The sequence below is a fragment of the Cupressus sempervirens genome, chromosome 1, assembly GCF_028749045.1.
Source record: "Cupressus sempervirens isolate cs-2001-9-10 chromosome 1, ASM2874904v1, whole genome shotgun sequence".
In the NCBI taxonomy this organism is placed as follows: domain Eukaryota; kingdom Viridiplantae; phylum Streptophyta; class Pinopsida; order Cupressales; family Cupressaceae; genus Cupressus; species Cupressus sempervirens.
Genome location: NC_143118.1, coordinates 442,551,874 through 442,613,608, shown reverse-complemented (window position 1 = coordinate 442,613,608; position 61,735 = coordinate 442,551,874). Strand labels below are relative to the sequence as shown.

Below are 61,735 nucleotides of genomic sequence, written 5' to 3'. Positions count from 1 at the left end.
TGATGAATTCATATAACAAGACCTCTATGGGTAGCTGGTCACTGTAAGAGGATTCTTTAAGCCTACGATGTGCATTGATTGTTGCACAAAGTGCAACATAGACATTTAGCTCTTTCAACATTTTTCTATTATGGAGTGATACGTGTTCACTTGTAGCAAACAAATGTCAATCTTTAGAAATTGTTTGGGATCTATAAATCTCATTTCATTTATTAAAATGTATTGAATATTTTTCATGTCTTCTTGGAATTTTGTGAATGCTTGTCACTATAGTGGTTTCATTTCTCTAATTGGAATTTTGAGAGTCACGTGTATGATTGATCCATGGATATTGAAATGCATGATGTATGTTGGAGCAAGAACAAGGAGTGGAATGATTCTATTGTGCATTGAATATTTTAGTGTGTTGGGTATGCCACTAATAAGATAAGATTTTCAAGTTAAGCATTTCCTTGTATGACCATATATCAATTTAGAAACATTGTTTAAATATTGGGAATTATTTGAGAATTCCTTGTCTGAAAATTTGATAATTATTTGTGTTCAAATGCAGATGAAAAAGAAAGGAAAAAAAACTTATCTTTCTGAAAAGTTCTAACTTTTAGAAATCATGAGCGATAGGACGAAGATAGGTAGGTTGAAAGATGCTACCAAAAATTGGCAACATCTTTAACAAGTGGATAAAATCCAAAACTTCAATGTAGGCACCAAATAAATGGCGTTCATTTATTCCTTCTGCATTTTGATTACTGACTATATTAGTGACTATATGACACTTTGATTTATAAGGAATTCTCACTGTGTTCTATAGAGAACAAGTTATTCTATGATGGCATTCTATACAATCACTACATTCATGCATTGAAATCACCAACTAGATGAAGACCAATGTTGCTCTTCAATGAGATGATAGATATCATGCAAATTTAGTATTGATTGGAGAATTCATTATCATGCATTTCATGATTTTAGGAACTCTCAGATCCTTGTTTTTTCGTTATCGTTAATCAAGTAGATTTTAGATTAAGATATAATAAATTTGTTGCATCCGCTTGAGATTCATTTAGCCATTAATCATGGATGCTAATGCAATGTTTCTACGCTAAGTTAATAAGAGATTTCCATTTTTAGGAAGTTAAACTCTTAGTTATTTTATAGTTAATCTTACAAGAATTTATGAGAATACACATGTTGTTCAAAAATCAGAAATTATGTAATTTGTATTAAGTCATGATAGAGTTGTTGCAATAAAGTTATTTCTTTTACTCTGCTCTAGAATAGAGCATTCTTTGTCCTCTATACAAAACTGTATTATTAAATTTGTTTATTTTTATTTTCTCTGTTGCTATAAATTTTCTTGTTACTACTATTGCAATTCTACACCAGAGCTCTGAAGACATTAAGGTGTGCTTCCTCATAAATGTTAAAACTCAGCATATTATTTATGATGAATCCAACAAAGAATTTGTCTATTTTATGTTTAGTCTTCTTTCTATGTCTGTGGGATCTGTCCTAAGGGCTATGGGCTAGGGCATGTATATATGTTTTTTTGGTATATATACATTGTGTATGTATATTTTTATATGACTTGTGGCTCAAGGTCGAAATATATAGTAAATGAATATATGAATGTCATGGAATGGACGTGTTGTACAAATGGGCCAAGGGTTGCATTTGAGTTGCAAAATAGTACTGATTGGAAGTCATTCCGAACAAAATGATGCCACAAATTATGTTGTTGAAATGCAACAAGGGTTACACTGTTCTTACGAGGTAATATGGTGTTTTTACACAAATATTATGTTCTTGTTGGGTGAGTTTTTTCAACTCTTGTAGAAGGAATAAGGCTTCTTAATCATGTTGAGTAGCGTGAAATACACATTTTTATTCATTCATTCCCAAACTATTTTAGAGTTTTGGGAAAGAAATATCATTTTATTTTTAATTTAATATATAGATTTTGCAAAAGCATTACTATGAAAGAAAATCATGTTATTTCACACATGTGATTAGTTAATGTTTTTGATAATCTTCTATTACTGTTTTATTCATTTGATTATTTTGAAACTATTTTGGCATTTTAGGAAATAAATCATGTACATTTGTCATGTTATTTGTAATTTAATATACATATTGTGTGTGAAAGAAAATCATGCTATTTCATTCATCTAATTATTTAATGTTTTTGGTAATCTACTATTAGCGGTAATCTTCTATTACTGTTTGATGAAGCACATACATGCCACAACGGAAATGGTTGAGAGTCTTTTGAAATTTGGGAGCTTGAGATTTTACCTTCTTTGTATTAGTGATACTAATGATCATATCTGCAAAGACACCAATAGTGAATGAATGCATTCTCTTTTGTGACGGAGACGGATTAAAAATTAACATCTTTTGCAATGAAAAATATTTGTTAGGCATCCTGATCTTCTAAAACTATTGCAGGACATATTGCCAATAGGGAAAAATTATCAGATGTCCATTCTCGCCAACATTGAGAATTATCAGGTAGGTATTTACAGGCGCGAGTCTTCCATGGTGAAGCATATTTCTCCTAGGATTACTCTCCAATTTGATCTGATTAATGCTCAAAAATGAGAAAGTAGAGAGAAGATAGAAGAATTGAAAATATGGACACAGGAGAAGCTGAAAAATGAGTTCTATTAATCTATTTCAAATACATCCAATTTATAAACGTAGCAAAGTATGCTCAATACAGAGTGAGGGTGGATGACATGCAAGCTTAGTAGGGTGGTAGAGTGCGTTGGTGGAATACAGGTTGAGTACATTGAATACAGGTAAGTGTCAGGACTTCGATCTGTTGCCTTTCTGAACGGGAAGAAGAGGATGCCCTGGGATTTCCTTGGGCCTCTCCACTGTCGAGTTGGCACTTGCGCAGATCCTCCATTACTTTGATTGGACAGTGGGATGTGGCGTGGATTTGGAGGAAGAGTACTATTCTATGGCTCACGCCTAGCGGCAGAAAAAAGCTAAGCATGGTGTTCTTCCCGGCCTAGATATTCTAAACGCACTCTCTCGTAGCCCTACCTTTATAATGGCCATAGTGCCAGGATCCGCAGTTTTTGATTCGCTGGTGCTAAGCTGAGGTGGATGGTATCTTTCCATCCGGCTTCCAATTCGTCGCTGTGGAAAAATAGGGTACATGTTGGTGGTCATGAACTGTCCTTTAGCGGGCGGAAGGAGGCTTCAATGTATTGTCACAAAGTGAAAAGGCGTGAAACTTTGAAGACAAAAACCATCACCGGCAAAATTATTTTCTGACAAAGAATTTCGGGTCAGAGACAATTTCACCTCAATGGGAAAGCCTATCGGCTAATTCTAATATAGATATGTAGGTAGTGGGCTAGGTTGCTAAAAGTATCTTGTTTTTGTGATTTTTCGTGAAAGCTTTACGTTTCTGGGTGATGTATGGTTTTTTTATAGTATCAACGATAATATAATACAGTGGATAAAGGTGTATGAATTCAATGATGACTCCAATAGATTTTTTTTATAAAGTTTCTGCACTTTGGTCAATCATCATCTTTCGGTAGAAATTTGGTTGTTAAGTGCTTGCCATTCCTATTACATGTATTTTATAGGCTACCCTTAAACATCACACATTAGAGGAAGAATTAAGCTTGGGAAAAAAAAATCAATTTTGACTATTTAACACTTTTGGTCTAGGAATTAAGCTTAGTGTGTGATGTTTAAGCCGTTCCTATTTTATATACTTTTCATGGTAGAATATCCACTCTTAAAACTTCATGTAAGATCAAATATATCCTCAAAAGAGGTCCACTATTTTTTTCCACTTACTAGCCAACCCAAGCAACATCATTGATTGCATGTGGTATGGTACCATAATAAACATGGTCACTAAATTTAGTTGCATCCTCATCTAATGCATTTCACATCTCACCATGTCTTTGCGTAGCAAGTTTGTAGTTTATTTACATTCACGTTTACAAATAAATGTTTGTGCATTAATTGTAACATTTTGGAAGTGATAATATTAATAGCCTTAGAAAAGAATTCACAATTCTTGATGCTCATTGAACACAAATAACATATGTTTCCTAATGATTATCCATGATCATGACCAATTGTATTCCTTCACATATATTTGAATAATTACTTATCCAACAAGGGACAAAAGCATCATAGTTCATGTCTTTAGTGTGGTGGGTTTTGGAGTAAGATTTCACCCAAGTTCTAGTTTAAATGTTTTCTTGAATTAAGTTCATTCTTGAATTATTACAACTACAACTTTGCCTAATTAAATACATACACCATTATCCAAAGTAATATACCATTTAGTGGATGCATCCTCCAAAAATATGCAATATCCTATCTAGGAACATATATTTTGGTAAATCATTTTTACCATTCTAATACTAGTTTGGAATCATCTTCATCTTTCTATATCTTGTTGTATTTTGGGGGAAATAAACAGAATGGGAAATGGTCTTTATCATTGTAAGATGTTTATGTGGGATGTTCGTGTAATCTTCCCATAGAAAAAAAGTTCCTTATGTTTGTTGAAATGGTTTCTAGTATATTATTTGTCCCTTGCATATTATTAGGTCATACATACTTTTTAAGCACTAGAATTTATGCTAAGAGAAGCTTTCTCAAATATTATGATAAGGTTCTGATGAGGAGAGGGCATTGAGTAATCTTCAAATCTGTTTGTCTCATTATCTTTTTATATAAAACCATTTCCATTACCATTCCTTCGGATTGTCATGACATAAAACAAATCATTTACATTTCTTGCAAATAACAATAGAGAGAAACCGATTCATGTTCACTGTTATAACCTTCATGACAGAGATCAAAAGCCAACAGAAGGAAACATAAAAACTTAATAAAAATACATTTCATTTAATGTCAAAGTCAACAAAACATCAATGGCTCTTTGGTTAAAACCAAAGAGCCCAATTTCCTCTCACAACCTATTCATTATTCCACTCTATTGATCTCTCTCCGCTATTACAATAATGTATTTCTTTTAAAGACAACCTGAAACAATTACAACTGTTTATCTTCCTCTGTCCCTTCCTATTCATATTCGAAATTTCATTACAAATTTCATATGATCCTGATTACGATAACATAATAAATAGACCATTTCACAATATGGTTCCAATGACTAAATAAATAAATCATTTCGGAAATGAATTTAAACAATATAAAATTAATAGAAAGAGGTGCCCCTACAACTGGTTCTATTATGTCTAGTATAAATAAGAAAAATTATTTTATTCAACAAATTCTGAAGTTCAACGATGAATACAAAGTCACATTAGGCCAGTACATTGAATATCATATTTGATTTTATCAAAATAAAGGTTGCTCTATACATTTTTAAACGTCATTATAAAGCACAATATCCATCCATTGCATGTTTGTATATATCATACATGTATGTTTCACATTCATCTATCACCTATCTATTCATACATTTACATCACCTAGGTATCACCTCTTCCTTGACACTAATTAATATCCCAACCCAGGATTCCCATTCGTTTGATTTCCTCCACTCTCTCTGGCATCGACGCTCTCTTGCAAATGAAAACTCATGTTTGATGATTAGAGAAGCTATTCACGTTGATCTGAGTATGCAGAGGAGATCGGTGAAAGAAAACTTCAGAGGGGATGTGTACAAACGCTTCATTTTGTTTCAGGCTTCTAAAGTCTCTTCCGCTAGTAAAAAGATTGATCTCTCAATCTTTCAATCTTATATCACAGTTGAGGATTGCAAGTGTAAAGGATTTGTAATAATAAAATATGAGAACTTAAATGTTAGTACAAGAAATCTTGTAGCATTATTGTCGCCTATACAGAAATAGAATGAAGTTGGACGAAGATCTCTCGGGTATATAAATAAAAATTTTCTAGACGTTGTTTGTTATTACAAAAAATTTTTAGTTGTTCATATTGATATTTTTCTAGACGTGCACAAACATTGTCACATTAAAAAAAGTTTGTAATAACAAAGTAACATGTCATGGGAGACACGGATATATGAAAGAGAGAATATTTATATATATAGAGATAGATACTTAGATAAAAATACACATACAAGTCTAGGGAGATAAGAAGTGGTTTAGAGAGAAAAATAAAGAAGGAAATTGTGTGTGTGTGTGTGTGTGTGAGAGAGAGAGAGAGAGAGAGGTGTATGTAAATGTAACGATAGGGAAGTACACAAACAAAGTTTATGACAAAGAGACATAATAATATCATAATATCAACATTTGATGTATATTTATGATCTATTAGAAATAAATAACTACAAATTAATTCAGATTAAGAACTTCAAATAGATTTAAAATGAACCATCTCAATTACTTCAAATTTTATATTAAAAAGAATAGAAACTAAGAAAAGTTAAATTACCTAAACAAATTTTATATGTTTCTAGAGTGGATCTTAGATGGTCTATTACAAAACAAACAACTAAATGGAAGCATTAGATTTGAAACAGTATGTGAGAAATGCTATCGCTTAGTGGCAAATGTTAAATCTTAAAAGCTAGCTTTTTGTGTATACTTGTACATTTTATTTAAATCAAAATGATTTAGGTAATATAATGTAATAAAAATGTGTAGTAATTAATATTTTGTAGAAGGAAACATTTAACAATCTCTATAACGTTGTCTTTGTTTTGGATTTTAAATTGATAGAAAACTAAAACAAGGATAGGGAGATCTACGGGGAGACATGATAGTAAATAAGATGGATTTGTGTGTGTAAAACTCAAGTTTTTGATGATATTCTATAAATTTTAATTATAAATTGTAAAATTATGATATGTGTGTGTGTGTGTGTGTGTGTGTGTGTGTGTGCGCGCGTGCGCTCTTAAGAAATAAAGTTAATTTTAAAATATATATATATATTTAAATTTAAACATACTCATTTTTTTAACCAATAGTAAATTTGTAGGAATTCATTATTTTGTATAACTAGAATGCATTTTATAAATAAAGAATACTCTAAATTAATTTATATTTTGCATGACTAAATTTTGAAAGTGTTTTTGTTTTGAAATATTTGTTTTCCTGTTATGAACTTAAATAAAGATAGTTATAGGGAGGTAGACAAGTAGGGTTTATGAGTTGTTATATATATATATATATATATATATATATATATATAGTTGTACATTTGTATACAATTGAAGAGTACAAATTCATAGGCTAGAACCTTGATATGAGACCCCCCTTCCTCCCCCCCCCCCCCCAAAAAAAAAAAACACAATCCAAAACTAAAAATAAAGCCTATTTAGCAGTTTTAAAAATGTGAATATATATTCATATCCTTTCTTTATCTTCAACATTTCATTTGCATCTTCAAAGTTGAACTACTTCTCAAATTCTAAAACAGTAAAAAATGGATCCAGATGTAAGGCCTTCGACTTTGAGAAGCTTGTGACAGTACCCAAATTCATAAATTCTTCCTCCGTCCTTTCTTTGCCTCCTAGACTATACATTGCCATTACATAAATGTCAAATTCAAGGAAAGTTCTTGTTCTCTGGCTGTTATCAGTATTTCTGGGTAAAAGTGGCTCACAAGCAATAACATTGCCTCCTCTTTCTGACAGAGATTTATGGCAGTTTTTAAGAATTTAAATGCATTTTCCATCACTCCAAGTTATCAAAACCCACTACAAAACATTGCATTCCAATTGACAATCAGGGAGTGAATTTCCATGTATTGGAAAGAAGACATTTAATTATATGGAAACCCAACCAACCTTCATGAAAATGGCACCCCCTAAGGGATTGGACTCAAACATATCTTCACCCACATTTTTCACACTTCCAAACCAAAAAAGAAAAAGAAAAAAACAATTTAGTATTGTAGAAGATTACCTTGACATGGTTCATCAACTGCCCACTCAACAATACTTTTCAAGTGTTTAAATTGGATTTGTAACCCTAATGATATCTCTTCATATAATTTAAATAGAAATATTTTAAAATTTTGAATGATTACCCCAATAGGAAGGACCTCCATGAATAACATGTAGGAGACCAAAATTGATTCCTTTCATATGTACATGCTTCTCTATGATCATATGCAAGCAAAATCCAGAGCTACCTCCCACATCAACTAGAGTAACAACGCCATCAAAGCCATGATAAGAATTGAGAAGGGTCTTCATAAAAGGAACATAAACACTTGACATGGTAGTCCTTAAATAAAATAAATTATTTATTTAGATTACTTAAATAAAAATATCTATTGAATAGGCAAAAGCCTACAACACAATTGCAAATTGTGAGCCTCTTATCAAAGAGGTATTGGGTTCAAATCTACTTGTGTTTAATAAATAATAATAATTGGCTTTGGCCTCTTAATGATCTATATATCTATACGTGCACACACACACACACACACATGTATATGTATGTGTGTGTGTGTGTGTGTGTGTGTGTGTGTGTGTGTGTGTGTATTGAAAGAATTTGTTAGAAGAAAGTTCTCTCAATTATAGAGTAGATGTGAGAAACATGTTTATTCGCATTATTGCCTACTTGGACCACTGATGATAAACATCAACACCTATAATGTTTCAAACTTTTCTATCACTTGTTACCATAGGATCTATACAATCTCAATGGCTATGGACTTAATATTTAAGCTTACTATTATTGGAGTGTATGTTGTTAGTTAGTGGTAAGGAAAGAAAAAATGTACTAGATGTAAGGAAGGGGAAGTTGGTGATCTTCTTCACCCTTGGCTATTGCACTGGAAATCTGCACTAAAGTGACCATATACTTAATTTATTTTATATTAAAAACCACATAATTTTTTTTATGTGATTTTAATATAATTAATAAATTTAGAAAATAATTATATTTAGTTCATATTTTCAAATGCATAGATACATCTTCTACACTTAAAATCTAGCTTAAATCACTATTATCTTGAATTGAGTTCATGGATAAAAGGAATAGATTGTTTCTTATAGTGGGACATATCCTATCATCCCAACACTAGTCATGTTCTAATGGTTGATATGTCTTCTAGTGTTGTAGAAGGTGTCATATCTAATATTGCAACCTAAGTTTTCTTGCAAGCATCAACATGGGTGACAATGGACTAACACATGTACCATTCCTTCCTTCTTTGGAAAACTATCTTATCTCAAAGAAACAAACTCAGCTTTGAATAAACTAAGTGGCAACATTCCATTTTCTTTCACAAACCTTTACTCTCTCACTAATGTTTATTTGGAGAGAAACGATTTGGAAGGAAAGACTATCCTTAGTACCATTTGCACGAGTGCCAACATTAATATGATTGATCTTGATGTCAATGAACTAAATGGAGGCTTAACATTATGTCTAGGAAATCTTTCCTCTCTTGTCCATCTCCCACTTAAAATAAATCAAATCACTAGAACCATTCCATCCTCTCTCTCTCTCTCTCTCCTCTTTGCATACCATGTATCTTGGTAACAATCACTTGAGTGGAAATATCCTACACTCTCTATGTTAATTGAGGTAGTGTGGAAAATTATTCATCCATTTTTTGGGTTTTAGTAAATAATTGATTTTCTAACTAATTTGTTGGGAATGGGGATAATTATTTATTAATTAATTGATCTTTTTGCAAACTATTAGAAACTAATTGGTTAAGGCTTGTTAATTTATTATTGATATCACCCATTGATTGAGACTAAAGCTTAGTCGTTGGTTTCCAATTAGAGTAGTATGAAAGGCAGTCAATGGGCATATGGAGAACACAAATTTGAGAAGCATTTGCAATGATAGAAAATTATTTTTTTGTGTTAGAAAATACTCTTGCAATGTTAACAAGGGCATAGTATTGGTGTGGGAATAGTAGTGGTGGAATCTCAATAGAAGAAATTGGGAAAATATTGGAGCTCTTCCAATATGAGGAAAGTAATTTATTTATCTTTTAATTTGTCGAAGTTTAATATAATTCCTCATTTGTAATAGTAGTTTTCCCTTTATGGATTTTGCAAGGATAATTCATCCAAAAATATTGTGCTCCTTATTTTGTGTAATCTTTTTAATTTTTAAATTTGTGAGGTTGCAATTGTGTTATTATTCAATATTTTATTTTGAGTAGTCAAATATTCTATTGTAGATGGCATATTACTAATTAGTAAATGCAATAGAATTTTCACGTGGTTTCAAAGCAAGGTTGAGGGAAGAAAGCATTTCACATAGGAAAATGAAACAAGATCAAGGGTTTATAAAACTTATTTCAACATCTTTAGAATTAATATTTCCTTAAATTATCCTTTGAGATGACCTCAATAGGTTTAAAATATTAGGATAGATTGTATAGAGCCTCTAACTTTATTACTTTATTGATGATTTCTCTAAGAAGACTTGGATATATTTCTTGAAGACGAATGATCAAGTTCTCAATCACTTCCAAGAGTTCAAAGCTCTTGTGTATAAGTTAACAAGAAGGAAGATAAAGGTTTCTCTACACAACATCTAGAAATAATGTTTCTATTTTTTTCATTTTTTGAAACATATCTTTAGTGTTCATATCACATGATCACCCTCTCATTATTGCACTCGTTACACTTTCTTTGTTGTACATTGGATGATTATCCACCATTGGTGGACATGTGATTAAACCTAGTGTGATTGATAAATTATATCTTGCATCACTCATAGTTATCATGCATTGATGCATTGTCTATATATTTCAGAATGTCTACTTTATATTCATCTAAATATTGAAAGCTCATTGTATTCATTATATATTTTTTATCATTATTGAATCAATCAATTGATCAATATTTTGTCTTCCTCTCTTGTGTTGTCCATTGAGCTTCTAGATCTTGGAATTTACATTATTTTCCTTAAGCAAATTATTAAATCTAAAAGTGGTGTCTGGAGTGCACATGTATCTACCATACACTGTCCACGAGATTTTTTGTAGGGTTGATAAGAACTAATGGGGGACATGCATTCTCTCACCATTGATTATGTGTCCATTTTGTGTTAGTCTATTTGGACAAGAGGCTTTAATTAATCTAGCTTCATCTATTTATTTTCTTTCGAATTGTGCAAAATGATTTATGCATAAGGATGAAAGTTGTTGTAAACCTTGAAAACTCCAGGAAGAAAGCCAAATGTTAATGCCTTTCAAATTTGACCCAAGACAAAATTGTGTATAATTGTCAAAATTTGAAGACTGTTGTTATGGAAAACATTTCAAATATGCCCTTCCCAAACTTTTCTTAGTGCTTGTTACATTTTCAGATTTGAAATGAAGATTTTTTACTTTATATACCTTATCGAAATATTGAGTAGAAAATACTTATAAATTTTAAAACATTTTTCATTCATACGTCAAAAGAAAAACAAATTAGAATATTGAGTAAAAATTATGTTTGAATAGTGCATTTTTAAATTTTAGATAATTAGGAAATTTATTAGAAATTCATGTAGTTTAATAGTTTTGGACCAACACCCACTTGTTGATTTCTTAATATTGAGAGGTTGTTCATTATCTAGGGAGAAGGTGACTTGTTTAGTCATTATATGTTTCAATGTTTATCTTGATATTAATTTTTTTTTCCTTTAATTTAGAATTCAATAGTGCCATCACATAAGCATTTGATTTTTGGGTTCATTGAGTGCTAACAACATGGTCATATCCATCAAGCCTTCTTAACACAGGTACAAGATAATATTGACTTCACTACATTGATTGTCATTATAGAGTTTTAAGACTTCACGTGATAGTGCATTTTTACATTTGACCACTAATTCAAAGTGTCATGTACAATGCATTCTTGAATTAGATTCTAGAGCTATATCTTTTTACAACAAAAATATTAATTTTTTCCTCACTATGCTAGTCAACATTGCTCAATTAGAATTCTAGAGAAATAAAAGTAACAACAAATGGGTAAAATTTAGATTTTTTAAACTAATTAAAAATAATAATTTTCACTTGGCTACTGAAAGTTATTTTTTTATAGACTATCCATAAACAAATAGTAACAATAGGATTGTATCACAAAGGGTAGCCTCCTTCTCTCTATGAAAGCCATGGAAGGACATGATGAGCTGGTGTCCATGCAATTGGTTAACACTTGGAAAGATGGTGTGTCACCATTAGTGGAATTACTTTTGAGATAAGAGAGGAAATCATCACTCAAGCTAATGAGTTATTCATGGCAAGCAAGAAATAGAGACGGGTCACTAAGAAATTGGAGGAGACCAACATGAACTAATTCTTCAAAGAGGGTGAGGGGTCAGTTTTTTTATATGGTGGTTTTAGTAGAAAACCTTTGTTGGGGCCTTGGGGTGATGTTTGATACCTTATAATGAAATACCTCATTCTAGAAGGCAGGCACAAAGTAAGTTACTAAATTATGACTTCTCACTACTAAATCATTTATATTAACATGATCTGAAATTTGTTTTGTTTTCTTCCTATTAATGGATTTAGAATCTTTGATTATGGATCTGCTGAAATGTATGGTTGAGGGAAAATAATTAACATCCTCCACCAGATCTTGATTTTTAGGTCGTATAACTTCCATAAAACCATGTGTCCTCCTAGGAACATTATGCTAATACAACCCCCTACACCTAACACTACCTCAACGGTTGTCTTTACCTTTATACCCAATTTTCCTTTTGTGTCTCAAGCTTCCCCTCTTTCTAGCAATAGGAAAGCTAAGGGCCTTACTATGGTGTCTTTCTCCAAACCTAACTCTAATTTGAAAATTGACCTAGGAGATATAAGTATTGAGTTGACGAGGAGTCAAATGAGATCCCACCTCTTCACCTCTAACCCTAACAAGAAGAAAAAGGTGGGAGAAAAATTAAGCCCTAAGGAGGTTAACTTGGATTTTAAGTCAAAGATAGAGAGGAAAAAGATAAACATTACCACCATAAACAAAAGGTTGGGCAAATTCACTACATTGAGGAGGATGTTGATGATCTCACTATGTCTCTTGCTAATATTGAAGAAGCCTCTCAAGAACCCTCACATGTCTCTACTACTTTCATCATGGGTGTCGTGGACTTGATTACCAAGAAGGATATTATGGACTCCCCTTTGACTATTACCTCCCTTTGAGGAAATAGAACCATGTGCCCTTGGCAGTCACGACCTCCCACCTACCTCCACCTTCCCCCACTAGTTTTTCCCCCATCCCACCCCCTTTCCAAGATTCCCACTCACCAATCTAGCTAGAATTTCTTTCTTCTAGGTGGAAGTGAACTTGAAAATTTTGTGGACCAAGTTGGAGAAGCAAAATGATAGACTAGTCAAGCTTGAGAAGACGAAGAGTAAGACTGGTTGAGATGGAGTCTTGTTTCATGACTTTGGTTGATTTTGGGGTCAAGGTCATGCATGTTGTAGCAATAACCCTCAAGATTTTGCAAAAAGTGAAGGACAAGGGGTAACACAAAGAGGAGGAGGATGCAGTGAAGTTGTTGTGGTTGTTTTCTTACTATTGGATGGATGTGTTGTTGTCTAAGCCCAAATAGGATGACAAAAGAGAATGGGAAGTTTTCCTCATTCAATGCTTTTAATTAATTAATTAATTTTGTTGTTGTTGTGCTTTAAACTTTCAAGTTCTACATGCTTAGATTTGGAGCATTTACAATATGGTTTTAATGGTTGTTATGATGAACATCCTTGATACTATTATTAGTCTAGATGATTGTATAGTGTGGATGGTTTTCTTTTCTTTTTTCTATCAACATGACCTAGTAAGTGTGGATGGTTTTCTTTCCTTTTTTTTCTATCAACATGACCTAGTTTGATAGTAGGTTTTTGGTCCACCACTAGTTTTTTAATATTAGTTATGGGTGTATAAACTGTTGATTGTGGGTCTGTGAACTATGTTTCTATTGCTAGTGACTTTGTCACCAAGTCTTTGTACTTTGGACTAGTCACCCATATTTTGATTTCTTTTTAATAATAATAATAAAAAGAATGTATTCATTATGCCTTAACTCCAAGAGAAAACACACCCTACAAATCATAGTTTAATGAAAAGATCATATAATGTCATTTTGAAAGAAAAATGAGACTACAATTCTTTTATCTCTCCCATTTCCCAATGACCTATGACATTCTTATAGTACCATTGCTATGAGTTATTCATCCTTGATGGTTTGTTTCCTTATGTTTGTTTTGTTGCATGCTTTCTATAATAATTTTTTCTTGTAACTTTTTACTTCATATTCTTTAGTATTCAAATAAATTTTTTTATCCAACTGACTATATATTTCTCAACCTATGCATCTCAAGCTTACAAAAGCATAAGTTGGTGTTTGACAATTATCTTAGAGCTTTCTTTAGAACATCCATACCCATGGGATATAAATGTTTAAATTTTTTAATTTAATTTTTGTATTGCCGATGCAAAAGCAGGAAGATGATTTTTTTGAAGAGATGGTGAATAATTAGGTCATACCTCTGTTTGGAGAAATGACTAAGTTTTTATTTTTTTCCCAACACTAAATGTCAATAATTTAGGGTCATAAATCTTCTTGAAGAAATAACTAAATTAAAAAACAAACCTTTTTTTTTTTTTCCCCTCTTGCCTAGCTACTCCACATGCCCACATATTTTATAATCAAGCTTACAAAAGGATAAGTGTGTGTTGCACAATTATCTTAGAGCTTTCTTTAGAACATCCATACCTATGGGATATAAATGTTTTAATTTTTTAATTTAAAAAGCAAGAAGTTGATTTTTTGGGAGAGATCGTGAATAATCTGGGTCATACCTCTGTTTAGAGAAATGACTAAGTTTTTTGTTTTTCCAACACTAAATGTCAAGAATCTTTTTGAAGAAATAACTAAATTTAAAAACAAGCAAACCTCTATTTTTTTTAAAAAAAAATCCCTCTTGCCTAGCTACTCCACATACCCACATATTTTATATTCAAGTACCCAATAAATTTGTCCTTAATAGTTATTATTTATGCTGAGAAAATTAAAGGTAAGATCATGAAAAATGACCACATAATATACATAGAGAGAATATAAGAACTACACAATTAATAAATTTTGCATTAATAAAAGAAATGCATTGCATACTTGTTATGCAACAAGTGTTCTCCCTTGAGGCTAAAGCTACAGTAAGGCTAGAGTACAACAATAATAATGAAAACTAGATTTAATGAAAACTACATATATTAGTCTTAAAGATGAAATGTGCTCACTATAATCATGTAATAAAGTGTCTTAACAATATTTTAATTTAATACATATTTAGTGATCATGGGATGTCTATATTGTAATAAAAAGGTAATTTTAAATTAAATTTAAATTTAAAATACAATTTGAATTTGAATGTAATTTTTAACAAGAAAATGTTGATGTCGGCATCCTTAGGGTAGACATTGGCCTAGTCACTCAATTGCAAGTAAAAATGATCTTTTTTATAGCTTGAAATTACAGATCCATGAAAATTAAAACTTCAAGAACAAATCAACTCCCTTGAAATATCTCTCCCCACTTCATACTTAGTACTAGAAAAAACACCATCCCTGTAAAACACAGTCCATACGACAATCCCACTCCAATCTGATACCATAGTGTTTCATCTCTCTTATCTTCTTCATCTACAGACTTTAAAATGTGAGCAAGCATAGGAAGAAATTGTGACCAAGAACAATTCTTTGGGAAGTGGACAATTCCATAGATTTAGATTTCTTAAATATGATGATTCGGCAATGTCAGCGAGTTTTTTCCTTGGAGTATACTGTCTAAAAGGTGGTGGTTTGACAAATTTAAGAATTGTGATATTGCTATCAAGATTTAAATGTGTAGTATTTGAATCAAACTCATCCACTCATTTAACTCAAAAACTACATAGTTAAATTCTCTTAATTTTAACGAATTATGATATTACTTATGAAATATGAATCAATGAATTTGATTCAAAAAGTATATAGTAAACTTCTAGCAATATTTCTTAATTATTGTAAATTACTGATAATGAGTCAATGAATTTGACTGAAAAATTACCTAGTTTAATCCTAATAGCAATCTCCTAATTATCTAAGTTCAAGAATCCCAAATAATCCAAAGATTGAAGCCCAGAGGAATTTGGCCAATAAGTTATTTGAAAATTCCAATAAGATTAGTTCTTCAAAACTATTTGAAATGGGACCACTAAGATTGTTCATGGAAAGATTGAGGAACTTAAAGTTCAAAATTCCAAATCAGAAGGAGTTTCCCCTTTCAGTTGATTGCCTGTCACATCTATGGATGTCGTGGGAGAAAAGATACATGGGTAGTGCTTATCCAGCCCTTTGGAATTCATATCTAGTCCATCATAATATATGCCTCCCACTGCTTTATTTGTGACAAGATCATGATCTAGAATAGCCGGGGCCATATTTGACCCATGACGATTCCATCAAATGTTAAACTACCGTCATGGCTCAACCATATTTCCCAGTGCACAGTCATCTCTACATAACAGACGATAAGATATCACTGTGATACAAGGTCCAAAAGGCAAAAAAATGTATTTTCTCCGTCTGATTTGCATTGCTGGAACCGACTTTGTAATTCCTCGCCTATTATGAAAATTGTTTGCTTCAACAGTGGTGCTGCCCAGGCTCGAACTGGGGACCTTCAGTGTGTAAGACACACGTGATAACCAACTACACCACAGCACCAATTTGAATTTCTAACATCATTCTTCAATGAGAATCTCGCACACGAATAGTGGATTGTATATAATATTAAACTACCTACCCATATATTTGATTTCGTCTTGTTCAAATATTTATCATTTCTTTTCTCCAACATATGGAGGATGAAAATGAAACATGTGAAGGAGTCTGATTTAAAAATAGAGATCATATAAAACATAAATTAATGGTATTGTCAATGGGTTCTCCACCATAATAGTATTGCATTGCAGGTGCTCCGCCATAATATCCTCAGCATCCTTTTTGCATATTTCTATATTTTAAAACTGAGTAATTCATAATGTCAAGAATGGGATTTGAACCCATGCCCTTTCGGACCAGTACCTGAAACTGGCGCCTTAGACCAACTCGGCCATCTTGACCGTTGTATTTCTTTATAAGTTTTTGATTAATTTGTAAAATGCGTCATCTGTACAGAAGAAGACAGACTAGGATTTTATGTAGCAGCAAATATCCAATTTTGTGGTTCCCATATGAAATATACGTGCAAAACACCATTGCCGAAATTAATCCTTTGCTCATCCCTCACCATTTTTCACTTAATTCTTGTTTTCTTTCATTAGATGATCACAAGGAATTCTGTACAGATGACTGGGCAAGCCATAAAATGGACAGAGAAAACCAAAATTCTTAAGAATACAGTGACTATGTCGACTCTATGGCCCAATGGATAAGGCGCTGGTCTACGAAACCAGAGATTCTGGGTTCGATCCCCAGTAGAGTCGATACCCCACTTTGTGGAGTTACGTTCGATGTTCCACTTTCTTCTTTTCTCTCTTGGTAAGATCTGCTTCCACATTAAAATCGGTAGTCACTTTTCACTTTGCGGAGAATGTTCAGACCGAGGGCCACTATGCTTCACCTAATGCAAACCAACAAAAACGCTTATGATTCATCTGCTGGTGTGGTTAGATTTTGTGTTTTTTTAAATTATGATATTTAGTTTTTATCTTTAGATTGTTAGTAGGGCCAATATTCACGAACATTATACTTGGATAAAAAAAAAGGAACTCTTTTAGAGATGGAGGTACTCTAGCTTGGTTGTAGGTTTGCATGTGGGGGTTTTGTGGAAGCGTTTTAGCAGCAGAATAGTTTGTTGGTTTATTGTAGTGAGTTTTGTTCTTGTTTGGCGTCTACAGGAACTTTTTCAATTTGCTAGCAGTTGTTCTAGTTTTTGTTTGTTTTTTTCTGGCTTCCATCTTTGCATGGCAGATATTTCTATGGCATCAGTTGTGGATCCTTCTCATATGGACAAGGCTTTTAACAGGTCCTCTTCAAGCATGCATGCACAACAAGCAGGTACATTTTATTCGAGTATTGGCCCTAATATGAAGAAGGTTAATGGTTGTCTTCCTAGAACCTAGGATCGCCTAGTTTTGGTCATTTTTCCTGATTCGATGGAAAATGTCTCATATTGGAGTAGACATGCTCTAATCTGAAAGTTTCTTGGTATTCGCATTCCTTTGTCCACTCTCGAGGCTTGGATCTAGCATTCCTGGCAGATTCAAAGAGATATGGGCATTATGCTTGAAACAAATAGCTATTTTATAGTTATTTTCTCAAATATGGAAGATTGCAATAGAGTTTTTGAAGGTGGCCCATATTTTTATAATTAGGTTGGATTATTTATTAAACCATGGCATGTAGGTTTTAATCCAGCTGAAGAGATGCCTTGTGGAGTTCTTGTTTGGGTTCGTCGACCTCGCCTACCCCTGAAGTTTTGGTGAGAAGACATTTTACATAAAATTGCTAATGTCTTGGGAAAGCCTGCGGCAGTTGCTACACAAACCCTTGATAAAAAGGTGATTTATTTTGCCCATATTTGTGTTGAGATAGATCTAAATAATCCCCTGTCAGATTCAATGGAAATTTGTTTGGAATCTTCATCATGGACTCAACAATTAGATTATGAATCTCTACCTTTTCGATGTCAGTTTTGTCATGAGTATGGTCATCTCCTACGACATTGCCCTAAAGTTCATAAGGAAGCCCATTCCTCCTCTTTGGCCCCTCCTCCTCTGGATAAAGAGGACAAAGGGAAAGCTCCCATGATGGTTGCACCTCAGGGAAAGGACAAGGAAGGATTTGTACCTGTTAAAACTAGGGCTAAAGGACAAAGTCAGAAGAGGCCATTCAGGGATAGATATACAGATGGAGGCTTTAACAGGTTTGAGGTGCTAGAGAATTTAGCTTTGGAAGAAGGGGTCCCACATGGGGTCACTTCTAATAGTGTTGGAGTCAGTATGGAGGTTGTACTAGTTCTTGAGCTAGAACCTGTTCAAGCTATTTAGGGACAACAAGTGGCTCAAGTGACTTTACATAATTTCATAGAGGATGACATTGTTTTGGCATATTTATCTAGAGAAGTTTTAGTTTCATCTTAAAATAAGGGTTCATCTCATAGATTGGGAGTGCAACAACGACCCCTTAAGAAAGGTCCTGCTGATAGCTCCTCAAAAGGGTAGAAGACAAACCTTGAAAAGATAAAAATGACTAGAAATTTGTTGATGAAATCTAGGTTTGTTAAACCTATTGATGCTCACTTTTCTTAAACCCCTCAACGATCATTCTCTCTTGGAATATGAGGGGTTTGAATAGCACCTATCATCAAAAAGCTATTCATGATTTGATTGCAATTCATTCTTTAGATGTCTTTTGTGTTCAAGAGACTAAGGTTTCTATTAAGGTTATGCATCAGCATGCTCTACGCATTTGGTATACTAGTCATTGTCAAAATATTGGTTCACAAGGGAATTTTAGAGGTTTGGCCTTGTTTTGGGAACCTCAAAAGATTTCTCCACTTTGGTGGATTTCTAGTCATTACTCAATCTCTGTGGTGGTTACTGCCATGGACTCTGGTGAGACTATTCTTGTGACAAATGTTTATGCCCCTGTTGGCATTCGTCAGAAGATTCATCTCTAGGATCACATTAGGTATGTGCGTTCTTATGCTCCTTATTTTCCTTAGATTTTAGGAGGAAATTTTATTCTATGTTAAGTCTTGAGGAGAAAAGAGGAGGTTGGCCTCAGCTTGGCCCTGCTTCTGATCTTTTTCAAGCCCAGGTGGATGTTCTTTCTGTTATTGATGTTAAGTCTTCAAATGGGGTTTTCACTTGGAACAATAGATGGAGTCGTCAGGAAGCTATCTCAGAACATTTGAATAGGTTTCTTGTTTCATGTTATTGGGTTGGCAGTGGCTTAATTATAAGTTTTGAAATTACTGATTGGAGAGGTTTTGATCATTGGTTGATTAAGTTTTCTTCTTCTCCTATTGCACCTCCTAAGAACCCTTCTTTTAGATTCCAGCTTATGTGGCTCTGAGACTCGTCCCTTTATGATTTGGTGGCTAAGTGGTGGAGAGAAGGTGGCCCAGCTTATGGTGTGGCTATGTTTGTCTTTGAGAAGAAACTTAAATATGTCAAATATCATCTTAAGAGATGGAATACTTCTTGCTTTGGGAACCTTTAGTCTAGAAAGAGGAATGCTCTAGATCATCTTGCAGTGATTATTTGCCAAATCAAGGACTCTGGGCTTACAAAGGCTCTTGGCAAAGTAGAATCTCAGGCTATGTGAGATGTGGAAGAATGGGAACCTCAGGAAGAGATTTACTGGAAACAAAAGGCTCGCATTGATTGGTTGCATGAAGGGGATAGAAATACTAGTTTTTTTCATCATTTTGTCCAAGCTTATCATAATAAAGGGTATATTTTTACTCTTGTTAATACTAAAGGACTTCAGATTTCTTCTCAGTCTGTTATGACCAAGGAAGCCTTTCAATTTTATTCTAACCTTTTTACTAAGGATTCTCAGCCTACAGCTGAGGAGGAGAACTTAATTATTTCATGCATTCCTTCTCTTATCACCATTGCTATGAATGATTCTCTTCTTCATCCAATTTTGATATCTGAACTTGAAGAGGTTGTGTTTGGGATGAATAAAGGTAAAGCTCCAAGTCCAGATGGCTTCCTTGTGGAATTTTTTCAAAAAATTTGGAAAATTATTAATATGGATCTCTTGGAGGTGGTTAAGGAATCCCTTCAAAATAAGAAAATGCTTCGTGCATTGACCTGTACTTTATTGACTCTTATCCCTAAGAGAGAAGGTGTTGACAATCTTGACTCCTTTCGTCCCATTTCTCTTTGTAATGTTGTGTACAAGACTATGACCAAATTGATTGCTGACAAACTTAAGATATACCTTCCAGTTGTGATTTCAGAGAAAAAAGGCAATTTTGTGGCTTGTAAGAAAATTCTTGATGGAATTGTTATTGCTTCTAAAGTTACTCATTCTATGCATACATCAAAAGAGCGCGCAATGTTCATTAAGTTGGATATGGCTAAGGCTTATGATAGAGTCAAATGGAGTTTTCTCCAAAAGATCCTCTTGGCATTTTTTCTACCAACAATGGGTGAACTAGATTATGAGTTGTGTTACTTCAGCTTCTTTTTCTGTTCTAGTGAATGGTGTTCCTTTAGAGCCCTTTGGTACCTCTACAGGACTTGGCCAAGGGGATCATATTTCACCTTATCTCTTTATCATTCTAGCTAAGGGTTTGGGCTGCTTTCTTAAGCTTTGTGTTCACGAGGGTTTGATTCATGGGTGGAAATGGAGTGTTGGCTTGCCTCTTATTTCACATCTTTAGTTTGTGCATGATACTTCATTTATGGGATAGGCCCATCTTCAAGAAGCTACTTCTTTTAGGCATGCTTTGGATGTGTATCTTGCAGCTTTGGGGCAAAAAGTTAATGAGAACATATCCTCCATTTTTTTCTTCAATATTCCCCAAGCTATTCAGAGGCGTATTGTTGCTATTTTGAGGTTTCAGATTAGGTCTCTTCCCTTTGTTTATTTGGGTATTCCTCTTATTATTGGTAGACATCCTAGATCTTCGTGGCAAGTTTTGCTTGATAAACTATGACAGAAGGTTAATCATTGGACTCATTGATGGCTATCAACTGCTACTCACCTGACTCTATTAAAATTGGTTATTCAAGCCCTTCCTATTTACCGGTGTTTTGTTTAGGCTGCTCCTATGTATTTTCTTCAGGAATTTGATGCTATATCCCATCAATTCCTTTGTAGTGGGAACCTTCCAACTTCTAAATGGAGTCTAGTTAAATGGAAAATGGTGTGTAGACCTCAAAAGGAGGGTGGCTGTGGATTACAATCAGCTATTTTAAATGGACATGTTCTTGCTGCAAAACTTTATTAGTGTTGATGTACTAACCAAAATCATCTTTGGGCTCATATTCTCACCCATGAGTATTTTCTAGATATTGATATGGTTGAAGTTCACCGCTTTCCTCTGGAAGGGAGAGGATACATGATTTAAAATATGCTAAAGTTTGGAGCTCAGTTGGTTAAAGATGGTCTCTTTTGGATTTGTCATTCGAGATCATAAGCTTTATTTTGGCTTGACTCTTGGGATGGGCAACCTCCTATTCTTACCACTCATCCTCAGTTAGATGCCCTCTATCAAAATTTTAGTGTTGTTGATTGGGACACAGTATATTTTTATAAGATAGGGCGTGTTAGAGGTTTGGCTCCTTCCTTACATTGGAAACACCCCTTTGAATGGCCTCCAGGAGGATCTGACGAGGATAGAGAGGAGTTGTTTCAAATTTTGCAGTCTCGTGAGTGTACTACTTTGGTTGGTAACGATGTTCTTGCTTGGGACAGTGAAGATTTTTCTAGAAAAGTTTCAATATCTGTAGGATATGTTGAGCTTCATTAGCGGACGTTGGGGGACATTCAGGCCTTGGTGGAAGCAAGTCTAATACAAGTTTTCTTGGCCCAAATGTGATTTTTTTGTGTGGTTGGTGGTTCACAGATGACGTCGTACATGGGATAATTTATGCAAATGTGGCTTCTAAGGACCTTCAATGTGTGTTCAATGCCAAACTAGTGAAGAAAATATCTCTCATCTCTTTTTCCAATGATCTTTCACTAGACATATTTGGTACTCTTGGTGGAATGTGTGGAACCAATCTTGTTGGCATGTTTCCTCACTAGTAGAATGCTTTGCTCGCTAGGGTAAGGCTCCTATCAAGACTTCATTTCTTCAAGTTGCTTGGACTCTTGGACTCTCCTTTATTATTTGGTATATCTGGTTGGAAAGGAACCATCATATCTTTAAGGATGAGGTTTTAGAGGTTCCTCACTTATGGTTGAAAATTCTCCATTCTTTGTGGGAAATAATTTGTGCAAAATGTGACACTTCTGAGGCCATGGAACCAAGGGAGGATATTTTCAATAATTTTTTGAATATTCCCCCCCACATGGAAAATTGTTAAGAAAGATGTGTAGACATCCCTTGTGAAAGATAAATAGGGTGGGGAAGTAGAGTGCCCCTCCGCAAGGTATTCTTGAAATCAACACGGATGGGTCTTTTAAGGGAAATCTAGGCCCTGCTAGCATTGGTGGTGTTGGTGGATGTCCATTTTGTGTTTTCTATTTATAAAGCTCATCACACTAACTACTTGATGGAGGCCATAGCTATTTTGTATATTGTGAAGAATGCTTGTGACCTTGGTTGGAGAAGGCTTATCTATGAATCTAACTCACAAATGGTGATACATCTATTGAATCAGCAACATTCCAAAGTTGTTAGTTGGAGGTTAGCTTTGATTGTGGACAAGATTCATAATTTGTGTACTTATTTGGAGTTTGTTACTTTCACTCACATTCCCAGGGAATGGAATAGTGTTGTTGATTGTTTGGTGAAGTGGGCTTACCATATGTGTAATTGGAACATTGTTGATAAGACTTAACTTACAATGGGCTTGTCCCATCAACTTGATCACTTGGTTGATCTTAACAAGGTTGTCTGATGCACTTTCTCTGTTTGTTCTTGTTTCTCTTTCAACTTGAATAAATTTTCACCCCTCCTTTATTTCAATATTCATGTGATGACCATAATTATGTATTTTGTTAAAAAAATGATGTTTATGGTACTATTTATTATGGGTAGTTTTTTGAAATGTTGAAAGGGGGTAGTGTGATCTTGTGATAGTTACTTCTAATTGATCTTGGAATAGTTGTTCTTTTCTCTTTTGGGTCAACCCCCATTTTGGTAGCTTCTGAATTTAACCAAAAAAATTTATTTAAGAAAAAATCAATCTATCTTATTATCTATATTTATTTGATGGTTACAATTACATGAGGTTCAAAATTAAGATTAGTATTTATTTAAGTTTATAGATTAAGGAGAGATATAGTTTCATTTGGTTCTATTCCATAACCTCCTCTCTCTATGCACACACATTGTATCCATCTCTATATATACATCTCTTTGATTCCCTCATTTATTGGTAGCTAACCACTTATTGAGATGGAAGCTTTGTTGGTCATAGGAAAGGCGAGCCTAGTTGAGGTGACTTCGACATAAGTTTAGGCAGGGACCCATGGGAAGGGCTTGGGCTCTATTTTTGTGGAGTGGGTGGCTCCATGGTAATTTTTTAGAGGGGGCTAGAGCTTTAATTGGAATTTTTTCTACAAAATAAGAGCCCCAGATTTTTAGCCCTCTCAATTTGAGCGGGTGAAAATAGGGTGGGGCTAAATTTAGCCCCACCAACTTAGGGAAGATTTATGCATTTGTCAACAACCTACTCTTCATTTTCCCACAAAAATGAAATAATCCAATCTTTTATTTACAAAATTCATGAAAATAAATCCATAGGACCACTTCCCTTTTTCAATATGCCTAAAAAATCTCTGTGGCACCCCTCTACTTTTAAGGAAGCGAGTGCCCATGGGACCCCTGCCTTAGTACCATCCATGTTGTGCACCAGTGCTATCAAGAAAAGATCAATACTACAAATTGGGCCAATAAGAAAAGCGAATCTCATACCACCCTATGTCACATTTACCCAAATCTATCACCTCTTTATTAAATCCAAATTAAATCTTCCTACAACAATTCCATTTGCAAAGAAGGAATCATTTATAAAAAATCTCATTCCCTTATACTGTCAGTAATTTCGTTCATCAATCCTCAATCATTAATTCAACAATGTCAAAGAAAATCTATTCACATTGAAATCGGAAACCTTCACATGTCTAACCAATTATAAATCTTTTTTTTTTTTCTCATAAAATAGGACCATCATTTTATCTTCTCATTGGACTCCCAAATAAAAAATTTGTTTCATTGGAATTGGTCACCAAAATCAGAATTAAAATCTGCATTTACTTCTACGAATATTCTCATCCATATCATAGAACTCAAAACCAGAAATTTGTATTCATGGAGAATAAGGTATTGATTCCTTGAAAATAATAAAAAGTTCATAAAATTTCTGATTTTTAGAAAACCAAATCTGCACTAAGAAAACAAAAACCCATGATGCTTGACGCTACTTTTAATTCAAACTTTACTAATTTGGAATTAGCCTCCAATTCAAGCACAATAGAGCACGTTACCATGAACAATAAATTGGTTTGGAAATCGATTTCTTGTGTGATCATTTGTAACATTATTTTTAATATTTAATTCAGACCCAAATGAAATTTCGGTACCACATAATGATTTGGCATTATATTTCATGAAAAATCAAACCTTCAACCCGCACCAGTCGACGCAATACAAGAAAAGAATCAGAACTTGAAATATGAACATAAACAACCGATTCATCAAGCATGGCATTGACAAAGGGAACTCAAAGATTATTAGGAATAAATAATTTCTTGTGCCCCATAAAAAATTCAAACCATACCAATCTGATAAGAGGAAAAATGGAACTTTTAACAACTAAAAATGTTTCTATTATTCCTCCATTTCAAAATATCTCCATGTGATGGATGGCAATGGCTATCAACAGCCAGAGGGCATATTAATATTTCACATTTCCTCTCCTCCTCTGGACTATCTTTCGATACAACACGATTCTATTTTTAAATACATTATTGGCAGTTACAAAAAGTTCAATTGTAGAAACGAAACACCTACAGACAACAGAAATATAACAGCAACACCCAACCAATATAAAAAGAAGAAGAAAAGGAAAAATATTGTTTTCGAACAAAGGAAGCTCTGTTATTTGAGCAGCAAACAAACTGTTTTTTTATTAACAAATGATAAGGCAGGGGTCCCATGAGGGAGGGCTACAGGTTTATTTTTCAGGTACAGAAAGTCTCATAATAAATTTTTGGAGGAGTTATGGGTTAATTAGAATCTTTTCCTTCGTAATAGGAGTCCCACTTTTTTAGGAAGCAGATGAAAATGGGGTGGGGCTGGAAATAGTCCTACCAGCTTCCGGAAAAATCTAGCCATTTGTCAAAAAACACTTTAAAACTAAAAAAGTCTTTATCATAAAATAAATTTTAAAAGTTTTTTCCTTAAATTTGGGAGTTGAAATTTAGAGTGAATCAAATTAAAAAATCCATAGGACAACTCAGCGTACACATTTCTTAAAAAATCTCAACGGGTGCAACTCTATTTTTAAGAAAGCTGGCATCCATGGAACCCCAGCCTAATAATTCCAATACATATTGTATTCCTTTAACTCTTCAACTATCGTTCACATCCAAAGTGCCCCTATATTTACTGTAGATTGAATTCCTATCTAAACTGAAAAGAAACTGGTCCTTAATCTAAGAAAGAGGCTACGGTGGAGCATGTCATGGTAAACTGCTTGTAACAACAATTGTGTGTTGTTTGGAATGGAGTTTAACTGGCTTATATATATATATATATATATATATATATATATATATATATATATATATAAAAGCCGAGAGATATCCTTCTCGAGTTGTCTATTGCACTGTGTGAGATTATGAAAATAGGCACCTCGAGAAGGATATATGTCAGCTTATTTTATATATATAATATATATAAGCTAGTAGCACTCGCGATGCAAAATGAAAGACATTATTTTTTTAATTATAATTTGTTATAGTTGATATATTATGAAAAATTTTAATTAATAAATATTTAAAATTATTATGATTTAGTATACGTTTTATATATTAATTTGAAAAAATTGCATAGATAAAAAAATAATAATAGTAATTTAAAAAGATATTTTAAAATCATATAGATAATTATTTAATGTTATAAAAATTGAAGAAATGTTATGCATTCTATTGCGAAACAATTTGAGCACATTGAAGCAATATAGAAATTTTTATACAAACATGTGTAATAAAGAAATGCTTAATAATCATTGAAAGAAATGATGACATAATCCATCGTAACACTTAATAGTGTAAAACATGTTGCAGCAATTTTTTTATAATGGCATTGTAGTTCATGATATGTTTGTTTTCGCGTGAACTCATTTAAGCCTATGCTATAGTTTACTCAGTAGCGAGAAATTTGAACATACTCTTCAACCTATATGAGATTTTAATAATTTAATATAGTAGTTTATGTTATAGATCAAGCTGAAATATCTGTGTAAGTTGACTACAATTATCCATGGATGTGAATGACAAAGATTTGGATTAGGTAATACTAATTTTTAGTTATTTTTCACTCATTCAGTCCTTTTTTTGAGTGGGCTTTTTTATCCAAACCTTACCAAATGAGGAATAAATATTTAGGGTTCAAGCTTATGGGCGTTCAATAGTTCAAGTTCATTATGAAGAAACTAAATCTATCATATTTAGCTGTGAGGGAATTTCAATGCTCTACTGAACTTTATCACACAGAATACATTTCTTGTTTGCTAGCTCAAATAAAATCCTAGTTGAAATAAATGTTTTGGGATAGGAAGATGCTTAATAAATGTTTTAGTTTCTATGTTTCATTGTTTTGTAAGGGAACATTAGTTTTCAGTTTTGATATAGTTAATCTGTTTCAATTGTCTTTTTATTAGTGAAATCTCAAATGAATGATCTAACCAATTTAAAATTTAGATTCATACCATTTCTATGACATAGATATTAGTATTTTCTAAAATACTTCTTTGTTTGGTATGATTTCACTGACTTATAGCAACTATCAATATCGCATGTACAGATCTGGTGTATGCTCAATAGCAATATTCCAGCTACACAATGTAAAGACTGAAATCCATAACAATTGCCAAATATGTAGACAACCCCAAGATGTGGAAAAACATGAAGATTTGAAAAGTCAAAAGTGGATTTATTCACATAACTATACAATATCCATTTCCTTAGATGGAAAAATCGACACATATTGACATATAGTCGAGAATAACTTGAAACACAATCATTATTACATATCATCATTGTTTTTTAATTACACTTGATCATACAAAAAGTCAACCACATATTGATACCATATACAAAGCAAAGTATAAATGATGAAAATGACTCATATGAACATAACATCTTTTGCCAAAACTATGTCGACCTGCATGTCCAACATGAATGTATCTTTAGAACACCATATGATATAAAGCATATATAACATAAATCATATAAAATTAACATGCCATCGAACCTTAGTGTCCATCTACATGTAATCTCATCTCCAAGCCATCGGAACAAAGTCCATCTGCTATCATGAGACGAAGAAGTGGTCCAGGCACATTTACCGCCCAACCATGGAGTGGTTAGCTCCCCAAGGTTCTCAAGTTAAGGAGAACTACCCGACCCTAGCACGAGAAGGTTAGCAACTCGGCACAATTGGATCAGAAGGATCTAGTGCAGCCTTTGTGCCTAATCTACTTACACATATGTCTAGTAGAAACACACACAAGGATGTGGAAGAGGGAAAACAACATATTATAAACAATGCATCTCAATCATGATGCATAACTATTTTTAAGCTTGGCCAAGAAAATAACCAGTGTAATGTAAAAGTACTGGTAGGTAATTTATAAGAAAAATTCAATTCAAATTTTATTTATTTACCCTCCTCTTTGATCCCACATTCAACACCCATTCCTACTTTGCTCTTTCACTATTTGCATTTAAAATAACTAAAAAGATTATCATCTACGTACAAGTATGTAATAAATTAAATACTTAACCATAAGTAAATTTGAATCAAATCGAGACTAAAATATGACAAAGTCAACTTAATCACAGACATATAATTAAATAAGATTCTCCTAGCAATTTAACAAAATGGCTTTTAGAATTATGCAAATTATTATCAATAAAAGTATGGCCATCTTTGTTCACACGTAAATCTCTCCATATACTAAATGTTGAGATAATGGGTGTTGCACACATTGCATAATATTGTTATTTTATTATTTTATTTTTTATTATGTAATGTTGTACCTAGATGGATGTGCAACATGTAAAGATTTTCATGGAATATTCTTGATGAGTTGTATTGTAACATTGTAATAATATTTCATGTAATTATTTAATATTGGGGAAAAAAGAATTAAATGCCCAATATTAAATGTGGGGTCAGTGGGTTAGGTAGCACATGGTTTTAGCACATGGTCTATGTAATACCACTTAGTGGTTTTGTGGGACTTGCTACTATATAAGCAGCCATAAGGGTAGTTGTTGTAGTGTGAGAAAGAGTGACAAGGAGAAGACAAAAGGCAAGAGTCGAGCGGGACAAGGCTTGACAGGTTAGCCAAGGGAGCATTTGTGAAGGTTGAAAGCATGGCATGGGATGTGTGGATTCATGCTTGTTCACATAGTTTGCTCGGTTGTGGTTATGGCCATGAAAGCTTCCATGGTTGTATTGCAATGGTATTTTTGCTGAATAATACATGATGATGGATGCTTTTGGAGGCTGGGTTTTTCCCTCAATGAGGGTTTCCCAGGGTATATCTTGTGTCACAATTTTGTGGGTATGTTGTCTATTCTCTTGCATGTGGATTTTAATTTCGTGTTTATTTCAGATCTATAATGGGTTATGTGGAAACGGTTATATTCTTTGTTGCCAAGTTTTCTTACAAGTGGTATCAGAGCTATGGTTTTATTATTGTAACCCTAGATTGAATCCATGGGAATGCATGAGAGGATAAAAGAAAGGGCAAGATATATGAATGATTTATTGCAGATCTGAGGACTTTGGATTTGTTGTTATGATGGGATGTTTAAAAAAATTTGGGTATGAGAAATTGTTGGACAAAAGAGTTTTTTGGATGTTTCATTTAAAATGAGGGTTTTAGGGGGTAGCATGCAGAAATGACCTCCTGGGTAAAAACAGACCTCACCATTGGATCCGGGTCGACATTTCCATGAAATTTGATATATAATATGCCCTAGTTTGGCCATGTTCAGAGGAAATAAAAGAGTTTTTTAGTTTCAGCCCATGATGGCCGTCAAATTTAATCTCGTCAGAATTTTCGTTACTGAAAAAAATAAAAAATAAAAAATCGTACTGAAAATAGTAAAAAGACTGTCTTAGTAAAATGGCCATAACTTTCTCTTAGAATATCGGATTTCAGAGTTCTTACAGGCGTTGGAAAGCTAATTCAAAGCACTACAACATGGTGTAGGTTTGGTTCTATAATTTTGAGATTTTGTTAGGTTTTAAGAGCCCTAGAGTCATATGTTGTTTATTTTGAGCACGAATTGGGGCATAACTTGGGCATATGGAGTCGAATTTTGGACTTCGAGTAGTCAACGGAAAGCTCTTGGAGAGCTCTACACATTGATTTAGATTTTGTGCAGGTTTGGCATGATTTATTTGTTGATATATTGATCTGAACAGTTTATAGATATATTTTGACTATGGTAACATTATGAGTTTATGGCATTGGAGATTTAAGTTTTGATGTCATTGTATACTCAGTTCATATTTCAGATTGGTCTCATGATGATATGGTTATCAGTGTTTGGTTTGGATATGCATGATGACTTGTTGGATCTACAAGTTGTGTAGTGTTGTAAGCGGTCTATACTTACAGGTTGCATTTATAGCTTGGTTATGGGTTGTCTTTGCCCATTGATCTTTCATTATTGATGCATATTCAGATTGGTGGCTTGGATTTGGGTTGTTTATGCCCTAAGTCACATGATTTACTATTTTCTTCATATAGAAGGGATGAGATGTTGTTACCAAGTACAATCATGGTAGAGGATTGTGGTTGACTATGCTGACAGGTTGGACATATTGAGAGCCAGATGCTCGGTTCATGGATGTGATCATGGTGTCATGGATTTTGGCATGACATGATTGGTTATACAGGTACATCCTTGATGTTCATTAGCTTGGATTTCTGATTCAGTTATGGTGGTATATCTTCTTGGTTGAGGATCATGGTTATTTGGTTTCTTTTGAGGAGCTCATGATGTGCACTTTGAGTTCTTTGATGGTTTGATGCCTTGGTTGATTCTCATGGTTAGAGGATGGTTTTTCATCATGATGTCATGGATAGCTTGGATACACGGTTTAGTGGGAGCTTGTGATAGTGATGGGGTGACAGTGCAGGATTAGTTCCTGGTTTGATTTGGATCTTCATATAGGAGATGGATTTTATGATGCCATAGGTGACTTGGTACCACAGTTGAGTGGGAGTTTTTGGCATTGATATATTTATTGAGTGTTTGCAGATGTTGGAAGTTTGACTTAGATCCTGTTGCTGTAGAAGCATCTTTGACATTTGCATGGTGTACTTGTTATCTTCATGGTGTTTGAATATGGTTAGATCTTGAGGACTCATGGAGTTCTTGGTTATCTTCATGGTGTGTGGAGATGGTTCTTCCTAGTATGTGGAGATGGTTTTCTTCATGGTGTGTGGAGCTGGTTGCATCTTGAGGACTCACAGGGTTCTTGAAAAAGGTGTGGTTTATGTTTTTATTTGACATGTTATCCTTGGTGTGAGGATGATTTCATTATTATGTCATGGTATACTCTTGATACGCGTTTAGAGTTGTGACATGTTATAGTGTGTTCATATGGAGCATGTTATCTCTTTAGTTGAGATGGTAAGATCATGTTGTCATGTTTATGTTCCTGAGGCCATGGTTGGAACTTTGACATTGATCTTGATTTAGTTTCTTGGTATTGAGTACACTGATCATAAGCTGGATACTTCATGATATTGCTATGTTGCATTTGGAGTTGGCATGGATTGATTGGTTATAGGTGCTCATGGATACTTAGAGACGGTGGTGACGCTGATTTCTCTTGGATTAGGAAATTATTTGTTGGGACGGTTGATGGTTTCAGCAGGAAGTCCGAGGGGCAGTCACCTGATATGGACTTGAGAGGAGATTGTTCTTAGATGAGTCTTGGTTGGAGACTTGGGTATCTTGATGAGCATTCTCATTCCCCACTCTTGGTCTACTCGGTGGTTTGCTACTTGAGAGGTATAGCCCATTGTTTCTCTCAGTTGCATTATATTTATGCTTATCTTTCATGGATATGGATCTTGATCTATGGTACATGAGTTAGTTCTGGAAGGTTCATTTGAGAGATGGTTTAGCATTGGTTATCTCCATGTGCATATGTTGTTATGCTGGTTGAGTTTGGGAGATGGTTTTATATTGGGCATTTTCCTTGGATTAGGAATGGTTATTCCTTGGTTTAGGAATGGTTTTATTGAGTTTGATCTTCTTGTGAGAGGCTTACATCCATGATTAGTTATATGGTATGCTTTGGGTGTTGTTGAGGCTTCTTGTTGGGGTTTTATGGAGGAGATCATACTTGCACAGTTTACATCTAGAGGTGTGTGTAGAAGGACATGATACAGATTATGATTTGCATGGTTTCTCTGGTCTTGGTTATTTTCTTGGATGTTTAGTTTTTCCTACATTGGATTTGAGATTGGTTGGAGATTGTGATCACTGGTTTGTGCTCATGTATGTCATGTGAGACATGACATGGTTATTTCTTTCTCTTTCCTCTGTTGGTTGTGGAGAATTTGGGAGACTGTTGGAGACTTGTTATGAGAGTTTTTCTTGTAGGATATTGGTTTATGTATTGTGGATGTCCTTGATACTACATGGATTCACTTCTTTGAGATGTGTTGAGTGGATTGGTTATAGATTTGACATTATCTTTTGCAGTGGGAGCTTCTTGATATATATGTGGCAGGTATTGCTCTTGAGGCTTGTGATTGCAGGATGCAGATTGGATATGTTGGTGATATGAGATTCACTTGTTATACCTTTGAGGTATGGATAGTTGGATGGGTTTGGCACTTGTTGTGGGTGCTATTTCAGCTATGGATATTTTGACAACTACGGATACATGTGATTACCTTTGGATCAGGTTTTTGTGCTTGGAATTTCAGTTGGTACAGGATTTTATGATCTTCTAATGCGACAGGTTGGGTGGATTTCTCTTTGGATGGCTTCTATGTATGTCCAGTGGGAGTGGCATAATAGGAGGTGAGATCATTCATGTTTGAGATACTGGATACTTTGATTTTGTCGCGAGTACCAGGATGGAGCACTTGGTGTATTTTGATCCATGATGGTGGATGTGCTAGGAGGGATTGTTCCCTTGTTCATTTATGTGGCTACGTATTGACCTTGTGCAATGTATACAACAAGTCGGAGATTGTTGAGATAATGGGTGTTGCACACATTGCATAATATTGTTATTTTATTATTTTATTTTTTATTATGTAATGTTGTACCTAGATGGACGTGCAACATGTAAAGATTTCCATGGAATATTCTTGATGAGTTGTATTGTAACATTGTAATAATATTTCATGTAATTATTTAATATTGGAGAAAAAAGAATTAAATGCCCAATATTAAATGTGGGGTCAGTGGGTTAGGTAGCACATGATTTTAGCACATGGTTTATGTAATACCACTTAGTGGTTTTGTGGGACTTTCTACTATATAAGCAACCACAAGGGTAGTTGTTGTAGTGTGAGAAAGAGTGACAAGGAGAAGACAAAAGGCAAGAGTCGAGCGGGACAAGGCTTGACAGGTTAGCCAAGGGAGCATTTGTGAAGGTTGAAAGCATGGCATGGGATGTGTGGATTCATACTTGTTCACATAGTTTGCTCGGTTGTGGCTATGGCCATGAAAGCTTCCATGGTTGTATGGCAATGGTATTTTTGCTGAATAATACATGATGATGGATGCTTTTGGAGGATGGGTTTTTCCCTCAATGAGGGTTTCCCAAGGTATATCTTGTGTCACAATTTTGTGGGTATGTTGTCTATTCTCTTGCATGTGGATTTTAATTCCGTGTTTATTTTAGATCTATTATGGGTTATGTGGAAACGGTTATATTCTTTAATGCCAAGTTTCCTTACACTAAAGGACCAGCACTCATAGCTCATTTTAACAAAAAATAATATCCAAACAAAAATACTAAAATAACAATCATTTCCTTATTATTCCAGCCAATTGTTACTGGCATGTATAGCCAAAAGCCCAAAAGATTTAAAATTGGAATATAGTTATAGTTTAGATCTATTCTCTAACATTTTTATTTCCTCCTAAACCTGATGGTATGTCTGAATGCTGTAGGAATCAAGGAAAATAAACAGCAAATCATGAACTAGCTATAATTATTCTAAAGTTCCATTTACCATTAATTGTATTCTACAGGTTTTAAAAAAAATGTTTGGCCACAAGTTATAAGAAGCAAGATAATAATTGTTGAGATGTGTTCCTAGGCTTTTCCTTCCCATAACTGCACACAAAATATTAAAAGTAAAGAAGAAGAAATAGAAAAGAACTTGGTAAGATTCGTTCTCCACACAAAGCACCTTGTCCTTTTGCTCCCTCTCACCCAAGCTCCTGCCTCTGCTGTTTTCCCTCCTTTCTCTTATGGAAATTAGAAGAGAGTAATCTTCTCTATTTTAATCAAACACGTCTACTCCCCCTTCTCCCAAAAACATTCACAACTGACTTTCAGCTCTTCTCCCTTCTCTTTAAAATGCTAATTCCTTTCTTCTTCTGCTTTCAGATCTATTCTCTCTTGCAAATCTTTTATTTTATTTTTTTTCTTCCCCTCTCAAATTTGTTTTCCTCTCCTTTTCCAATTCAGTCGGCACTTCCCAATGAAACATTTTTTTCTCTACTGTTTATAAATTGCCCCTTCTCCTTAATCGTCCTCCTCCTCCTCCCAGCAAAATGACTCCATATTGCTATATAAAAACCTCCCCCTCTTCAATTCAGCCAGCCCCTTTTTTAATCCGCCTTACTTCAATGAAAATCTCCTTTCTTCTTCTCATGAAACTCACAGTTATAAAATCTTTTTGAGCAGTTCTTTTTTAAACAAATAGTCCTTCCCACGTTATTTCAGCCAGCAACAAATAGAATGATTCATAAATAAAAGTAAATAAATAACACTTGGCTTTACAAAAAAATTAACTTACACTTCTATTAAACATAATTTTAAACCAACTCAAGATCATAAATTTTAAAATTGTTAACAATCAATTAATTTCCTTATTTAAATATATGGCTACCACTTGGCTCAAGAACTTTAAATAAACTTTTAGTTCTATTTAAGCTTCCACATTTAATTTAAATCTAGCATTTTCAAAATAGAGGAACTATTAATTACGATTTAATTATTTTTTTTTTTGACTAACTACTACCATTAGAAATTTGTGCTTGAAATTTTGAAAGTATAATACTTGTTTTATAATCTAAATTATAATATTTATAAGAAATAAGATTTAATCATTCATTTTTTTCATTTACACCACATTATCATAAACAAAACATTTAATCCATCTAGATTAATTGAAATTCAAAGCAAATAATTTAAATTCAAATAAAAGCAACTAAGTGTGTGTGTGCGCGACTACACCATAAAAATTTTTGAGCCAACCCTACCGAGGAGCTAAACTCCTCTACCTCAACCACCCTTCCACCTTCAGTGTCTGCACGCTCACAAACTCGACATCACCCAAAGCATCAGTAATGTCATCATCATAATAAATAAATAATATCTTAAATACAATTTTTTTTAAAAAAAATATTCAACATTCATCATCAGACATAAACATATAATGAAATCACAATGTTAACTGTCATGTCGATATCTCGTAAGCTCAACATTTAAGGACATATCAAATGACAAAATAATTAACATTACCATCTAATAACATATATGATAAAATTCTAATCAAAGTCTATAGAGTATTTGACTCAAGTCGAGTCATACATAGTCTTAATCAAAAGGTCAATCACACAATTAAGTCTGTATAAAAAGCATGTCAAAATTTGAGTCATGACATCCCTCCCCACTAGGAAGAGACATCAACCCGATGTCCATCAATATCCAATGTTCAACATAACATAAAAGAACTACAATAGCAACAAAAGTACTAATCTAAGTAAAAAGATGTGGAAAGGACTGATGCATAACATCAACATCCTCCCACGTAGCACTATCAATAGAGAACTAGTCCCATTGGACCTTATACTGCAAGATGTCTCTGTCATGCACTCGAATAGTGTGTTCATCCACGAGGCGGGTAGGTAGCACCTGCACAACCCCCGGATCCTGAACCTACAAGGCACGCCAATCAAGAATATGAGAAGCATTCGGATGATATGGCTTTAATAATGAAACATGAAAAACATTATGGATACGGGCCAGAGCTGGTGGTAGAGCAAGTCGATAGGGCATAGGACTTATGACCTGCAAAACATCAAAAGGTCCAACATATCTCGGTGCAAGCTTAGAAGACTTGTCAAAAGAGATTGAACTCTTATGTAGACACACACGTATGAAAACCTTGTCCCCAACCTGAAAATGTCTAAAAGTACATTTCCTATCTGCATAGCTCTTTTTCCTGTCTACAGCTTCCTTTAGGCGAGCACGAACCATAACCATCTATTCTTCCATCTCCCTAAGCATCTCAGGACCAATCAAAACTCGATCCTTCACTCTATCCCAACTGATAGGTATATGACATTTACGCCCATTAAGTGCCTCAAAAGGAGCCATTCCCAAATATGTATGATAAGAATTATTATATGCGAACTCAACCAAAGGTAGGTATTCTTCCCACTTATACTGATGATCCATGCAATACATATGAAGTAAATCTTCTATAAGCTGATTCACCCTCTCTGTCTAACCATCAGTCTGCAGATGATAAGCAGTGTTGAAATTTAATTGAGTCCCCAATGAAGCATTCAAGGTTGTCCAAAACCTTGACATCATTCTCATGTCCCTATCAAAGATGATAGTCTCAGGTACACCATGTAGCCTGAATACCTCTTGCACAAACTTCTTGGCCAATGCCAATGATCCATCCTTCAAACTCCCTGGTATAAAATGTGCAACCTTGGTCAACTTATCGACCACAACTAATATAACATCATGCCTCCACCTATTCATAGGAAAATCTTGTATAAAATCCATAGAAATCACTTTCTGGTATGTCATGAGGATACAACAATCCAGCCGAATGAATATGCTTAGCCGTAACTCACTGGCATTCTAAACATTGGGCAACAAAAGTGGTCACATCATGCTTTAACCCTGGCCAAAAATAAAGTGGCCTCATACCTGCAACCATCTTAGTCACTCCAAGGTGATCTGAATAAGGAGTGCTATGCATTTCCTCCATCACAATTTTCCTCAACCCTGCATGGTTGGGAATGTACATACGACCCTGATATCTCAAAAGATCCTCTGTGTCAAAACTGTATCCGTCAAAACGGTGATCAGATGGATCAATGTGCAATGTTGATTTAACCATCTCATAATGGTCATCACCTGCGAGGTTTTCAATAACATGTTCTTTCAGTCATGTTCTAGTAGTAGATATAGCAAAATATATGTCTTATCCTACTAAGAGCATCAGCCACCCTGTTCTCTTTACCCTTAATGTACTCAATACAAAAATCATACTCACTGAGGAATTCAAGCCAACGCCTCTGTCTGGCATTCAAATTCGATTGAGTAGAGATGTATTTCAAACCCATATGATCTATTTTTAGCTCAAACGGTTTACCAATAAGGTAATGCCTCCACATTTGCAATGCATGAACAATGGCAGCCAACTCAAGATCATGAGGTGCATAATTAACCTCATGTTGCTTTAGCTTACAAGATTCATAAGCTACAACTCTACCTTCTTGCATCAAAACTCCACCTAAACCATCACTTGAAGCATCAATTATCGCGGTGAAATGCTCATTTGGATCGGGAATCACAAGAATAGGAGCAGAGGTGAGCTTTTCTTTCAACAACTGAAAAGCTCTATCACACTCATCAGTCCACACATATCTCTTCCCTTTCCATTGTAGTGAGGTAATAGGTGCTGCAATTTTCAAAAAGCCCACTACAAATTTTCGATAATAGCCTGCCAAACCCATGAAGCTTCGAATTTCACTCACATTCTGAGGAACTGGCCATTCAAGAATAGCCCTAATCTTGGAAGGATCCACTGAAACTCCATCAGTAGTGATGATGTGCCCAAGGTAGTGAATTTGTTTCTGATAAAATGTGCACTTGGTAAGCTTGGCATACAACTTCCTATCACAAAGGTGTTGCAAGACAATACGCAAGTGCTCCTCATGCTCTTCCATAGATTTTGAATAAATAAGAATTTTATCAATGAAGATTTCAACAAACTTATCCAAACAGTCTCGGAACACACTGTTCATAAGATTCATGAATGTTGCCAGTGCATTCATAAGACCAAAAGGAAAAACTACAAACTCATAGTGCCCATACCGTGTTCTGAATGTTGTCTTAGCTATGTCTTCATCCTTAATTTGAAGTTGATGATACCCAGATCATAGATCTATCTTTGAAAATACCTTAGCTCCCTTCATCTAATCAAAAAGTTCATCTATCCGAGGAAGTGGATATCTGTTCTTTATGGTAACCTTGTTTAACATCCTGTAATCAATGCATAAGCCCAAGGTTTCATCCTTTTTCTTTACAAAAATCACCGGTGCTCCCCATGTTGACACACTTCGACGTATATATCCTTTGTCCAACTAATCTTGCAATTGAACCTTGAGTTTGTACATCTCGGTAGTGGTCATCCTATAAAGTGCCTTAGATTGTGGCTTAGCTCTTGGCTTAATATCAATGGAGAAATCAAACTCTCTCTTAGGTGGTAACTCGGGTAATTCTTTAGGAAAGACATCTTGAAACTCTTGCAATATTGGGTAATCCTCTATGGAAGGTATAGGATCTTCAAGATCTTTCACATGTGCAACAAAAAGCTGACAACCCTTCCTCTTAACCTTTTTCAACTGCATAGTTGAGATATGCCTAAGCATTATTGGCCTCTTAATCTCGTTCACTATTACTAGATTTCCAAAGTCATCCAGGCATTCAACTAGCTTATCTTTACAATTTACTATAGCCTTATGCTCGGTAAGCCAATTTATACCAAGTATGACATCATATGACCCAAGTGGAGCTACATATAGATTTACTTGCTTGTGAAAAGTTTGAAGTTCTAAATCATTGCAAGATAGACATTGCTCTACTTGATGCTCTATCTGATTTCCATACTCAACTAACCAGGGGTTTTCCATGTAACCAGCTCTAACTGGAAGTTTAGCTACTACACTAGGATCTACAAAAGACTCTATAGCACTAGTATCAATCAAAATGGAAACTTCACAACCATAAAGCTTACCAGTTAACTACAAAGGAGCTACCTGAAACTCTACCTGCCTATGGTCCACAGTTGCATGAATCTAGTGTTGAACCTTGGGTCCATTCCTAGGTGCACTCTTCTAAGGGCATCTAGCTGCATAGTGATTACCTCCACATACAAAGCAACCATCACAAGGTCCTGTTTGAGTTGTTGATTTATCATTCCTATTCCAGTTCTTGTTATAGTTACCATTGTTATTCCTATTGTTGTTACCTCCTCTATCCCTGTTCTGACCTTGGAAATTCTTGTTATTTCCCTTCTAAGAATCTTCTTGTCTTTTTCCTTTCATGTTATTCATCTGCTATCGACCACCCTGCTGCTTATTATTATCCTAAAATTTTCTCTTGAAAGATCGATTGTTGTAGGCTTTTACTGGAGCTATATCTTTCAACCGGTGTTCCTGTTTCAGCGCCTTTCTTAGTACATAGTCCATAGACTCTGGCTCATGCATCTCCACCTCATTATAGATTTCAAGGCACAACCCCATGATGAACTTGCGAGTCCTAAACAAGTCATCATTCTGGTACTGAGGAACATATTTAACCAGATGGAAAAATCATTCATGATATTGTGTGATCGACATGACTCCCTAAATCAGCTTATAGAACTCTGATGCCTTCTTATCATAAAATAGCTGAGGTAACCATCACTTATGGAAACACTATAGGAATTCTTCCCATGATATCTCACCATGTTGTAGCTTCTTCTCTACCATAACATTGTCTCACCATGTTGCCACTTCACCAACCAACTGAAAAGTAGCCCATACTGCTCTAGACTTCCCAGTGAAATTACGAACATGAAAATATTTTTCCATGGTGGCTATCCAAGCTTTTGCTTCTTCACCTGTAGTCTTACCATTAAAGGTAGGAGGTGTGACCTTCTTGAGGTCCTTACTGAGATCTTCTGCTATTTGGACCCTGTCATGAACTAGTCCAGCCATCCTATGATCAGCTTCTTCCTTCTTCTGATCTTCAATCCTTCGATCTTCCTCCTGTTTCCTCTGAACCTCAAGCATTTGGTCATCCTCTCTTTTCTTTCATGCTTCTTCCTACTGATGCAAAGTTTCTCTACGCTCATCCTCCTCAGCCTGTCGTCCTCTTATGATATTTTCCATGTCATCCATGTGATGTCCCTGCTGATTGAGGAGCGCCAAAATTTGTTCAAGCCTTTGGTTTTCAGGCTCATCCTACAGACCATTGTTGTCACCAGCCCTATTTCCTCTACGAGAATACATGATGATAGGTCACTCCTGGACCAAGAGTGAAATACGCAACATTAGTATCAGTAAGACCTTAGGTCCTAGTGTTTAAACTTGCTCTGATACCACATGTAAAGACTGAAATCCATAACAATTTCCAGATATGCAGACAACCCCAAGATGTAGAAAAACATGAAGATTTGAAAAGTCAAAAGTGGATTTATTCACATAACTATACACTATCCATTTCCTTGGATGGAAAAATCTACACATATTGACATATAGTTGAGAATAACTAGAAACACAATCATTATTATATATCATCATTGTTTTTTAACTACACTTGATCATACAAAAAGTCGACCACATATTGATACCATATACAAAGCAAAGTATAAATGTTGGAAATGACTCATATGAATATAACATCTTTTGCCAAAACTATGTCAACCTGCATGTGCAACATGAATGTATCTTTAGAACATCATATGATATAAAGCATATATAACATAAATCATATAAAATTAACATGCCATCGAACCTTAGTGTCCATCTACATGTAATCTCATCTCCAAGCCATCGGAACAAAGCCCATATGAGATGAAAGAATGGTCTAGGCACTTTTACTACCCAACCATGGAGTGGTTAGCTCCTCGAGGTTCTCCAGTTAAGGAGAACTACCCGACCCTAGCACGAGAAGGTTAGCAACTCGGCACAATTGGATCGAAAGGATCTGGTGCAGCCTTTGTGCCTAATCTACTTACAGATATGTCTAGTAGAAACATACACAAGGATGTGGAAGAGAGAAAACAACATATTATAACCAATGCATCTCAATCATATGCATAACTATTTTTAAGCTTGGCCAAGCAAATAACCAGTGTAATGTAAAAGTACTGGTAGGTAATTTATAAGAAAAATTCAATTCAGATTTTCTTTATTTACCCTCCTCTTTGATCCCACATTCACCACCCATTCCTACTTTGCTCTTTCACTATTTGCATTTAAAATAACTAAAAAGATTATCATCTATGTACAAGTATGTAATAAATTAAATACCTAACCATAAGTAAATTTGAATCAAATCGAGACTAAAATATGACAAAGTCAACTTAATCATAGACATATAATTAAATAAGATTCTCCCAACTATTTAACAAAATGGCTTTCAGAATTATGCAAATTATTATCAATAAAAGTATGGCCATCTTTGTTCACACGTAAATCTCTCCATTTACTAAAGGACCAGCACTCATAGCTCGTTTTAACAAAAAATAATATCCAAACTAAAATACTGAAATAAAAATCATTTCCTTATTATTCCAGCCAATTGTTACTGACATGTACAGCCAGAAGCCCAAAAGATTTAAAATTGGAATATAGTTATAGTTTAGATCTATTCTCTAACATTTTTATTTCCTCCTAGACCTGATGGTATGTCTGAATACTGTAGGAATCAAGGAAAATAAACAACAAATCATGAACCGGCTATAATTATTCTAAAGTTCCATTTACCATAAATTGTATTCTACAAGTTTTAAAAAAAATGTTTGGCCACAAGTTATAAGAAGCAAGATAATAATTGCTGAGATGTGTTCCCAAGCTTTTCCATCCCATAACTACACACAAAATATTAAAAGTAAAGAAGAAGAAATAGAAAAGAACCTAGTAAGATTCATTCTCCACACAAAGCACCTTGTCCTTTTCCTCCCTCTCACCCAAGCTCCTGCCTCTGCTATTTGCCCTCCTTTCTCTTATGGAAATTAGAAGAGAGTAATCTTCTCTATTTTAATCAAACACGTCTACTCTCCCTTCTTCCAAAAACATTCACAACTAACTTCCAGCTCTTCTCCCTTCTCTTTAAAATGCTAATTCCTTTCTTCTTCTTTTTTCTGATCTGTTCTCTCTTGCAAATCTTTTAATTTATTTTTTTTCTTCCCCTCTCAAATTCGTTTTCCTCTCCTTTTCCAATTCATCTGGCACTTCCCAATGAAACATTTTTTTCTCTACTGTTTATAAATTGCCCCTTCTCCTTAATCGTCCTCCTCCTCCTCCCAGCAAAATGACTCCACATTGCTATATAAAAACCTCCCCCTCTTCAATTCAGCCAGCCCCTTTTTTAATCCGCCTTACCTCAATGAAAATCTCCTTTCTTCTTCTCATGAAACTCGTAGTTATAAAATCTTTTTGAGCAGTTCTTCTTTAAACAAATAGTTCTTCCCTCGTTATTTCAGCCAGCAAAAAATAGAATGATTCATAAATAAAAGTAAATAAATAACACTTGGCTTTACAAAAAAAATAACTTACACTTCTATTAAACATAATTTTAAACCAAATCAAGATCATAAATTTTAAAATTGTTAACAAGCAATTAATTTCCTTATTTAAATCTATGGCTACCACTTGGCTCAAGAACTTTAAATAAACTTTTAGTTCTATTTAAGCTTCCACAGTTAATTTAAATCTAGCATTTTCAAAATAGAGGAACTATTAATTACGATTTAATTTATTTTTTTCCGACTAACTACTACCATTAGAAATTTGTGCTTGAAATTTTGAAAGTATAATACTTGTTTTATAATCTAAATTATAATATTTCTAAGAAATAAGATTTAATCATTCATTTTTTTCATTTACGCCACATTATCATAAACAAAACATTTAATCCATCTAGATTAATTGAAATTCAAAGAAAATAATTTAAATTCAAATAAAAACAACTAAGTGTGTGTGTGCGACTACACCATAAAAAATTTTGAGCCAACCCTACCAAGGAGCTAAACTCCTCTACCTCAACCACCCTTCCGCCTTTAGTATCTGCACACTACCAAACTCGACATCACCCAAAGCATCAGTAATGTCATCATCATAATAAAAAAATAATATCTTAAATACAATTTTTAAAAAAAATATATTCAACATTCATCATCAGACATAAACATATAATGAAATCACAATGTTAACTGTCATGTCGATATCTCATAAGCTCAGGATATAAGGACATATCAAATGACAAATAATTAACATTACCATCTAATAACATATATGATAAAATTCTAATCAAAGTCTATAGAGTATTTGACTCAAGTCGAGTCATACATAGTCTTAGTCAAAAGTTCAATCACACAATTAAGTCTGTATAAAAAGCATGTCAAAATTTGAGTCATGACATACAATTCCTAGATCTTAATGTCCCATCCGAATGATCAATGTTGACAGTTTAAATTCAGCAATACAACTTTTAGAGAAGCTCTAGAAATAAGGTAAAAAAATTTTAGAAGTGTAACATTTCTTTTCTAATTTTCAACATAGAATTTATAGAGTGCACCTAGGGATAAAAAGTGTTGTAAAGTTTAATTTTAACAGTTTGATCTGCTATATTTTAAGTTGAAAATAACAAGAAAAGATGTTACACTTTATAATAGATAGATCTTATTTGCAGAGGGTAGCCATCTAAAAGTTGATATAAGAATTTAAATATGTCAAGGTTGATCATTCAGGCATAGACATTAAGATAAACAAATTGTATGATTGCAATGCTATTGAGCATACATAGTTGTTATAATTGTTTTCGAAGGGAATCCTAAATTCTTATATAACAAATTTGAAAATATAACATACCTACAAATACAGTCTTTTTGTGTTGGTTGTGACAAGAGCTCTCCTCCAATCTGGTTTGTGCATACAAAAAATAAAATTAGATTATCTATAGCTGAATACAAAAGAAGAAGATAAAATAAATACAGCGAGGAGATGAAAATTCTTACTTACAAACTCCAAAAGCTTTGAATGCATTATGAGAAATGCCATAGAAAATGTCAATTTATACAGGAATAACATTTGAAATCTTTTCTATGTCCACTATTGTAACTGAACAGTTCTTTTAACAGAAACATTTAATTAAATACCATAGCATAGTAGAAGACATATTTTGAATGGCATTTTGATTGGTGATCTTTTGACTGCCACATCTATAGGCCAACAAATTTATGGAGAAATGAATTTTCCTCTATTAGTTTGTGGTGACTGCTGATCAGGAAAGTACTCTACATACTTCATAAATTCTTTGGAGCTTGGGGCATCGCTCTAAAAAATTATTTTGAGTCCTATTTTTTCGGGCCCTATTTTATCAAGACTTTGGGCCGACGTGTAATTATTAATTATAACCCTGAAGCGGTTTAATACTTGTATAAAAAGGGCTTAGGGTTAGGGTTGTTTCATAGTTGTGATGCAAAGTTGGTTCTTGCAATGGTATTGAGTTGTAAGGGATTACAGACTATAATCAGGTTGTAATCACTAGATCATAAAATTATCGGACTTGCTATTTGGTGGACGTAGTCCAGGGATTGGGTGAATGATGTTAAATCTTAGTGTCTTGTGTTCTTTTTTGTGCGATCTATTATTTTTTGTTATTGGTTATATTTGCATGTAATTGTTATTTTTGTCTGTGGTTTAATCCTAACAGCCTCATCTCCTCAGATTTCTCCATTGCAAATGCTCGTTTCTTGACATCCAAAATGTTTGAAGCAATCTGATAGTCAATAAGGCATTAGTGTCTTGAAAGGGATTTGGCATTTTGCATGGATCTTGGAGTATCTTATGTATGTGTGGTTGATTGAAGTCGTCATCCAATTGACAAGTATTGGCACCTCTATTGATCAGCTCCCATGCCAATGCATTGTACCCTAGTTTAATTGTGCTAAGTAATAAGTCATTTGAGCTTTTCTCAGCGAGGTATCTTTGTCCCTTGAGAAAATAGTGTATTATTGATGAGGATTCTACACTTTTCTCTATTGTACCCATACCAGTAGTCGACGCCCACAACGGAAGCAACCTCTCTTCACCTAATGAATTTATTGGGTTCATGATCTCTACTCTTCCTGCTCTACTCTGTCCATTCTATAATGTTTGCACTATCTACCAGCACAATGGGGTTTCAGAATGATCCCTATGTGTACATCACATTTTTTTAGGCTAGAATATCATAGAGTAATAACTTATATGGCAGACAACTCACACAGCCTTGCAAGTTGAACGACCATCAATTTTTTTAAAAACTCTTAAAAGTTTACATTCATATTTGCTCCCACTGTAGGAAAGCCTCTCGACTTAATAAGTGGAAATAACTCCTGATTATAATGCATGACATGTGCATTTTATTATGCAATTTTGAAACTAAAAACAATAGAAGTAGATTTATTAGTAACTATTGTTAATCATGCCAATTGGAGAAATAATTGATGGATTTGGCATCAATCTTCATACTCCCCCTTGATGTGCAACAATTTGATCTCTGAGAGAAAAACAAAATTTCCTCTACAACTGCCTTCGTAAAGATATCCGCTACTTGCTCCTTTGTGTTGATATATTTAAATTCCATTACTTTCTTCTGTACCAAGTCTCTAATGAAATATTTTTTCAAATAAAAATGTTTTGTCTACCAGTAATGAACTAGATTCTTGACCAATTTAATGACACTAATGTTATCACAAAAAATCACAGTAGGTTGAGCCTATACTTCTCTAATTTTGTCAAAAATCTTTCTGAGCCATAAAACTTGTGTCCCTACTGAAGTAACTACAACATATTCAATTTATGTAGAAGAAAGAGAAACCATACTTTATTTCTTTGAGCTTCATGTGATTAAACCAGAATCCAACAAAAAAAATTACCATATGTGAATTTTAGATTATCCAAACTTCCTCCCGAATCTAAATCACTAAAACCAACAAGCTCAAACTTATTAGAAAACTAGTGAATGCTAAAATCTATAGTGATTTTCACATCTCTCAAAATTCTCTTAGTTTCCTTCATATGTTTCTCTTATGGATTTGTCATATACCTTGATACCAATGAAACTGAATAAGCAATATTAGGTCTTGTGTGAGTTAAAAACATCAAACTTCCAACAATTCTTTTGTATGATGTCTCATCAACAATTTGAGCACCATCATCTCTACACAATAAAATTTCATGAGTGATTTGAGTGGAAAGAAGTTTACAATCAGTCATATCAAACTTCTTAAACATATCCTTTGCATACTTGGTTTGACAAATAAAAATTTCATCTTTACCTTGATAAACCTCCATGTCAATAAAATACCTCATGAGACCTAAATCTTTCATCTTTAATTCATTCACTAAAGAAACTTTTATTCATCTTTCATCTTTAAACAACTACCCATATATAATAGATCATCAACATACAAACTCACAATGAGAATATTATTACCTTCTTATGTTTTTAGTAAATGGTAGGTTCACTCTTACTTCTTTGAAAGTCATTTCGCTGAAAATATCCATCAAGCCTTGCATACCATGCATGTGGTGCTTGCTTGAGGCCATACAAAGCCTTCTTCAACTTGTAGACATTATCTTCTTTGCCTTCAGTCTCAAAACCTTGTGGATGTTTCACATATACTTCCTCTTCTAAGTACCTATTCAAGAAGACACTTTTTACATCCATGTGATGAATACTCCATTTCTTTAGAGCTACAAGAGGGATTAGTATCCTAATAGTTTCTTATCTTGATAGTGGTGCAAAATTTTCTTCATAATCAATGTCATACCTTTGAGTGAAACCTTTAGCAACAAATCTTACCTTGTATGTTTCAATACTCCCATTACTATTATACTTGATGTTGTAGACCCATTTTATGTTAATCTTCTTCTTCTTATGTGGAAGCTCTACAAGCTCCCATGTCTCTTTCCTATGAATGGAATGCATCTTTTCATTCATTTCTTGCATCCAAACCCCATTAGTACATGCATCTTCAAAACAAAATGGTTCAAAATCAACTTTAGCAAGTAATGCAAAATTAACCCTCTCACCTATTGGATCTTCCTCATGTGCTTGATTTTGATAGCTTTGATAGATTTCACTTAATCTTCTTACATTTCTTGGAGGACTTGAACTTGGACTGAAGATGGACTTGCACTTGAAATTGGTGAGGGGATAGTTGGTGGACTTGGTGACCTTGAAATAGATCTATTAGTTGGCCGCTCATTATCATTATTAACAATAATATCATCATCGAAAATTGATTTTGGCTTTTTAATGTTACCTTTTTAATGATCATCAATTCTCCCTTCATTAAAAATCACATATCTTGAAACAACAATCTTATTAGTAATAGGATTGAATAATTTTTAAGCTTTTCTTTCCTCATTGGGTAAGTGCACCAAGTTGTGGTGCGAAAAGCGGGGTGTAAGTGGACACTTTTCTAAAATCAACAATTTCTGAACTTCAACAAGAATTTGAAGATAGTTATGCTCAAAATTTTAAGATATGAAAAAACAAAAGTAGTAGTCCTTTGAATCTAGTTTCTAAACTACTATTTTTTTTCAAAATGGTTTAGTTTAAGGTCGTCAAAAAAGGCGGCCATAAAAAGTGGTACTTCTTATTCAGAAAAAACATAACATAGTACAAAGTGTGGCCCCCCTAAATTTTTAACTTTTTTTTGAAATTCTTTAATCGCTCTAGTCAAAAGTTACCTAACACTATGTAGTTTATCCCAATTTTTTTGGTAATATTATAATGTGTATTTTTTTAATGAATTTTTTAATTGGACACAACCTGAAAACCTGAAATATTTGTGTGCTCCCCCTAGAAATGATTGAAAACTAATCTAAAATCAAAACTTCTTTTTTTCAAAATGTGTAGAATGTAGTCTAGTTTCTAAAAAACTAAGTTGTTGTGAAATTCCATGAATGAGACAAAATCTATAGCCCAATTAGTACATGTTGGTTTTGGACAAAAAATGGACATACATTCAAAAGAAATTATAGTTGAAAGGCTTGAAATAGTTCAAATAAAAAATAAATTATATGGTTATATAGCTAACATAGAGACCTACAATGTCATGCAACCTGATTTTATCGATGCTCAACCACGAGGAAACTTGAAGGAGAGCACACAAGAATAATCAATCATTTTTTGTATGTTTGCAAAAAAACATGTCTCAGACTAGTTTAGAGACTCCAAACCTTTTGGTTGGATCCCTAAGGAAAAAAAAAGCCTTAGGCTTGGTAGAATGCAAAGCTTTGAATAGCATGTGCATGCTATAGTGTCCACGCATTATTTAAAACTTTTTAAAATTTGGGTCTTAATAGCGCGCAGACGCTTTAGTGTGCATGAACTATTAAGACCTAAATTTCAATAGAGAGGGTAGAGAATGAGAGAGATTAGAAGATGGGAAGAGAGTAGAAGGTTGGATAGGGAGAGCGAAAGGGAGGGAAAAATAGAGAGAGAGAGAGAGAGAGAGAGAGAGAGAGAGAGAGAGAGAGAGAGAGAGAGAGAGAAGAGAGAGAGAAGGGGATCAGAGTAGTGGATGGGAGAGAGTGAGAGAGAGTAGGGGGTGGTAGAGAGATTAGGGGATGGGAGAGAGAGAGTGTGTGTGAGAGAGAGAGAGTAGGGGGTGGCAGAGAGAGAGTAGGAGGTGGTAGAGAGAGAGTAGGGGATGGGAGGGAGAGAGAGAGAGAGAGTAGAGAGAGAGTAGGTAGTGGGAGAGGGAGTGGAAGAGGGAGAGTGAGAGAGAGAGGGGGGATGGGAGAGAGAGTGAGAGAGAGAGAGAGAGAGTAGGGAATGGGGGAGAGAGTGATAGAGAGAAAGAAGGGGATGAGAGAGAGAGTAGGTAGTGGGAGAGGGAGTGGGAGAGCGAGAGTGAGAGAGAGAGGGGAGATGGGAGAGAGAGTGAGAGTGAGAAAGAGAGAGAGTGGGGGTTGGGAGAGAGAGAGAGTAGGGGATGGGGGACAGAGAGTGAGAGAGAGTAGGTGATAGAAGAGGGAGTGGCAGAGCAAGAGCAAGAGAGAGAGGAGAGGGGGGATGGGAGTGTGTGTGGGTGTGTGTAAGAGAGAGAAATTAGGGTATGGGAGAGGGGAGAGAGAGAGAGTAGAAGATGGGAGAGAGGAAGTGTGTGAGAGAGAGAGTAGGGGGTGGCAGAGAGAGAGTAGGGGATGAGAGAGAGAGTAGAGAGAGAGAGAGAAAGAGTAGGTAATGGGAGAGGGAGTGTGAGAGGGAGAGAAAAAGAGAAAGGGGGATTAGAGTGTGTGAGAGAGGGAGAGAGTAGGGGATGGGAGAGGAGGGAAAGAGAGAGGTGGGATAGGAGTGTGTGTGTGTGTGTGAAAGAGAGAGTGTAGGGGATGGGAGAGAGAGAGAGAGAGAGAGAGAGTAGGGGAGAGGGGAGAGAGAGTGTGAGAGAGAGAGTAGGTGGTGGGAGAGGGAGTGGGAGAGGGAGAGGGAGAGGGGGGATGGGAGTTTGTGTAAGAGAGAGAGAGTAGGGGATGGGAGAGAGTGTGAGAGTGTGAGAGAGAGTACGAGATGGGAGAGAGAGATAGTAGAGAGGGAGAGAATGAGAGAGAGTGAGAGAATAGGGGATGGGAGAGAGAGAGAGTAGGTGGTAAGAGAGGGAGTGGGAGAGGGAGAGGAAGTGAGAGAGAGAGTAGGCAGTGAGAGAGGGAGTAGGATAAGGAGAGCAAGAGAGAAAGAGTAGGAGATGGGAGAGAGAGAGAGTGAGAGAGAGAGAGAAAGTAGGTGGTGGGAGAGGGAGTGGGAGATGGAGAGAGGGAAAGATAGAGAGAAAGTAGAGGATGGGAGAGAGAGTGAGAGAGAGAGAGTAGTCGATGGGAGAGGGAGTGGGAGAGGGAGACAGAGTAGCTTGAGAGAGAGAGAGAGTAGGGAATGGGAGAGGAGAGAGACAATAGGGAATGGGAGAGGAGAGAGAGAAAGAGGGAGAGTAGGGGTTGGGAGAAGAGAGAGAGCAAGAGAGAGATTAGGGGATGGGAGAGGTCCAGACAATGAGAGAGAGAGAGTAGGTGATGGGAGAAGGAGTAGGAGAGGGAGAGAGAGAGAGAGAGAGAGAGAGAGAGAGAGAGAGAGAGAGTGTGTGTGTGTGTGTGTGTGTGTGAGAGAGAGAGAGAGAGTAGGGGATATAGTGTGAGAGAGAGAGTAGGGAGTGGGAGAGGGAGTGGGAGAGGGAGATGGGGAGAGAGAGAGATATATATATATATATAGGGGAATGGGAGTGTGTGTGTGTGTGTGTGAGAGAGAGAGAGAGAGAGAGAGAGAATAGGTGGTGGGAGAGGGAGTGGGAGAGGGAGGGAGAGAGAGAGGGGGGGATGGGAGTATATGTAAGAGAGAGAGTAGGGGATGGAGGAGAGAGTGAGAGTGAGAGAGATTAGGGGGTGGAAGAGAGAGAGTATGAGATGGGAGAGAGAGTAGAGAGAGAGTAGGGGATCAGGGAGAGAGAGAGAGAGAGAGAGATTAAGCGGTGGGAGAGGGAGTGGGAGAGGGAGAGCGAGTGAGAGAGAGTAGGTGGTGGGAGAGGGAGTGGGAGAGGGAGAGCAAGAGAGAGAGTAGGGGATGGGAGAGAGAGAGTGAGAGAGAGTAGGTAGTAGGAGAGGGAGATAGAGAGAGAGAGTAGGGGATGGGAGAGGAGAGAGAGTGAGAGAGAGTAGGGGATGGAAGAGGGGAGAGAGCGAGAGAGAGTAGGGGATGGGGGGGGGGAGAGAGAGAGAGAGAGAGAGAGAGAGAGAGAGAGAGAGAAGCCTCTGAGAGAGAGAGATTAGGAGATGGGAGAGGTATAGACAATGAGAAAGAGTAGGTGGTGGGAGAGCGAGGTGAGAGAGAGTGAGAGAGAGTAGGGGATGGGAGATGAGAGAGTAGCCTAAGAGAGAGAGAGTAGGGGATAGAGTGTGATAAAGAGTAGGTGGTGGGAGAGGGAGTGGGAGAGGGAGAGGGGGGATGGGAGTGTGTGTGTGTGTGTGTGTGTGTGTGAGAGAGAGAGAGAGAGATTAGGGGATGGGAGAGAGAGAGGGGGGGAATGGTAGTGTGTGTAAGAGGTAGAGAGTAGGGGATGGGAGAGAGAGAGAGTAAGGGGTTGGAGAATGTGTGTGTGAGAGAGAGAGAGAGAGAGAGTAGGGGATGGGAGAGAGTGATAGAGAGTAGGCAATGGGAGAGGGAGTGGGAGAGGGAGATAGATAGATAGAGAGAGTAGGGGATGGGAGAGAGTAGGTAGTAGGAGAGGGAGAGCAAGAGGGAGAGTGAGAGAGAGAGTAGGGGATGGAAGAGAGAGAGAGAGAGAGAGAGAGAGAGATAGTAGGCAGTGGGAGAGGGGTAGAGAGAGAGAGAGAGTAGGGGATGGGAGAGAGAGTGAGAGAGTAGATGGTGGGAGAGGGAGAGGGAGAGGGAGATAGATATATATATATAGAGAGAGAGAGAGAGTAGCCTGAGAGAGAGAGTAGGGGATGGGAGAGGAGAGAGAGCGAAAGAGAGAGTAAAGGATGGGAGAGGAGAGAGCGTAAGAGAGAGTAGGGAGAGAGAGAGAGAGTAGGGGATGGGGGATGGTGGGATAGTGAGAGATTATTTTTCACATAGTGCACACGCTTTATAGTGTGTATGTGCTATAGTGTATATGCACTATACGAAAATACCAAAAAATGGTCATAACAAAAGTTTGGGTCCCTATTGACCCATATTTTTCTTTTTGTCTATTGTGTATTATTTTGTTACGAAAAAAAATACGAGTTTCATGTTGTTGGAAGTTAGCAAACACTATTTGAAAGTGTTTTGAACATTCTTTCATTCTATTTGAAGCTAGCAAACACAAAATTCAATCATTGGATACACTATTTGAAGGATTTTTTAATATTCTTTCTATAGAAAAGGTTAGTGCAGTCTTTTTAAATATTCTTTGTTATTACATAGAGACAAATTTGATTATAATTTGACATGTATTTTAATATATAGTGAATTCATTGATATTTGTATGTTTGAATGAATTTTTATTTGGAAATGGTTAGAAATTTGACAAATTGTTTAATATATATTGTGTATTCATTGAAATAATTGTAATTTGTATATGTATTTGAATGATTTGTAATTTACAAATTGTAAGTAATTCAAATGTTTGTATAATTTGACATATAGAAATCATCATCACGCCAAGGAAGAAACCAAAAACTCAAACAATGGAAGAGAGGGAAAGAGATTTGGCAATTAAAAGAGATAAAATGAAATTACTACATGAACAAAGAAAGTTGCAAAGCAATAATGAAGAATTGTATTTCAAAGAGGAACAAGAACCACTGATACAAAGAAACAAAGAGGAAGAATTGGAAAGAAAAAGAGAACAAATGAGATTGTTACACTCAAGAAGACAATTGAATTGTGAAGCTACACCATTTTTCAATGTTGGAGTCATATCATCATCTCATGTTGAAGAGATGCTAATTTATAGATCCGACGATGTACACACTCCATCATGTCATGTTGAAGACACAACATCAACATATCAAGTAGGTAATATTCCATCTTTTGCATCTTATTGCTAAGGCGCATCATCTTTGATTCAAGGTACGCAAATAACTCAACCTTATGTTGATGTTCAAAATGTTGAAGGAATGGAAGAGATTATAACACCTTCTAGAATTCATTTTAGAAGACCAAAAAATTTCATTGATATTGATACTAACATTTTGAAATCAATGCTCGACAAGATTAGCAAGCATACTTGTCAAAGAAAAGTTAATCATATGTAGAGATCATTCTTTGAAGAATTAAAAATTATAAGTCAATGCTAATTATTTGTTGAAATGATGAGGAATTTGAAATTTAGGCCTATCATGAAGATTCTTGGGCTAAGAATGATGGACAATTCAAATGAAAAAAATATTATATAGAATCTAATGAGTGCTTATGAAAAAGTGGGTTCTAAATCATGCACCAAAGATAGTAATATCACAAGACGAGTACTTACATTGACAATAGTAAGTACTCAAATGAAGAAAGCTTGACTCATGAGAAAGATAAGCAGAATATTGAATCGATAGAGGTACTCTAAGGAGAGCCATGCTAAGGCATGGGAGATTGGAAGATCCAACAAAAAATAAGTTATGGACATTTAGCGGTAGACTACCACAAAAGGATAAAGAAATTAGTGAATCTTTGAAATCATTGATCGAAGATTTTTGGACAAATAACACACGTGTTTCCCCTAATCAAAGAGATGTTTTAAGAAGGACGGTAGCCAAAATCACGACCCACATGTGAAACATTTTTTGGACTCAAATCAGACACAATTTTTTGCAAAATTTATTGGTATGTATCCTTAAATTCGAATAAGTCAAATTTTTTTTGAGATAGGTAAAACTTTTTATGTGAAGATAAATCACACATGCACAACTTGTTGTTGTAGGATACATATTGAATTTTCTAACCATTTTGATGATTTTAGGCATATATGTGTGTTTTTGCATTCTAAGTTTATTTTGCAGGGTTTTGACATGAATGAGCCACCTAGATCTTCAAGGGAATTCATATCCAACATTTTATGTGAAATAGGGTATGGTCAACAATTTTACAAGATATCATGCTTGGATGGTATATGCTTATTTTGTGGTTCTTTGTAACTTTTATCAACTTGTGAACATATGGATAGTGCACATGTAAATGGAAATGAAATAGTAGATTACGGAAAATATAAGACAGTGAAATATGTTCTAAAAGATGAGAGACATGATAAAAGATGTGATTTAGTCATTGAAAAGTTCCAGTGTATGAGTTCATGAAAAAAAATTAAGAAAAGATTATTTATGAGTATGCAAGGCATACCCATAGAGCTCGATGGCTGGATTTACAATTCAAGTTGTGCAAGGATACATTTCCACTAGATATCATTGTTTCAATTGTAGAATTTGTAGAGAACTACACACTACAACCAAAAAATGAGGTGCAAGAAAAGTATTATACTTCTCAATAGGTTTCCATATTTGTTCACATAACATTCATGCATTCACCTACAAGTACAAAGGATAACAAGAAGATTTTGAGGGAGTAATATTTTTAGATCAGCAATAATCGATCACATTCTACAGAGTTTGTACATGGTTGTTTTCAACTATTTTATGGAGATTTGGCAAATAGGGGCATACCATATCATTAGCATGTTATTTGGTCAGACAATTTTGCATCTCAATTCAAGAATGCATGGATGTTCTATTGGTTAAGCGGGATGCACAGGTTGTCTAGAATTAAATATACGTGGAATTTCATAGAGGCCAGTCATGTAAAGGGAGAGCATGATGGTGTAGGCACATGCATCAAAAGATCCTTAGCTCATGAAGAACTAAAGTACAAAGATAGAGCAATATTGACAGATGAAAAATCCATCGTCCAGTGGTGTAATGCTACAATGGGTTCAGATAAGGAAGGCGAGTCTACAGTTTGTAGATTTTTTTGGTTGATAAATAATACTAACATTTTACCATATGAGGATTGTTGCACAGTAACAGGATCAAGTGAGTTGTACTCTTTTAGAAGCTCTTATGCAGGTTCATGGAGTATCCACACATGAAAAATGGCATGCTATTGTCCATCATGTATAGAGGAAAATTGGGATGAGTGTGAGTCGACTTAATGGGTGGAAAAATGGGATATACAAGTTGGTAGAGATAGATTCATCCATTGACTTTGACCACTTGTTGGATCTAGTGCAACATATATTTGTAATTTCAATATGTAACTTTGTAACTTTTACCTAGTATTTTCTAAATTAAAGACCACATTTTGTACATTTATCACTACAAGCCATGTTTTTGTTGTTATTGCACCTGAAGATAATGAAGAAGGGATATATTATTATTTGTGTCATTTTGTCCAAGCCAAAAAAAAAATGGATCGCTCTATTATAGATGGTGAAGGTTTACAGTATCATATCGATGTGGTCGTTGTAACCGACACATGGCTTGGACAATATTCTATGAAGAACCTAAACTTGTGGTTATTTGAGGATTGGCAAATAGAGAGGAAGATTCTTCATTATTCAAACCTTGTTGTTGCATCAAATGTCCACTTGATAAAATATGGTGGAAAACGACATAATAAGACTCTTTGGAACGTTTTCGAATTAGACCATGAGGCAATACTTGAGACATTAAAATGTAGAGCAGATCTAGTTGGTTCATTAGATTGAATAGGGAGGGAGAGAGATCTAAGTCAAAGAGACACAACCCTCCAATAGGTAATAAATAGTCATTCTGAGAATCTTAAGCAAGTGCATCCAATAAAGAAAATGAACATCATTGAAGGATCTATATGCATATATGAACATTAACCAATAAAAAATATAAAGGAATACAGATATCGAGTATTGTATACAACAATGATTTCTCCAAACCAAAGGCAATAAGTCATTCATAATAGTCAGACAATTAAGAAATATATATATATATATATATATATATATATATATATATATATATATATATATATATATATATATATATATAACCTAATTATTCTTACATATGTATACAATATTATTGACCAAATTAGAATTAGCAAAATTATATTGGACATAATCTCCATTACAATAGCTCATGAAAGCTTTATGATTTTAATAGTTATATTCTTTAGTCCCAAAAATGGAAATTACATATATTTCTCCCTAATCCTTTACAATAGAAACCATGTACTTGTATGAGAACATTATATATTACACAAATCCTGCACTGAAGCAGTTGGCTAGCCACTCAAAAAATAGTAACTAAATGCAAGTGGGATCATAAAGATACCTTAATAAACTAGTATCCCCTTTACTCAAGCAACATCTTGGTCATCTACTTAACTAGGACATGTTTGGGAACTAAAAATCTCCATTTAAACTCAAGTCTCCATTTAAAGGTGGCAATGAGCTTTTTTGTTTTGTTAAGATCATTAATATATTTCGATGAATGCATAAGGAGTTCATTCATTGGTTAGAAGCTTAAGGATAGGTGTTTGGTTTGATTTTAAACACTTTTTTGCTTTAGGAGGACCTAAAATGGTCATTGGAAATGTATGAGAAAAAGTTGCTAAAAATTTGCTAGAAAATTCCATAAAAAGTTGGCAGTTGGAAAGGTAATCTCTTAAGCCAGGAAGGTAAGTTAACTCTCCTCAAAGCTTGTCTTCAAAGCATACCTACTTATGCTTTAAGCCTCTTTAGAATTCCTATGAAATTTTCTGATTCTATTGAAAAAATCCAAAGGAATTTTTTGTGGTCTAGTACTAAGGAAAAAAAGAGAATGTCCTTAATTGCTTGTAAACCTACTAGTGAAGGTGGATTGGGAATTAGGAAAATAAGAAGTATGAATAAAGCCCTTTTGGCGAAACAAGGTTGGAGAACTTATCATGATGAAAAAGAATGGAGTATTATTTGGAAAAATAAGTATCTCTTCAATGTGAATTCCTTGGCTGGTTTCCTTTCCTCTCCTGATGTTCTTTATCCTTCTATAATATGGGGAGCTATTCAGGGGACAAACAATACTCTTGGAAAAGGATGTTCGTAGAAAATTGGAAATGGGAAAAAGGTGAGATTTTGGGAAGACATCTAGTTATTGGATCACCCCCTAATTCTTGATTTTCTAGATAATGATCAAGTTGAAATATGTAAGCAGTGATATGGCACTTTTGTCTATCAATATTGGCATAATAATTCCTAGGTGAAATTGAAAAATATTGATCAAGGATTCAATAACATACAGTTGAGTTTGAATGCCTTCTCTCTTTACCCCACTTATGAGGATAAGATGATATGGAATGTTGATCCAAGTGGCCAATTTAAATTTTCTACTCTCTTTGTTTCAAGGGAGAAGGGCAATCAACCCTTTTGGTCCCAAGCTTGGATTAAGGGTCTCATACCAAAAATAAACATCTTCTACTAGATTATGCTCCAAAACAAAATCCTAACCCAGGACAATCTACAAAAAAGAGGAATTAATGTGGTTAATAGATGCACCCTATGCAAAAATGGATTTGAAGATAGAGACCACTTATTCTTGAATTGCTCTTATAGTCATCAAGTTTGGAATGAGATTCTAAATTACTGGAGTATGACTTGGGTTCACTAAAATAATATTGAACTTTGTTTCAAAAGTTGGAAATGTCTTTCTAAGGATCCTGAGGTTCAATTTCTTTGGAAAATAACTCTTCCTCGTCGGTGGGGTATCTAGAAAGAAATAAATAATAGAATCTTTAGAAATAAGGATTTGCCAAGATGGGTGTTGGGACAAAATATTGTTAGAGCAATCAAAGAGAACTTAAAACCTTAGAGGAAAACTGACCAAACTTTTCAAATTGATAATCCATTGTGATCAAAAGGTCCTATTTTGAATTTTGATAACCCAAGATTGACCATAAGATGGAATATGCCTCCTAATGGATGGATAAAAGGAAACTTTGATGGGGTTGCTAAGGGCAATCCGGAAGAGCTGGATGTGGAGAAGTTTTGAGAGATCATGCAGGAAATATAATAGATGCCATTGTTGTTCCTATAGGTCAGTCAAATAGCCATATTACTAAAGCTACTGCTGCTCTATATACCATGACGTTAGCAGCTAAAAAGCTATGGTTGGAAGGTGACTCATTGAATATTATAAATACTCTTAATAACAAAAATTCAATTACATGGTTGATTGAGGCAATGATCATGGAGATTAAATCTCTTATTAATAAATTTGAAAAAGTTATTTTTTCCCATACATATCGAGATGCCAATGGGGTTGCTAATTAGGTGGCTAACCATTCAATCCAAATGGGATATAAGATGATGCAGGTCAATGAACTTAATAAGCACATTGATCTAAAAGCACTTATTAATTATGATGTTATTCATTTGAAGGTGGGAAAGATATGCCAAGATTAGAAATTTAACGATTTTTGATAGTGGGGCTACGACTATCAGTGTTCCTTCCCCGAGGAAGTACACTTATGTGATTACAATGTGGGCTTTGCACGTATCATTTTTGAAGAGGGTTTTATTTGATGTGAAAATTTGGTTCCAACTTTACCTAGTTGCTCTCTACTTTTGGCTTCCTCTAGTTTTTGGGTCTCTCAGTAATACTTTGCAAATGGGAGTTGAATCGAGGAAGCAAGAACCCAATAAATGTGATGTCTGGAAGGCTTGAAAGGATTATGGAAGATCTTACAAAAAGGAAAGGTGACCAACTACTTAAAACGACTACATGGGTTTAAACCACATGTCACCATGGCCTTTTTCAAAAATTGGACTAATGTCAGGGTATCCTTACATGGTGTCAATGTGAAACTAATGAAGGATTTCATAGCTGAAAACACGGGTTTACCCATGGAAGGTATCAAATTCACTAAGCAGACAAGCATCTCAAATGCAGCATTCAAAAAATTTCCAAAGACAAAGGCTAAGGAGAAAAACCTAGAAAATAATGGAGACTTCTACGACTTGGACCAGATAAAGGAAATTTGGTAGGATGTACTCTCCTGTACCCATGAGTATTTCATCCTTGACGGTAGAAATAAAAAAGTTCATAAGTTTCATTTTGTCTTCCTGAATCATTTCAGACATAAGGATAGACTTTCTTTTCCCTTCTATTTGTGCTTCTCTTTACTTCAAAGTCTACATGCCCATAGAAAAAAGGAGTCTCATCCTATATTGCATGAAGGCCTGATTCTCCTCATTGAGGGTTATTGTAAAAACAAGTCCATTGTTTCTACTCCTTTGGACAAATAAAAGGGTTCTATCCCTGGCTCCCATTCCAAAAAAAGCAAGAAGGATGAGAAGTTTAAAGACAAACAGAGAAGGATAAGACAGAATACTTCGCATTCTCAAAAACAAATGGTGGAAGAGGACTCTGAGTCTGTAAATATTGATAGTAAAGAGAATGAAACCCCTAAGGATGAGGAAGGTATAGATGTTGGGGATTTTAGTTCCAATTTAGTTGGTTATCCAAAAAATAAAGAAAAAATTGGGACAGAGGACTTGAAATAAAATAGTGAAGATATTTCTAATTAGGGAAAAACCAGTGATGAGGGTAATAAGATTGAATTCGGTGTTGATAAAGAAGAGATGGAAAAGGCTATTGGAGACCCAATTGCAGAGGAACAGATTGTAAAGGCCCCTTCACTAGCCAAAGATATTTGGGAACAGAACAAGAATGAGGACTTGACCACCACGTGGGTTGAGGATCAGACTGACAGGGTGGTTTCACCTCCTTATGAGGTTGCAGAATAGGATATTAGTGATTCATTGGAGAGAGTTACTAAGCTATCATTTTTGCATTCAGCCAAGCTCAAATCTGATTCAATGCTTCAAGTTGATTCATGGATATACAATGAAATTATGGGTCTTAAAAAGAAAATGGATATTACGCAACATAACCAGGAAGCTGATCGTGTCACTATTAGCCAAATGGAGGTGCAAGTGGGTGATATCCCAAATAAACTAAAAGAGTATGAACAAAAATTATGGATGCTCATTAAGGAAACTGGGACTAAAATGGAACAAGTGACTTCAAGTATCTGTGCAGCGGCTACTAGTCTTGGCAAGCAGGCAAATGAGGAAATTATATCTCTAGGAGGACCAAGCAAGAGGACCAGACAGAGTACAAGGAAGAGGGCTCTGGAGACTGTTGTTGCTTCAATTGCTAATTCCATACTAGACACTACAGAGATTGGAAAGGAGGTCACCAAAATGATTAAAGAGCTACAATAGCAGTCTTTAACGGGTTCAATTTTTTGGTTTTGTCTCAGTTTAGGTCTTAATCTCTAGTTGTGGAAACTAGTTTTTGTTTTTGGTACTATTTTCTAGTCTTTATCTTTAACCAGGTTCTAGTCCTTGTAAAACCTAGGTATTTGGACTTATTTAGTGGTTTCAGTCCATATAAAACTTGATTTTGATAACTATTTCTTTTGTAGGTTTCAGGTCCTTGTAAAACCCGGTGGACTTTATCGCTCTATCCTTTTTGTTGATGTATTAGGGTTTCAAGGCCCCTTCAAAACCTATTTTTACCATAATCTAAACTTTTTAAAAGTTTCTTAGCAACTATTCTTATTTTTTTGTTTTTCCAACTTTACTAAGAGGCTAGAAAGCCCTAAAAAAACACAAATATCTATGGAAAGAATATAAAGGTGATGAGAAACCCTAAACCAAGAGTTGGTGAAAGTCATTGTACGACTAAAGTTTAGAACAACAGACTGTATGCAACAATATTTGAGCAATAGTCATCACTTTTATGACTGATTTCTTATGAATAGAGTGGAGTTTTTTGTAAATTTTCCATGCATTATTGTTTAGATTCTTATGGTTTTGGCAGTGTTTTATAAAATTCTTTTCAAACTGTATAGTGCGCTACCAGTTTTGGCATACCATGTAAAATTAGGGACTATATCTTGGTTTCCACAATGGGAAAACAATTGACTCTTGAAGTGCAAACCCCATATTGTTTGTACAAAAGTGCAAGGCCCTTGGATGCATGTGCAACATTCTTTTGAGCTTGCCCTACGTGAATACAATAGCATCCAAGTAAGAGTGGACAATAGCAAATTGGTTGTGGAATGTAGAGGAGTGGGTTTTGAGCCAAGACCTTTGGAGGGATTCAAGAGGAGTATTAGAAGGTGTTATTTTGTGAAGGAGAAGTTTTAATAAGCTTGGGAAGGTGTTTAAAAAGTGAGGACAACAAGGAACCCTAAAAAACCCTTAATTTTAGCATAATTGTTGTATGGCTTTTTCGTGGTTGAAGACCCCAAAAATCCTTTAGATGTGGTCATTGGCAACAATTGTTCTTATTACCAAATTTTATGAAACCTTAAGGAAAATTTGATAAAAGCCCTAGAAATTTGCAAGGAGGCCTAATTAGGGCTCCTCTAGTAGCCCTGTTTTGAAGGAACTATTCAATAGGGTATCAACCCAACATGACTATCACTTTGATCATGTAGAATAGGTTGCAAAACCTCTGTAAAGCTCCTCACAATCCCTGTTAGAGCTTATTTTCGTGAAAAACCATAAATGACCCTTATAAGCCTGTAGAGAGTTGGTTGCTAGAGAGAAAACTTGCAATGCTAAGGAGTTTGAATTCTTGACTTTGTGGATAGGTTTGGTTAGGTCGAGGGATCCTTGATTGTGAAGGAATCCTAGAGACCATAAGAGGTATCAGAAGAACACATAGATCCAGTTGAGGATCAAGAGAATAGACTAGCTAGTCTATCCCAAGATTCCCCATCACATGCTTAGCTTGAGTATCCTGGCTTCCCAAGTCCTATAAATGCAAGGCTATTGATGAATATGTATTTCTAATTAAAACATATGTGGTGCTAGAATGAAGTGCATGACCAAATTCATTGCCTACTAATGAACCAATTTGAGGCTTCACTTCACATTGCTTCGTTAATAATTCTATAGCACTTGTTACTTCTCTATCTAAAAATTTTGTGTCTGTGTACATGTGCACTATTTCCCAGTAGTTGTAGGTTTTATCTCTTCATCCTAAGTAATTGGCATACCCTAGATGGCACCAAGATAACCATTTTCTTCTAAAATGTCCTTTTCTCTTAGATTAATCTCTCTATTAATCAAGTTTTCTATGTCTTCCTCT

The 61,735-nt window shown here is 35.0% G+C and overlaps 3 non-coding genes and 1 pseudogene across 3 annotated transcripts; 1 reads left to right on the top strand and 3 right to left on the bottom strand.

The window, feature by feature from the left end:
- Positions 1–7,372: 7,372 nt before the first annotated feature.
- Positions 7,373–36,356, bottom strand: LOC149578194 (nicotinate N-methyltransferase 1-like; annotated as a pseudogene).
- On the bottom strand, positions 16,593–16,666 carry TRNAV-UAC (transfer RNA valine (anticodon UAC)). The gene has a single exon. It is a non-coding gene; the product is annotated as a tRNA-Val (tRNA).
- On the bottom strand, positions 16,984–17,064 carry TRNAL-CAG (transfer RNA leucine (anticodon CAG)). Its single transcript has one exon. It is a non-coding gene; the product is annotated as a tRNA-Leu (tRNA).
- Positions 17,355–17,427, top strand: TRNAR-ACG (transfer RNA arginine (anticodon ACG)). The gene has a single exon. It is a non-coding gene; the product is annotated as a tRNA-Arg (tRNA).
- Positions 36,357–61,735: the final 25,379 nt, after the last annotated feature.